Below are 72089 nucleotides of genomic sequence, written 5' to 3'. Positions count from 1 at the left end.
ATGGGAGTAGTTGTCAACTTGAACTTTAATAATTCAAAAGCTCTCATGCAATCATCGTTGAAGTTAAACTTAGCATCCTTCTCAACAAGCTTGCATAACGAGTTCACCACCTTAGAGAAATCTTTGATGAAACGTCGGTAAAACCCGCGTGGCCTAAGAAACTCCGCACACCCTTCACCGAAGTTGGAGATGGAAGTTTAGTAATCACCTCAATCTTTGTCTTGTCAACTTCAATTCCATTCTTTGAGATTTTATGGCCAAGGGCAATGCCTTCCTCAACCATGAAATGACATTTCTCCCAATTGAGCACCTAATTTATTTCTTCACATCTTGCTGACACTTTATCCAAATTTGCAAGACAATCATCAACAGAATATCCAACCATCGAGAAGTCATCCATGAAAACCTCAAGGTAGTCCTCCACCATGTCCGTTAAAATAGCTATCATACACCTTTGAAAAGTCATCAGTGCATTGCACAAACCAAATGGCATCCGCTTGAATGCGAAAGTACCATAGGGACATGTAAAAGTTGTTTTCTCTTGATCTTCCGGGGCAATAAGAATTTGGTTATAGCCCGAATACCCATCAAGAAAGCACCGCCGGCCAATCTATCAAGCATTTGATCTAAGAAAGGAAGTGGAAAGTGATTCTTCGTTGTGGCTTTGTTGAGCTTGCGATAGTCCAATACACTCTCCAATCGGTCACTGTTATTGTAGGAATCAACTCATTCTTGTCATTGGTGACCACCGTCATGCCCCCCTTCTTCGAGACACATTGAACCGGAGAGGTCCACGAACTATCAAAAATGGGGTAGACAACCCCGTCATCCAACCACTTGATAATCTCCTTTTTGACAACTTCTTGCATAAATTCATTGAGTCTCCTTTGATGTTCAATAGATGGTTTGGCGTCATCCTCCAAGTTGATCTTATCCATGCAAAATGCGGGGCTTATTCCCCGAATATCCGCCAAAGTCTACCCAATAGCCTTCTTCCTCTTTTGTAGCACTGCCAAAGTGGAATCTACATGCACGTTAGTCAAACAAGAGGAAAGAATAACTAGAAAAGTAGAACAAGAACCAAGAAATTCATACCTAAGATGTGGAGCCAATGGCATCAACTCCAAGGTAGGAGGCTTTTCAATAGAAGGCTTTGTATGAGGATTTGTCTTTTCAAGATCTAGGGACAATTTTTGGGGTGCAACTTGTACGACCCCATTCCTTGCAAAAAGTTCACACGTTCCATGAAGCCATCCCTCTCGTTATCATCAAAGTTGAGCAATATGTTCTCCAACATATCACCAACATTGATTTTAGTACTTGTTTCATCAACAATAACATTGGTCCCTAATAAGTTGGTATTTTACCAACTTATCTCTTCTCGATACATAGGCTTTGATATGATTTTATTGAGAAACTAAGTCATTTATTGATGTTATTAGCATATTTCAGGTATCAAGTGATTTAGAGAAGATATGGAAGAAAACAAGTAAAAAGGTGTTGGAAAAAGGAAAAATGGACTACTGCTAGTGATTACTCTATGTGATCGCGGAAGGTTATACGCGATCGCAGAAGTCCAAGATGGAAAAGCAACGTGAACGCGGTTGAATCTGTACAAACGCAAAGAAGAAAGACTGGTCAGCGGCTGGTCAACAATGATGTGAGATCGCGGAAGGCTATAGGCGATCACAGAAGTCCAGGATAGTGAAGCTGTGCGATCGCGATTGAAAATACGTGATCGCAAAGAAGTAAAATGGTCAGCCTGGTCAAACGTTCTATGAAAATGCGGTGTGTTGTATGTGATCGCAAAGTTTTGTAGAAGTTGTGAACCGCGATCGCGGTTATCTCTATGCGATTGCATAGCATGTTTTCTGGGCAGAAATGGAATTTCACGTTTCGATCCCCAAACCCACAAATACACGACCTAACTTACCGGAAACAGATCTTTGGCTTTATTTTCAGTGTCTTGACTAGGGAAGACAAGTTTTGGAGCTAGGGTTCTTGCACACACACTTGGATCTTGAAGATTTGAAGCTTTTGGTTGAGAATTTCTTACCCATTTATGTTCTTTTCTTCATTTCCTTGCTTTGTATTGTATATCTAACTGTGTAGTATTTTTCCCAACACTTGAATCTTGTTTGTGGGAATATTCATATTTAAAGTGTGGATTAAATATCTTGTTGTGCTTATGTATTGAACAATTTTTAGTTATATTGAAGTGAGTTATTGTTTCTTTAATTATTCTTGTTCTTTAATATTTCCAAGGGGATTTCTAACCCTAGGGCTCGCCCATTTACTTCAGATTAATTTTGAAAAAGATAATTTGAGGTTGGAAAAGATTAATTAACAAGAACTTGAGGCTTTAACCCTCACTTTATAGATTCTACCTAGGGATAGGATTGAACTACTTTTAGCCATAGTCGTGTGTGCTTAATCTCTTTGTTGTTTTAGGGATAATTCAATTAGAAAGTCTTGTTAGTCTTCAGAGAAGCTTATATAGAATTATTACCTGAGGTTAATTAACATAACCTCATATTTGTAAAATCATGAAATACATTGGATTATTAATTGAGTGTAATTCCCAATGCATCAATGCTTGTAGCCATTGATCATTTTACTTGCTTTCTATGTTAGTTTACATTTTCGCAATTAGTTACAAATATTTTCTCATAACTTTTCTAAGTGTTTGGCTTAGCATAATGAGTGATAATTCTATTTCATGCCTAATTGCGTACTTATTGTTCTCTGTGGGATTCGACCCCGACTCATAGTTGGGTAAATTATATTGCATGCGACCGTGTCCATTTACTTTTTAGTAGTGATTTGGACGTCATCGAAATTGGTGCCGTTGTCAGGGAACAATTTGGAGTATTTAGGTTGTTTGAGATGTAAGTGTAAGTGCTTTGGTCCAAACTTGTGAATATTTGTGTACTTATTTTTCTTATCTTGGTTTATTTCTTGTTTGTTTGTTGTTTATTTTCTTAGTTTTGAACAATGGCATCATATAATGAAAATAAGTTCGATGGTAGTTGTTCATACTTTGATGACCCTTGTCCTTATTATGGAGGACCACACTCGTGGCAAAATTGTTTAAATTCTCCGAGGGGCGGATTGTGCGCACAATCTCAAACCCATGAGTGGAGTAGTTGTGATAAGTGTGGTAGTCAAAATGGCCATTGGGATAATTGTGCTTATTTTTCCTTCCCTTCCCCGAATCACCACTATGATGATTCTACTTTTTGTGATGACAAGTATAAATATATGGAAGTGGAAGAAATTGAGCATGGTCAAAATGGAGAGTTCAATCTCATGATGGAATGCCTCCTTGAAGGAGGAAACAAAGAGTAAAAGGCCTTGGAGGAACTTTTGGAAACTAGTCTCCAAAATGATTTGGCACTTGAAAGGTTGAACTTACAAGTGGGAGAAATGCTTGAAGCTTTACAGGTCCAAAAAGCCTCGGAAGTGAATGATAGCTAAGAACCTTCCTTAGAGGTTGAAGCCGAAAATCCTTCTTTGTGTAATGACCCCGCCGATCATTTTGAGAATTTACACCCCGATCTGCTATTTACTGCATCCCCATATCTATTTTCTACTGTTGTGATTTGCCGGGTTGATTCATTTTGAATTTCGGAGTATTTTGGGACACTTAGTCCCTAAATAAGAGTTTTAGTCTTAGAATTTGGTCCATAGTCGGAACAGTGTGAAGACGGATTCAAAATGGAATTCCGTTAATTCCGTCAGCTCCATTGGGTGATTTTGGGCTTAGGGGCGTGTCCGAATTGTGTTTTCGAGGTCTGTAGCTCATTTAGGCTTGAAATGGCGAAAGTAGAATTTTTGGAGTTTTGGGACGATAATGGAATTTTTGATATCGGGGTCAGAATCTGATTCTGGAAGTTGGAGTAGGTCCGTAGTGTTGAATATGACTTGTGTGCAAAATTTAGGGTCAATCGGACGTGGTTTGGTTGGTTTCGGCATCGGCTGTAGAATTTTAGAAATTCAAGTTCATTAGGTTTGGATTGGAGGGTGATCCGTAGATTTAACGTTGTTTGATGTGATTTGAGGACTCGACTAAGTTCTTATGATGTTTTAGGATTGGTTGAGGTCCCGGGAGCCTCGGGTGTGTTTCGGATGCTTAACGGATTTGATTTGGGACTTAGGCAAATTCTGAACTTGGTTGCTTCTGGTGTTTTCGCACCTGCGGTGAGAAGCCCGCATGTTACCTATAGCTAACCTAGAGAGCTTTACTTTAAGATAGCTCGGGCAAGCACTCTTCTTCGGAAAGAGGAGTTGCTTGCCTTACCACACCAACCACATGATGAATTATCGGCTTGAGGCTTCTTTTCTTTTCAAGCTGAGTAGAAATTTCATAAGAGAAGAAAAGTTCACCGGCCTGGCCGTGAGGAATAGAGATCTTTGTCGGTGCTGACTTGGATCTCGGGTGACGGAATAAGGCGGCCAGAAGCGACGAGCCTTTTATCGTCAATAGATAGAGCCGCTCGATAAAGGAAGTCGGCTTTGGGAAAAAATCATTCCTTTGCCGGGCCCCGCCTAAAGTTCTGACCCTTGCTTCAAGCTCTTCTCTGGGAACCCCGCAGAAGCGAGGAAGGAGGTCCCAGATGCAGTTTGAGGCAAGGGGACCAGTGGTCGCAGGTGCGACTCACGAACCCGGGAGCAGAGCCGTATCAGCGAAGAAATGAGCACAGGTGCGGTGCTTGAGGAATTAATGAAATTCCGTAGATGTGGAGCTCTAGCCGCAAAAGCGAGACCGTATGTGCGGTCCTAGAAGTGCAGATGTGGAAATTGCTGAGCAGAAAAGATGTTTTTGAGGGTTTGAAATTTCATAACACAAATATTGATTTGGAACTCGGTGGGAGGCAATTTCTTTAGGGATTTTGAAGGAGAACTATTGGGTAACAAATTCTAACGCTGTTTTGTATCATATACATAAATCCGTTGTTGTTTTCCTCATTTAATCAAGGGATTTGAGTGGAAGAGATGAGAATCTGGGGGGAAAGTTCCCTAATTGATTTTTTGGTTTTTCATGGGGTTTTGGGCATCGGAATTGAATAATTTTTGGCCGAGCGATCTCGCGAGTGAATGGGTGTTCTAAATTGGTAACTTTTACCCGATTTCGAGACGTGGGCCCGGGGAGGATTTTTGGGCGTTTTCTTATTTTCTTACCCTAGCTTGGATTCATTAGTTAAATTAGTTACTTGTAATTATATTTACATTATGCAATTGGTTTGATTAGATTTGGGTCATTTAGAGTCGGATACTCGTGGCAAGAGCGTGATATCGGGTTGATTTGAGCGGGTCGAGGTAAGTGGCTTGCCTAACCTTATGTTGGGGAACTTTCCCTTTAGGATGTTTGGTATCATTTGATGTGTGAGTGCCGTGTACGTGAGGTGATGAGTACGTACACGGGCTGGTGTTGAAAAAATCCCGTTTTTCCTACTTAATCATAAACTGTTTTCCCTTGTTAGATTGCACTACTATGTTTAATTGCTGAGATTAGATTAGGAAAGCATGTCTACGTGTTTTTAGCTGCTTATTTGATTTATGTGCAACATGCTTAGGTGGACCCCTCTTTCCCTCGTTTGTGTTTAGTCTAAACTATATAATTTGATTTCGTACCTGCCATTTTTTTCTTGAGCTGCATATTTACTTTGGGACTACGGACGTATTCTGGGAGATCCCCCTGTATTGCATATTTATTTTGGGACTACGGATGTATTCCGAGAGATCCCCCTGTCTGGCATATTTATTTTGGGACTACGGACGTATTCCGGGAGATTCCCCAGCACTGCATATTTATTTTGGGACTACGGACGTATTCCGGGAGATCCCCCTATTCTGCATAATCATTTTGGAGCCTACGGGACGGTATCCCGGAAAAGTTTCCTATTGTGTTTACTTTGTTCTAAGCCGAGGGATCCCTTAACTGTTAAAAATTATGTAATTTCTTTAATTATTTTACCGTAATCTCTATTTATACCTTTTACTGCTTATATATATATATATATNTATATATATATATATATATATATATATATATATATATATATATATATATACACACACACTCCGGTAGGGCTCTGACCTGACCTCGTCACTACTTGACCGAGATTAGGCTTGGCCTTACTGGATACCATTATGGTGTACTCATGCCCTTTCCTGCACATGTTTTCGTGTGCAGATCGAGGTACGAGCTATCAGCCTCGAGGTTAGTGCGTGCTTGCTGATTCCAAGAGAATTCAAGTTATTTCTGCCCGTGTCCGCAGATCCTCGGTGTCCCCTTCTATTCCCTCCCAGAGATTTCCTTTTTGTCTATCTTCAGACTTTTGTGTAGAGCTACATATATTATAGAAGCTTGTGACTTAGCGATATTCCGATTCTTGGGAGATTATTTTGTATATGCCGGGAGGCTCTATCCTTGTTATTTACAATATGCTATTTTAATTTTTATAGTAGTGTTTTCTTTAAATTTTTCGTAAAATTAGGCTTATCTAGTCGTAAAGACTAGGTGCCATCACAACATCTTTAGAGGGGTTAAATTGAGTCGTGACAAGTTGGTATCAGAGCTAAAGGTTCATAGGAGTCGTGAGTCACAAGCCAGTTTATTAGAGTCTCGCGGATCGGTGCAGAGACGTCCGTACTTATCTTCGGGAGGCTATGTAACTATTAAGAATAATCATACTTCTTTGATTTCCTTGTCGTGCGAGTTATTGACATCAAAAATCCTAAAATTCTATTCTATTCTTTCTCACAGATGGTGAGGACCCGTACCGGGAGGACTGACAACCAGGCACTCGAGCCCCCTGCCAGAGCCGCTAGAGGCCGGGGTCGGGGTAGAGGACGACCACGTGGTGCAGCCCGAGCACCTGCGAGAGCTGCGACAGAGGAGCCCCCAGCAGCTCCAGCTGGAGGGCCGGCACCAGAGATTCCTATTGCTACTCCAACCCTCCAGGAGACATTAGCTCAGTTCATGAGCATGTTCAGCACTTTAGCTCAGGGTGGACTACTTTCGATAGCTCCCACTACATCTCAGGCCAGGGGAGGGGCACAGACTCTCGCAGCCCGCACTCCTGAGTAGAGGATCCAGGTTGATCAGGCCCTAGAGTATATTCCTATGCCCCCAGCGGCTCCAGTTCAGCATGAGACCAGGGCAGCTGCTTCTAAGGCGGAGCAGCTCAAACTTGAGAGGTACAAGAAGTACCACCCACCTACCTTCAGTGGACTAGCTTCAGATGACGCTCTGGGTTTTCTTGAGAAGTGTCGTCGTATTCTCCGCACTATGGGCATTTTGGAGACGAGTGGGGTTTCCTTCACCGCTTTTCAGCTGAGGGGAGCGGCATATCAGTGGTGGCGTGCCTATGAGTTGAGTAGTCCGGACGAGGCGGCCTCACTCACTTGGACTCTGTTTTTAGAGATGTTTTTGTCACGCCCCAAACCTGGGGAGCGTGGCTGGCACTTGGTGCCGAGCTGGCCTGAGCGAACCATTCTGTAACTCATAATCATTCGACGAACATACATAGGTCCAGTTGGCTGAACTCATTCCTTTTGTAACTATCATGGGCCAACATGGTCACAACTTATAATGTACAACTGTACGTGAGAAAATATTGTATCACTGAACCATTTTTCTTAAAACATGAATACATATGGGCCGTCAAGGCCTCTAACATACTGTACAAAATGAACCTCTGTCTACAAAGCCTCTAAGATTATTTGACATCAAATGGGACAGGGTACCGACCTACCTATAAGTCTGTAGAAAACTTCTGACACGATGACTCATAGACTCGGCTGCACTCCGAATGAGGTGGAGTCTTACCGATCGTTCGCTGAAGCCAATCTCGTCTACTATGAAGGCTCGTCAAACTGATTATCTATACCTACAGGCATGAATGCAGCGTCCCCAATAAAAGGACGTCATTACGAATAATGTACTGAGTATGAAGGCATGTAAATCAGTATATAAAGGACATGGAAGAAACATGGAGTAAATGACTCAACCTGTAAGTCTGGATAGCTCTGTAAATTATGAATTACTTATAGCGTCATGCATATGCGTATGAATGTCATGTCGTGCATAGGTACATGTGTTCATAACATCATCAAGCCTCCGAGGGCATCCCATCATATCATCTCGGCCACTGTGGGCAAAATCATCAATGTATACCAGCTGATCAGGTGGTGGTGCGTATATAACGCCATAACCTTTCCCATATCCCATGTACATATATATGCAGATATATACGCATATATAAAGCCATCTGGTCATGGGTCAATGTGCATATATAAATGCATGAAATGCATATGAAATATGTTAATAAAATCTCTCGATACGTCATAAGACCATTATGCCTATAATTAATATCATGAAATAAACTTTACCAACTTACATATTTTTGAGACCCATGAACAGATGATAAAATAATATGACACATGGAGAATAAGAATATACACATCTCTAGCATTTCTATGCATAGAGTAATTTATGGAAGTTGTGCATTTGCTCGTTTCGCTTGTGTCATATAGATCATGCCAAAAAGAAAGAACGAATAACCTTAACATACCTGGACCAATTTTTCTTGAAAATCCTTCTAGCACACGTCTTTTGCGAAAAACACGTAACGCCGGATCAAAGTAGGGAAGAAAACTAACTAGCTGATGCTTTGGCAAACACTTCCGCTACTACTACCACCACTATAACTACTTCTACTTGTATTGGATGCAGCTGATCTACTGCTACTATCATTGTTGGGAACAAACATTCAAATTTTGTTGTTGTAGTGACCAGGAAGGTTTAGTATGTTGTAAAACCCTTCAAATTTTGTTGATGATCAGGTCACTGAGGATTCTTCAGTCTTAAGAGTCACGAGTTGTAAAAGACTATGATGCTACTTAGTTATATGTAATATTGTTTGTTTAAGCAAAGCCGAGAAAAGAAAGGAAGAAAATCTCATAAATTGAAGAATAGAAGATTAATCTTTCTAGGCACAGAGTCATACATATTTATGCATCCACATCGAATCCACCACGCTCTTTTGGTTTTGCATTGACTGACTATTGTTTATGACAAGAAAGAGACCTAATAGGTGAGACAAACCATTTTTCCTCTTAGTTTTTGTAGAAATATCCAACTTCTTGTCACATATATTAACAATGTTTGAGTCATACTTTCTTTAAGCCAAAAGCTGCCACGTGGGGGTGGGGTGGAAATTTTAAATCTTTTATCCTAACTTATTAGTTAATTAGGTAATGTCCCGTTACCCGATAATTAACCAATTACCCGCATAATTAAAAATTATCCTAAATTACATAAAATACTACTCACTTTAATACACTTTATATACCTTACTATAATATACTTTACTATCGTGATCATGTGGTACCATATAAAATTAATACATACATTGTTATTTTATTAAAACATCCATGTAAAAATACATATATTTTCTCAACTCATAATTTTCCTAATCTCATATAAAGAGTAAAAATTCTCGTACGCTTAATTCTTGAAATGGTATAAAGATAACCTTCTTTTCTTATGAGAAAATAATATCTATCTTTACAATGATGAAAATCTCATAAACTTTCTCATATTAGGTGTATGATTTATCATATCCGAAAATAGTAATAATGATAACTCTCCAAAATTATACTTATAAAACTTTCACTAAAATACTTTGCTTAAAAGAAAATACCACACTAACATAATATCTAACGGTATCAAGGTTGAGTAAAATATTGGAGTCTCCCCAAAATCAAGAGATAAGTTGGACTCTCCCCAAAAAAAGAATATCCTTTTCTAAAGTCAAAATGAATCATTTTCATTTTGTCTATACCTAATCTGTAAGTAAAGTAGTATCCAAAGAAGTCATCACCAACTCCAGAGAATTGATAGAATCAAGTTTCTCTCTTCATTTCCAGCTACAGTTGAGAATTGTGTCTCATTGCTCGAAGAGATTTTGCCATATGTTGCATTATTTCTTAACCAAGTCGCTAAAGGCAAAACTAAATATGATTTTATCACATTGTGCGCCATTTCAATTCTAAAAGGAATTTATTTACTTCTAACTAATTATTCTAATAGGTGTTGGAAGAAAATAGGTGTCGTGGAGTATAAAGTATACTTCTTTATTGATTTGGTGTATACTCAACAACAATAAGAAATAGTGTTAACAACAATACTTAGCTCAGGTTGTTGAATACAATGGTGGCACAAAACTAAAATTTAAAACGTATTGACATAGAAAATCAAAATAGTAAAAATGGTGCACCAACCAATGAGTGCAACAGGGTGGAAAAAAAATAGTCTAATAATAGTAATGTCTTAAACCCTCTATAACCTCCTAATAGACATAATCCCTTCGAACTCATGTGAGTTTACTATGGCAAATCCTAATGCTAAGGTACGGGATGTAACAGGTTTTGCGTGAGTATGTCCCTCAGAGCCTTAGGGATGCTTGACGCGCAGAGTTTGAGCAGTTGTGCCAGGGTACTATGACTTTGTCGGAGTACGCAGTCCGTTTTAGTGAGCTAGCTCGTCATGCACCGACTTTGGTTGCCACCGTCAGAGAGAGGGTCCGTCGCTTCATCGAGGACTCCACCCCAGTATTTGGACCAGCATGGCCAGAGAGTTGGGGATGGACATTTCATATCAACAGACTGTTAGCATTGCCAGGAAGGTGGAGGGCATGCTTGCCCGGGACAGAGAGGAGAGAGAGGCCAAGAGGTCTCGAGAGTCTGGTCATTATTCAGGAGCCCGCGCACCAGCAGCACGTTATGGTAGGGATTTTGTGAGTCGCCCTGTTCATTCAGCTCTGCTAGCTGCCAGTGGTGTTCCAGCTCCTCCTAGACCTCAGGAGCCCAATTATACACCACCAGTATCCAGTATGCCTCCTGCTTGAGGGGTTGCTTTGAGTGTGGTGACACCCGTCACATGGTTAGGGATTGCCCCAGAGCCAGGAGGGGCGCACCTGCACAAACTTATTAGCCTCCACGTGCTCCACCGGGTCCTTCGGTCATTCTCCCAGCCACAGCTGTCGCTCCACCTCCTCAGGCAGCTCGAGGTGGAGGTCGGGGAGGTCGAGGTCGCCCTAGAGGGGGAGGCCAGGAGAGATACTATGCCCTTCCAGCCTGTACAGAGGTCGCGCTTCAGACTCAGTCATCACAGGTATCGTCCCTATCTGTCATAGGGATGCATCAACATTATTTGACCCAGGCTCTACGTATTCATATGTGTCTTCTTATTTTTCTCCACATTTAGGGATATCTCGGGATTCTTTGAGCTCCCCTTTTTATTTTTCCACTCCCGTGGGAGATTCTCTTGTTGTGGACTGCGTTTATCGGTCGTGTTTGATTACTCTTAGTGGTTTTGAGACCAGAGCCGATTTACTATTACTCAGCATGGTAGATTTTGATGTTATCTTGGGCATGGATTGGTTGTCGTCCCATTATGCTATTCTTGATTGTCACTCCAAGACCGTGACGCTGGCTATGCCGGGTTTACCGCGAGTAGAGTGTAGGGGTACACTCCCAGTAGAGTTATCTCAATTCTTAAAGCTCAGCGAATGGTAGAGTAGGGGTGTGGCGCGTATCTAGCTTATGTGAGAGATCTCAGTATTGATACCCCTATAGTTGAGTCAATTCCAGTAGTGCGGGATTTTCCTGATGTGTTCACAGCTGATCTTCCGGGCATGCTACCCGATAGAGATATTGATTTTGGCATTGATTTATTGCCGGGCACTCAGCCCATCTCTATTCTTCCTTATCATATGGCCCCTCCTGAGTTGAAGGAGTTGAAGGAACAGTTATAGGAATTGCTTGATAAGAGCTTTATTCGGCCTAATGTGTCACCTTGGGGTGCTCCTGTCTTGTTCGTGAAGAAAAAGAATGGTTCTATGCGTATGTGCATTGATTATCGCCAGTTGCACAAAGTTACAGTGAAGAATCGGTATCCTTTGCCTCGTATTGATGACCTGTTTGATCAGTTACAGGGTGCTCGAGTGTTTTCTAAGATTGACTTGCATTCAGGTTATCATCAGTTGAAGATTCGGGAGCTAGATATCCCGAAGACTGCCTTCAGGACTCGGTATGGTCATTACGAGTTCCTTGTTATGTCATTTGGGCTGACCAATGCCCCAGAAGCATTTATGCATTAGATGCACAGTGTATTCCGGCCATATCTTGACTCGTTCGTCATTGTCTCTATTGATGACATTCTGGTGTACTCCCAAAGTCGGGAAGATCATGAGCAGCACCCGAGGACAGTGCTTCAGACCTTGAGAGAAAAGAAATTATATGCGAAGTTCTCGAAATGTGAGTTCTGGTTGGATTCAGTGGCATTCTTGGGCCACGTAGTGTCTTGTGATTGGATCAAGGTAGATCCGAAGAAGGTAGAGGCAGTGTAGAGTTGGCCTAGACCGTCACCAGCTACGGAGATCCATAGTTTCCTTGGGTTGGCGGGGTACTACCGTTGATTTGTAGTGGGATTTTCATCTATTGCAGCACCTATGACCAGACTGAACCAGAAGGGTGCTCCATTCAGGTGGACCGAGGAGTGTGAGGAGAGCTTTTACAAGCTCAAGACAGCTTTGACTACAACCCCAGTATTAGTATTGCCGACAGGTTTAGGGTCTTAAACTATCTATTGTGATGCCTCGAGGATTGGCCTTGGAGCGGTATTGATGTAGGACGGTTGGGCGATTGCCTATGAGTCCAGACAACTGAAGGTACACGAGAAGAATTATCCTGTACATGATCTCGAGTTAGCTGCTATTGTTCACACCTTGAAGATCTAGCGTCATTATTTGTACGGTGTTCCTTGCGAGATCTACACTGATCACCGGAGTTTGCAGCATCTGTTCAAGTAGAAGGACCTTAATTTGCATCATAGGATGTGGTTAGAGCTACTTAAGGATTATGACATCACTATATTGTACCACCCGGGGAAGGACAATGTAGTGGCCGACGCCTTGAGTCGCCGGGTGAAGAGTTTGGGTAGTTTGACATATCTTCCGGCAGCTGAGAGGCCCTTAGCCTTGGATGTTTAGGGCTTAGCCAGTCAGTTCGTGAGATTGGATATTTCAGAGCCTAGCAGAGTATTAGCTTGTGTGGTTGCTCGGTCTTCCCTTTATGACCGCATCAGGGAGCGCCAGTGTGATGATCCCCACCTTTTAGTTCTTTAGGAAAGGGTTCGGCGAGGTGATGCTAGAGATGTGACTATTGGTGATGATGGCGTGATGGGGATGTAGGGCCGGATCTGTGTGCCCAATGTGGATGGGCTTCGGGAGTTGATTCTTGACGAGGCTCACAGCTCGCGATACTCCATTTATCCGGGTGCCGCGAAGATGTACCAGGATTTGAGGCAGCACTATTGGTGTATGAGGATGAAGAAGGATATAGTTGGGTTGGTGGCCAAGTGTCTCAACTGCCAGCAGGTTAAGTATGAGCATCAGAGACCGGGTGGATTGCTGCAGAGGTTAGAGATCCCAGAGTGGAAGTGGGAGCGGATCACCATGGACTTTGTAGTTAGACTTCCGCGAACTTTGAGAAAGTACTATGCTATTTGGATGATCGTGGATCAGCTGACCAAGTCAGCTCATTTTATTCTAGTGTTGACTTCGTACTCTTTAGAGAGATTGGCTGAGGTTTATATCAGGGAGATCGTTTGCCTTCACGGTATTCAAGTATGCATCATTTCAGACAGAGGTACACAGTTCACATCACGGTTCTGGAGAGCAGTACAGCAGGAGTTGGGTACTAGGGTGGATTCAGATTCACCTCAAACGGACGGGCAATCTGAGCGCACGATTCAGATTCTTGAGGATATGCTACGTGCTTGTGTGATAGAGTTTGGGGGGTCGTGGGACTAATTCTTGCCTCTTGCAAAGTTTGCTCATAACAACAGTTACCAGTCCAGCATTTAGATGGCACCATACGAGGCTTTGTATGGTAGGCGGTGCTGGTCTCGGTGGGATGGCGGGCGAGGCCCGATTGTTGGTTTTAGATTTGGTCCAGAATGCCCTGGATAAGGTGAAGGTGATTTAGGAGAGCTTTGCATAGCCCAGTCCAGGCAGAAGAGTTATGTAGATCGGAAGGTTCGCGATTTGACATTTATGGTTGGAGAGCGGGTCTTGCTTTGGGTATCACCAATGAAGGGCGTCATGAGATTCGGGAAGAAGGGAAAGCTAAGCCTGAGATTCATTGGTCCTTTTGAGGTATTGCGGCGTGTTGGGCAGGTTGCTTCTGAGCTTGCCTTGCCTCCCAGCCTAGCATGAGTTCATCCGGTATTCCATGTTTCATGCTCTGGAAGTATCACGGTGATCCGACTCGTGTATTGGATTTCAGCTCAGTCTAGTTGGACAAGGATCTATTTTATGTTGAGGAGCCAGTAGCCATTTTGGACAAGCAAGTCAGGAAGCTCGGGTCAAAGAATATTGCTTCAGTAAAGATCCAGTGGAGGGGTCAGCCGGTCGAGGAGGCGACTTGGGAGACTAAGCAGGATATGTGCAGCCATTATCCTCATCTTTTCACCACTTCAGGTATGTCTCTATGCTCGTTCGAGGACGAACGAATGTTTTAAGAGGGGGAGGATGTAACGACCCAGCCGGTCATTTTGAAAATTTACGCTCCCATCTCCTATTAACTGCTTCCCCGTGTCTATTTCCTGCTAGTGTGATTTGTCGGGTTGATTCATTTTGAATTTCGGAGTGTTTTGGGACACTTAGTCCCTAAATGAGAGCATAAGTCATAGAATTTGGACTGTAGTCAGAACAATGTAAAGACGGCTCTAGAATTGAATTTTGTTGATTCCGCCAGCTTTGTTGGGTGATTTCGGGCTTAAGGGCGTGTCCGGATTGTGTTTTTGAGGCCAGTAGCTCACTTAGGCTTGAAATGGTGAGTATAGGCAATTTCTGAACTTGGCTGCTTCTGGTGTTTTCACACCTGCGGTGAGAAGCCCGCAGGTACGGCCCCGCAGAAGCGAGGAAGGAGGCCGCAGATGCAGTTTGAGTTAAGAGGACCAGTGGTCGCAGGTGCGACTCAGGAACCGTAGGTGCGGTGCCTGAGGAATTAATGAAATTCCGTAGATGCGGAGCTCTAGCCGCAGAAGCGAGACGGCAGGTGCGGTCGTGGGAGCGCAGACGCGGAAATCGCTGGGCAGAAAAGATGGTTTCGAGGGTTTGAAATTTCACTACACAAAAATTGATTTGGAGCTCGGTGGGAGGCGATTTCTTGAGGGATTTTGAAGGAGAACTATTGGGTAACAAATTCTAACTCTATTTTGGATCATATACATAAATCTACTGTTGTTTTCCTCTTTTAATCAAGGGATTTGAGTGGAAGAAATGAGAATTTGGGGGAAAAGTTCCCCAATCGAATTTTTGGGTTTTGATCGAGTTTTAGGCATCGAAATTGAATAATTTTTGGCTGAGTGATCTCGTGAGTGAATGTGTGTTCTAAATTGGTAACTTTTACCCGATTTCGAGACGTGGGCCCGGGGAGGATTTTTGGGCGTTTTTCCTATTTTCTTACCCTGGCTTGATTTCATTAGTTTAATTAGTTACTTGTAGTTATATTTACATTATGCAATTGGTTTTATTAGATTTGAACCATTCGGAGTCGGATACTCGTGGCAAGAGCGTGATATCGGGTTGATGCGGTTCGAGGTAAGTGGATTGCCTAACTTTGTGTTGGGGAACTTCCCCTTTAGGATGTTTGGTATCCTTTGATGTGTGAGTGCTGTGTACGTGAGGTGACGAGTACGTACATGGGCTATTGTTGAAAAAATCCCATTTTTCCTACTTAATCATAAACTGTTTTCCTTTGTTAGATTGCACTACTATGTTTAGTTGCTGAGATTAGAATAGGAAAGTATGTCTACGTGTTTTTAACTACTTATTTGATTTATGTGCAACATGCTTAGGTGGACCCCTCTTTACCTCATTTGTGTTTAGTCTAAACTGTATAATTTGATGCCATACCTGCCATTTTTATCTTGAGCTGCATATTTACTTTGGGACTACGGACATATTCTGGGCGATCCCCCTGTCTTGCATATTTATTTTGGGACTACGGACGTATTTCGGGAGATTCCCCTGCACTGCATATTTATTTTGGGACTACGGACGTATTCTGGGAGATTCCCCTGTACTTCATAATCATTTCGGAGCCTACGGGACGGTATCCCGGAAAAGTTTCCTGTTGTGTTTACTTTGTTTTGAGCCGAGGGCTCCTTTAGCTGTTAAAAATTGAGTAATTTCTTTAATTTTTTACCGTAATCTCTATTATATCTTTTACTGCTTAATTTATTATATATATATTATATATATACTCCGGTAGGGCCCTGACCTGACCTCGTCACTACTTAAGCGAGGTTAGGCTTGGCACTTACTGGGTACTATTGTGGTGTACTCATGCCTTTCCTGCACATGTTTTCGTGTGTAGATCCAGGTACGAGCTATCAGCCTCGAGGTTAGTGCGTGCTTGCTGGTTCCAAGAGACTTCAAGGTATTTATGCCCGCGTCCGCAGATCCTCCGAGTCCCCTTCTATTCTCTCATAGAGATTTACTTTTTGTTTATCTTCAGACTTTTGTGTAGAGCTACATTGATTATAGAAGCTTGTGACTTAGCGATATTCCGGCTCTTGGGAGATTATTTTGTATATGCCGAGAGGCTCTATCCTTTTTATTTACAGTATGCTATTTTAATTTTATAGTAATATTTTCTTTAAATTTTCTGTAATATTATGTTTACCTAGTCGTAAAGTCTAGATGCCGTCACGACATCTTCGGCGGGGTTAAATTGGGTCGTGACACTTTGGCACTTGACCCAAATCATGAAGAACTCTCAAATGCTCAAAATGAGAGGATGATGCTCATGTTGGAGGTCATTCTTGAAAATTAGGAGAAGCACAACTTGGCACTCGAGGACTTGAAACAAGTTTTGACTCAAAATGATGAGAATATCTGCACTTTGAAAGATCAAATGAAAATATTGATTGAGGCTCACTATGCCCACCAACTTGAGAGTGTGGAAAGAAGTCAAGAAGAGTCCAACTTCGAGGAAGAAAGTGAGCTTTATTTTGAGGAATCAAGAATTGAACATCCGCCAACCGATTTTATACTTGTTGGTGATGCCGAGAAAAAATAGAACTAGAGTCAACCGGTGTTGTTGAGAAGATGGTTGAATTTGACTCTATTTCGGGGGAAAAAGAGAATGTCAAAATCCGAAAAAAGTTACAAGTTGGGAGGTTATTGTCACATTCCAAGCATTTCTCGACATTGGAATGTGGTGATATGGGAATAGAACTACACAAGCCAATGAGGGATTGCGAAGAGGAGAAGCAAAAGCCTTACATCTTGCAATTTGGAAGTACAAGAAGGCAAAATGTCATTCCGCACATAAAAGCCAAGTAAATGCAAAATGAAGCAAATGGCATTTGGCTTGATCATCTACTTTCCAATAGGGGTGTCAATGGTTCGGTTCGGCCGATTATTTTATAGAATTTATACCATACCAATTTTTCGTTATTCTAATTTTTTGGTTATTCTATTATGTATATTCAAAATTCGACTTTTTGAAACCGTCCCAATCATGTCGGTCTCGCTTTGGTAATGGTAATTTTTTGGTAGTTTCTTTCAATGTCATGTAAAAGTCACTAGTAGAAGTAGAGTACAACAACATACGTACTTTTATATGACTTAACAAAACTCTCTAGACATTTTTACTTGATGAATTAAGAAAATATGAAAGATAGCTAGAGTATAAATCCATCAACTACTCTACATCAACGTAAAAGAAACTAAGCAAATACAAAAAAAATATAAATCACACGAGTAAAAAAATATTAACCATGTTTGGATTCAAGAATAAAGTCTATAGAAGATTAAATATTCAAAAAGATAAATCAAAATCATACGAAAGGAAACATATTAATACATTAAAGTTTAATACTTATAATCGCTACAATACCTTGTGTCTTGCTAGTGAACATGTTGAAAATAATTTAGTTTCAATAAGAGTAGCGTAATAGGTTTGAGAATTAGAATTTTGAGTTAAATTACTTGTTGTCTTGTAACTGTGCATAATTTCAAGACCCAAGAAAAAATTTAATGCATTATTATATTTAAACTTAATATGTAAATATATTTCACATTTTAAATTTATTCGGTACGGTTCGGTATTTTTTCAGTTTATTTTCATAAAATAAAAAGCCTACGCTAATTATCGGTACAGTTATAGATTTACATAAAAACCTACGGTTTTATTAAAAGAAACCTAGAAATCGGTTTGATACGGTTTGGTCGGTTTAGTCGGTTTTTAAATATCCACTGACACCCCTACTTATCACCCCCCGTTGCTTGTGGTCACAAGCTTGAGTCCAAGTTAGGTGCCCATTTCATATTGTCCAAGTGGCGAAAAAAGTGGTAAAGTTGATTCGCATCGTGCCACGACGTTAAATGCGGCGCTTGGTGGGAGGTGACCCATCGTTTTCAAATTTTTTAGTCGTTTTTAAAATTTTCTTTTTTAGAATACCTTAAAATATTATTTTTGACTAATCTCCCAAGTTTTAGAATTTTTGGAGTTGATTTGAGTAGGTCGAGGTGACCGGACAGCCAAAAACTAGTAGATGAAGAAAATTGCAGAAAACTACAGAGAATCGTGATCGCGTGAAAACCAAGGTGTTCGCAAAGAACAATCTTTTTTGTTAGCCTATACGATCTCAGAAGCTTAAACGTGATCGCCTTTGTGTGAGAAACTATTACTCTTCGCGAACGCATGCCTCAGTTCGCGCGATCGCGACTCTACAGGTAAGTCTCAGATTTTTTAAAACACTGGACATCAAAAATAAAGACACCCACTTTTGCCAAAACAAAGAAACGACTGTGCCCACCCCTCTAACCCTTGAGAATCATCCCCAACTCTTCATTCTTCAATTTCATCACCTCTTCCAATCATCATTCTTCAAGGTACGTGCTTCGTCACTTTACTCGTTCTTGAATTTCAACTTCTCCCTTGTGCTACAAGTGTAAATGAGCAGCCATGATTTTTCTCTTTTGTTTAATGTTTAGGGCTGAATTTTAGAGCTATTGATATGAATATCATGTGTGAATGTGTGCTTACTTGCTGGGTGAAGTTGGTTGAGTGAGTGAGCTTTAACTATTGAAAAATTTGGGGCTAGATTCGTGCTGTAATTTTATGAAATTACTATGAAAATCTAATGCCCATCATGTGTTTGTGGAAATGCCTGAACGAACTGTTACTGGGCTAGGAAGACAACCATCACGACATGCCATTCCCCGATCGCATATATCTATTTTTACTGCAGAACCAAATTGCCTTTCGCGATCGCGAAGCTTTAAAGCTGAGAAAAACGGAACTACTCTTCGCGATCGCGTGATTATTTCCGCGATCACGTAGCTTTATCTTCAGGCAGTAAAATAGTAGCTTTGTAGAATTTTATCCTGATGCTTTCTAATCTTTTTCTTTGGCCTAAATACATCATAATACAGTGCATTATGTACTCATACAAGCATTTGACATGTGGTCTCCTTTTGTAGGTACTTTGAGCATAAAATGGCCTCGGGAAATGATGAAATTGTACAAGAACTTATTCTCTCAGCTGTGGAAGAAGAATATTTTGATCAGGCCAGATTCACAGGTGGTGAATGTGAAAGAAACTATAACAAACTCATGTCAAAGAGCATCGTCAAAGAAAGCGGCATCTATTTGGACGTACTTGAGGCTAAGATGCCAGATTTTTTCCGAAGATTGACTGACAATGGATGAATTTGCTTTGCTCCTGAACCAATTAAAGCAAACTACTCATTAGTTCGTGATGTCTATGCCAATTCCTTGAAGATCGATTTCTAAGGGGATGTATTTACCTTTGTTAGGGGCAAGTGGTTCCACTTTGGTCCCGAGGTAATAAATGCACACTACATTCTTCCCAATGCTGACAATGAGATATACAGAGCAAGATCAAGGGAGAGAGGAAGCCAATGGTTGGTGGAAAAGCTTCATGCTGGGGTAACACCGACTTGGGAAATATTGCACAAAGGGGTAGATTCTTCTGAATTCACGGCTGAAGCCAAGACTTGGCTATCCATTATTTGTGCCAGAATCCTACCGTCTAAACATGAGTCTAAGGTGACGCCTGAGAAGGCATTGATGATTGTTGCTACTATGGATGACTTGCCAGTGAACGTGGGCCAACATATGGTGAGTGAGATTGAGGAATCATGTAACAGGAGGTCTAAGAGTCTATACTTTCCCTCATTGATCACTCAGTTATGCTATAATGTTGGGGGTGCTAAAGGGACCGAATGATTCTAAGAAGGACCCAAGCACGATAATTTATCCATAGCTCAGAAAAGGGCCAACTGGCAAGAAGAAGAAGAGAAATATTGATGTATCATCTCCTTCATTTGGGTTGTTTACTAAGGCTGTCACTGAGCCCGATGGTTCTTCCACAGCTGCAGCAGCGCTACATGACCCCATTGCTCCACTTCCATATGAACCTCCACTATGCGCCACATCTCTAGTCAAATCTATGGCGTCAATGCACACATTCGCCAACTTGTAGCTGGCCTTCCATCAGTTCCATCTGGGGAGGGCACTTCTACTAAAACTGGTAAGAAACCATCTTTGGATGATGTAGTTCAACATCAAAAAGCAATCAAAAATAGGTTGGAAGACATGAGCCGAAGACAAGGAAAGATTGATAGGCAACAATTGAAGTTCAAGGAGGACGAGAAAAAGAAAAGCAAATTCCTGTCCAGAATGATGCACAAGCTGAGTTCATTTTGTGGCTCGCATGAATCAGAGGATGAGGAGGAGGACTTGGAGCTCAAATTTTCCACCACCTCCAGCTCCGAGTGATGCAGTTTCAGGGAGCACCTTTTTCATTTTATCTTATTTTGTTTAGTTGCATTGCGGACAGTGCAACACTTAAGGTTGGGGGTGGCTCAGTTATATGTGATGATATATTTGGAGCATGACTATTTGGAGCAGAATTTTTTTTTTAACTTGTGTAGATTGATTAACGTTTGTAGTTTATTAGTGATAATTTATAGTTTAATTCTAGCATGTTAGAATTAATTTTTTTTATTTTGTTACTTTATTTATTTGTTGTAGTATTAATCAAAATACTTGGTTTTTCTTTATGCTATGGTTCTTTTCCAAGGAAATAATTCGTGCCGAACCAAGTGACTTTTCCCTATGATAGATGGCATGACAACTTTCTTAAGGGATTAGTATTGTCTAGTTTTTCTCGTTTTAGGTATAAAAAGATTATTTGGTAGCTAGTAGTGAATAAATTGGCTATCGGGTGTGATCTTTTTGTCCATAAAACATGTGGCCTGTTTGGTACCAACATGATTTAAACTTTGGCATATGAAGTCTTGATTGATAAAATGAAAAATGATTGAAGCGATAATCCTTGTTGTGACTTTTATGTTCTATTTTTGGCTCTTTGATTTATTAAATAGTCTTTTAGGCTATATGTGATTTTCTTTGGATCATTGGTCTTAGTTGAATTTCGGATTTATATGTCACTCGAGTTTGCATGTGCCATCTGTGGTGAGACTTGTTCTGCGTGCATTATTTGTAGTCTAGAACTTGACCGGAATGTGTTTCAAGATGAAATCTTAGACTAACTTGATTAGAAAAATGATGTTAGGCCTTCCTTGGACTGTTATTGTGCCTTAAATTTCCTACCCTTGCATATTTTCCCTAGTCAATCCCTTTTGAGCCTTTAAGCCTTTTCTTTGGCAACCATGATACAAGCTTAAACCCTTCGCTCTTATTGATCTATCTTTTGGCATCCTACCTCCCTAAGTACTTCGAATGTGTAAAAATAGGCTAAAAGCCTAAGTTTGGGATGAAGGCGGGAAAGGTTGTGTTGTGGAAGTTGCTTAAAAGGTGAAAGACAATAAAAATATATATATAAAAAAATGGAACCTTCCTTGATTTTTGAAAAAAAAAGGATGAGTGAGAATGAAGAAAAAGGAAGAAAAAAAAAGAGTTGTGAATAAAGGAAAGATTAGGTGTGGAATGAAAAGAAGAAAGGATGGAAAAAGTTTTTGAAGGAAGCGTGCTTTAAATGTTGCAAATTGTAGTGCTTAGGGAGGTTTTGAGTCACTTCTATCCAAATTGTGCCCTAACTTAGCCAAAAACCTACATTATAATCCTTTAAGTCCTACTTAATTTTGAACCAAGTGTGTCTATATTAGTGGGGAAATACATGAAGTCCAAGCCGATGGCACTACTTTTGTACATTTGAATATCTTTGTGTGAGAGAGAGAGAGAGTTAATTCTTTCCATTTGATATCCCATTTGTGCTAAAATTACAATTTATCGATTGGGATTCTCTCTTAAGTGTGGGGGCACATGAAAGTTGGGTTTTGAACTTAATCCAATCTACAATTGGGAGGAATGAACAAAAGAAAATTGTTGTGATAATGAGGCAAATTTTGAAGCTTTAGTGACATGAGTTGGTTGCTACTTTGATTAATGTGGTGTTTGACTACTTGAATTGAAGTGTAATTTGTGAGAAGTTGTTGGTGATTCATATGCTTTGGATTATTGTTGGTACCAACTGAAGTCACTAGATTGTGTTTAATGTGAACCTTTTTGACTTGAAATGATGTTTGGTATGCAATTGAGCTTAATTGTTGATTTTACTGAAGAATTTTCTTAGTTGTTGTGGTGCTTGAGGACAAGCAATTGTTTAAGTTTGGGGTTTTGATAAGTTGGTATTTTACCAACTTATCTCTTCTCGATACTTAGGCTTTAGTATGATTTTGTTGAGAAATTAGGTCATTTATTGAGGTTATTTGCACATTTCAAGTATTGAGTGATTTAGAAAAGATATGGAAGAAAACAAGTCAAAAGGTGTTAATAAGGAAAAATGGACTACTTCCAGTGATTACTCTGTGTGATCGCGGAAGGTTATACGTGATTGCAGAAGTCCAAGATGGCAAAGCAATGGAACACTGTTAAATGTGTGCGAACGCGAAGAAGAAAGACTGGTCAGCGGCTGGTCAACAATGATGTGCGATCACGGAAGGCTATAGGCGATCAAAGAAGTCCAGGATAATAAAGAAGTGCGATCGCGGTTGAAAATACGCAATAGTGAAGAAGTAAAATGGTCAGCCTGGTAAAACGTTCTACACAAACGCGGTGTGCTATATGCTATTGCAAAGCTTTGTAGTATCAAATAGAATTGATGCATCTCTACTGCAAACTAAAACCGTACCTGTGATAACTGCATCGGAGGCCTCAGCCTCCGGCCTAGCTGGAATAGCATAACATCGGGGCTGGGCCCCACCACCCTGAACTATATCTCTGGGACAGCCTCCTACTGGCTGGCCTCCATCTCTAGAGGCCTGGCCTCCACACTAATGGCCTGACCTCCACCTCTATCAGGGTGACCCCTACCTCTGGCTCCCTGACCCCTACCTCTAGCTGGCTGGGCAGGCGGTGCCTGAATCATGGCACGAGAACTCTGCTGCTGCGACTGAGCACCCACTAATCTCGGACAAGCCCTCCGGATATGACCATACTCACCACACTCAAAACATCCATATGAATACCGCAACTGAGGAAACTGAGACTGACCCAGGCGGGCAGGCTGACCATGATAATAGCTCTGAAGAAGAGGTGCTCTGATAGGAGCTGGCGGTGCACTATGAGCTGGCTGTCCAGAAGGAGGTACATAAGGACCACGACTCCCTGAAGCTCCATGGGATGCCTGAAGCGCTGAATGAAACGGCCTGGGATGGTGGCCTCTACCAAAAGAATCCCTGCCTCCAAATGAGGCACCACTGAACCTGCCAGAATGACGTGGCCTCTTGTTAGACCCCTGACCACTACCTTGAGCTAAAACCATCTCGACTCGTCTAGCCACATTGGTTGCATCTTGGAAAGAAATCTCACTCCCTATCTCCTTAGCCATCTGCAATCTGATAGGCTGAGCGAGTCCCTCAATGAATCTCCTCACCCTCTCTCTCTCGATGGGAAGTATAAGAAGAGCATGACGGGCCAAGTCAATAATTCTGGCCTCGTACTGAGTGACGGTAATAGAACCATGCTAAAGACGCTCAAACTGCCTCCGATAGTCCTTTCTCTGAGTGATAGGGAGAAACTTATCCAGAAAAAGCTGAGAAAATTGATCCCAAGTCAAAGCAGGCGACCCAGCTGGTCTAACTAAACAGAAATCCCTCCACCATTTCTTGGCGTAACCTGATAAGCGGAAAGCAGCAAAGTCGACCCCATAGGTCTCAACACGAAACAGAAATCCCCATGTTCCGAAGAACCTTTGGCAACTATCCAAATAATCCTGGGGATCCTCTGAAGATGTACCGCCATAGGTAGTAGTGAAAAGCTTGGTGAACCTGTCCAACCTCCATAAAGCATCTGTAGACATAGCTGCTCCATCGCCGGTCCACATCACCCGGCGGGACTACACTAACTGGCTGAGCTGCTAGAGTCTGAAACTGGGGAGCCATCTGCTCCGGTGTGTGAGTAGCGGGAGTCTGTACTCCTCCCCCAGCACGAGAGACGACTGGTGCTGCTGGAAGTATGCCTACCTGAGTGACACCTGCATAAGGCCCACTAGACGGACCAGAGCATCCTGGAGTACCGGGATTGCTATGAACCCCTCTGGGACCTGAGCTGGTCCGCTGGAACGGTCTGGGCCGAAGCCTCATCATCAAACTCAACCTGAGGCTCTGCCGCTGGTGCTGCTGCTCTGGGCTGTGCCCTGCCCCTACCTCGGCCTCTAGCACGGCCTCGGCCTTGTCCTCTGCCCCTCGTACGAGTTGCCATTGGGGTCTCGGGCTTCTGATCAGCTGATGAAGTGGTACGCGTTCTCGCCATCTGTGAAAGGACAGAGTAGAGAGTTCAATTAGAATTGAGAGATCAAACTGCACGATAGCGATGAATAAAAGTGAAATTGTTCCTAACTTCGTAGCCTCTAGGGGTTAAGCACAGACGTCTCCATACCGATCCCTCAGACTCTACCAAGTTTGTCCGTAAATTGTGAGACCTAAGCAACCTAGAGCTCTAATACCAACTTGTCACGACCCGAATTTCCCATCGTCGGGACCATGATGGCGCCTAATATTGAACCTGCTAGGCAAGCCAACCGTACTGGTTATTTTATCTTTTTCCTTTATCTTTAACAATTTACCAGATGATATAAGAAAATCGATGAAAAATCAAAATGCGGAAGAACATAATTTAACAGTTTAGCTTAATATTAATAAGAAATCCATAATAAAACTCCACCCAGAACTGGTGTCACAATTTCACGGACCATCTACGAATACTACACATAATAGTCTGAACAAAGAAGTACACATATGTTTGGGAAATAAAGAAAATAGAAAAGGAAGACAGGATAGAAGGGGACGCCAAGGCCTGCGGACACCTGCAGGACTACCTCAGGTCTCTACTATTCTAAAGGCAGCAACCTCGAACTACGGTCTGTACGGTCCAGCACTGGGATCTTCACAAAAAGTGCAGAGTGTAGCATCAGTACAACCGACCCCATGTACTGGTAAGTGCCAAGCCTAACCTCGACGAAGTAGTGACGAGGCTGCAGCGGGGCGTAACAATATATATATCCTGCAACAGTTTATAAACGGAAAAGAAGTACAGAATGAAAAATAACCGAAACTTGCATTAAAGGAACACAGGACCCAACCAGTCTACTAGTATTCAGCTATAACCAATCCTTAGGGAATTTCAACACCTCAATAATAACTTCAACAGAACTAAATGCCAAAAACAATAACTGATGCGGCGTGCATCCCAACCCCACCATATAAACAATAACAATATCAATATTTCCAACAATAACAGCATCAATATTCTCCCTTATTCCTCCTTGTTGCGGCGCACAACCCGATCCCACCTGTCCACCCTTATTACTCCTTGTTGCGGCATGCAACCCGATCCCACCAGACAATAACAATTCTCCCTTATTCCTCCTGTTGCGGCGTGCAATCCGATCCCAACATATGTATATATACACCAGTCACAAAGAATAAATACAAGGTGTTTCACAAGTTAACTCAATTTCCAAAATTCTTATACTTCAACTACACAATGGAATTTCGCTACGATTATGAAACTTCAGTCATGAAACAAAATCAACGAGACCATGGGCTAGATTGAAGAAAATGAGTTAGAAATCATTTACCTATGATTTGGGGAAGAACTCTCTTTGAGAAAATCGCCTATGGTAGTTTAGGGTTTGAAAATTGCGAGAAGAGAATCGCAAATGCGAACCTTCGCAATCTCTGCTGCCTTCGCATTTGCGACAATTTTGTCGCATTTGCGACCTCTAGCCCACCTGGAAAACTTCGCATTTACGAAATAAATCTCGCATTTGTGAGAAAAGCTGGCCCTGACCTTTTTCGCATTTGTAAAGCAAAAGCTCGCATTTGCGGTCACTGTTTACATCGCAATTGCGATGCCTGATCTCGCAATTAAGAGATCAGGGGCCTGCTACACAGCTAAAGCATACCAGCAATCTCCCTAAGTCCAAAATCAATCTGTGACCTATCCAAAACTCACCCGAGCCCTTGGGGCTCCAAACCAAACATGCACACAAGTTTAAAAATATCATACAGACTTGTTCGTGCGATCAAATCGCCAAAATAACATCTCAAACAACGAATTTAACACCAAAACTCATGAATTTCACAAGATAGTTCAAATTTCTATTTTCTCAACCAAAGGTCCGATTTATAACAAACCAACTCCGATTCTTACCAAATTTCACAGATACGACGTAAATATTATATTAAGCCTGTACCGGGCTCCAGAATCAAAATACGGGCCCGATACCATCAAGATTTTACACCATTTTATTTCCAGAAGTCCTTATATATTCCAGCAAATAATTTTCTTTAAAAATTCTTTTCCCGGGCTAGGGACCTCGGAAGTCGATCCGGGCATACGCCCAAGTCTTATATTTTACTACAGACGCTACGGAAACGTCAAATCATGGGTCCGGGTCCGTTTATCAAAAATGTTGACCGAAGTCAACTTTAATCAATTTTCAAGGCCAAATTTAATATTTTTCTTAAAATTCACATAAAAGATTTTTGGAATCGCACCCGGACTGTGCATGCAAATCGAGGAGAGATACAAGGAGGTTTTCAAGACCTCAGAACACGGAAATGGACTCTAAAATAAAAGATGACCTTTTGGATCTTCACAGATTGTATAATCTAGTTATTCTCAATTTATCCACTGATCAACTATAAAGAATGCCACATCGCCGAATAACTAGATTATCACATAGTGAAAATCAAGGATCGTGCTCATTGCATCCCTGCCTTTTAGAGAAATACCACTTATTATGGTAAAGGATAATAAAACAGTAAAGAAGAATACTCCACTTAATATGTATTGGGTTGTTAACAATAAACTATTAGTCTTACAATTCAATTGTTTTAGGTTTGTTTTAGACCCACTTTAAGCATAAAAGGGCCCATTATACTATTAGAACATAATATTTTTTGTGTTCAATTCGTAATTCTAGTTTGTATATACAAATTTTATGTTAATTGTACATGATTATATATATATATATATATATATTGTAACGACCCGGCCGATCGTTTTGAGAATTAACGCCTCGATCCACTTTTAACTGCTTTTCCCGTATTTATTTCTGCTATTGTGATTTACCAGGAAGATTCGTTTTAAGTTTCGGAGTGTTTTGAGACACTTAGTCCCTAAATGAGAGCTTAAGATTTAGAATTTGGACCGTAGTCAGAACAATATGAAGACAACCTCGGAATGGAATTCTGTTAGCTCCGTTTGGTAATTTCGGGCTTAGGGGATTGTTCGGATTGTGTTTTAGAGGTCCGTAGCCTATTTAGGCTTGAAATGCCGAAAGTTGGATTTTTGAAAATTTCGGATCGATAGTGAAATTTTGATATCAGGGTCGGAATCTGATTCCGAAAGTTGGAATAGTTCCGCAGTGTTGAATGTGACTTGTGTGCAAAATTTGGTGTCAACCGAACATGGTTTGGTTGGTTTCGGCATCGGTTGTAGGATTCTTGAGATTTCAAGTTCTTTAGGCTTGGATTGGAGGGTGATTCGTAGTTTTAGCGTTGTTTGATGTGATTTGAGGGTTGGACTAAGTTCGTATGATGTTTTAGGATTGGTTGGCATGTTTGGTTGAGGTCCCGGGGGCCTCGGATGAGTTCCGGATGCTTAACGGAAGTTGATTTAGACTTAGGCAATTGCTGATATTGCTGAACCTGCTATAACCGCACATGCGTATGTAGGACCGCAGGTGCGGCGCCGCAGAAGCGGCTCAGTAACCGCAGAAGCGGGTTTGGCCCGGTGCTCGAGGGACCGCAGATGCGGCCCCATCCCGGATAAGTGGGTTTCGCACCTGCGATGCTTTTCCTGCAGGTGCGGGACCGCAGATGCGGCCCCATGACCGCAGAAGCAAAAATCGCTGGCAGAAAAGAGAGAAAAATCGAAGGTTGAGTTCATAACTCTAAAAATTGAATTGGAGCTTGGTGGAGGGCGATTTCTGGAGGGATTTTGAAGGAGAAAGATTGGGTAATGAATTTTAACTCTAATTTGGTTCTAATACATTAATCTATTGTTAGTTTTAACATTTAATTTCGGATTTGGGGTGAAAAATTGGGAAAATTTGAGTAAACTTCTTAAGCCGAATTTTGGGATTTTGGTCGAGATTTTGGTATCAGATTTGAGTAATTTTGGTATGGTTAGACTCGTGAGTGAATGGGTGTTCATAATCCGTAATTTTTACTTGATTTCGAGACGTGGGCCCGAGGAGGATTTTTGGTCGTTTTATCTATTTAATCTTGACTTAGCTTCGATTCCTTTAGCTAAACTCATTGCTTGTAGTTATGTTTACATTACGAAATTGATTTGATTAGATTTGGGCCATTCGGAGTTGGATACTCGTGGCAAGAGCGTGATTTCAGATTGATTGAGCTTGGTTCGAGAGGTAAGTGGCTTGCCTAACCTTGTGTGGGGGAACTCCCCTTAGGATTTTGGTACTGTTGCTATATGAATGGCGTGTACGTGAGGTGACGAGTGCGTACACGTGTTAATTGTTGAAAACCCCTGATTTTTATTAAGTAAATATCTGTGTTTTCTTTTAATTGAGCAATCTTGTACCTGAAGTTTCCTGTTTAGCTTAAGAAAGCATGATTATGTGACTTAACTTCCTTATCTGCTTTAACTGCTTACTTGGATTCTGTGAAGCATGTTTAGAGTAGAAAGTCTTATTATTCTTGAATAGACTTGTAGATTTCCTTCTTGAGACTGTTGTGTGTTTACTTTGGGACTACGACGGTATCCCGGGAGATCCCTCTTGTTTGTTTACATTGGGACTACGGGACGGTATCTCGGGAGATCCCCCTTGTTTGTTTACTTTGGGACTACGGATCGGTATTCCGGGAGATCCCCCAACACATTTATGATTTGGACTACAGGATGATATCCCGGGAGATGCCCCTGTACTGGATATTTATGTTTGGGACTACAGGTCGGTATTCCGGGAGATCGCCCTGCACATTCACGATTTGGACTACGGGACGATATACCGGGAGATCCTCTGTAGATTTATGTTTGGGACTACGGGACGTCATCCTGGGAGATCCTCTGTTGTTGTCTCTGTGTACTAAGCTATTTCTTCCTGTGACTTCATCCTTATTGACTGTTAGTATCTTTAATTATACTGTCTCACTTCACGTTATTTTACCTTGTTAAATGTATAACCAGTAGGGCCCTGACCTTCCTCGTCACTACTCGACCGAGGTTAGGCTTGACACTTACTGGGTACCGTTGTGGTGTACTCATACCCCTTTCCTGCACATGTTTTTTGTGTGCAGATCCAGGTTCCTCTGCTCAGCCATACTATCAGTGAGGCGAGGCGATCTTAGGACCTCAAGGTATATCTGCCACGTCCGCAGACCTAGAAGTCCCTCTCTATTCTCCCTTTAAGCAATAGACTTCTTGTATTTACTATGTTTAGACTTCTGGAGTTAGAACACTATGTATTTCTCTAGCTTGTGATTCAGGAGATTCTGGGTTTTTAGAGAGATTTGTTCAGTTTGAAAGAGTGTTATTGTATATGCCGAGCGGCACTATAACCTTCTTTATTATATTACCCGTAAATTTCTAGTTTCTTATCTTTTAATTCTTTCTCTGCTGATTGTTAGGCTTACCTAGTCGTAGAGACTAGGTGCCGTCACGATAATTCATGGAGGGAGACCTTGGGTCGTGACATATATATATATATATATATATATATATATATATATATATATATATATATATATATAAGTGGTTGGGTGGACGGCTATTAAATTAATTCTTCTTTCCTTTTCCTCCTAAAGTTGACATTTCTTGAGCTTTGTTCTTGTAACGACCCGAACGGTTGTTTTGCGCAATTGCACTCCGCTCGCCAGCTATCGGGCATGACTAGCCCCGTATGATGTATTATGACTTGTGTAAATCGTCGGTTTTGGTTTTCAGGTTAATCGGAACAGATATGGAAGAATGATTCTCAGCCTGAAGCTTTAAATTTGAAAGGTTTGACCAAGTTTTGACTTTTTAGTATTCGATCTCGGATTTGGAGTTTTACGAGTTGGTTAGCTCCATTAGGTGATATGGACTTGGGAGCGCGTCCGGAATGTGATTTGGAGGTCCGTGGTAGAATTAGGCTTGAATTGGTAAAATTTGAAATTTGGCGTTTCCCGGTCGGCAGTGAAAATTTTGGTATCGGGGTCAGAATGGAATTCCGGAAGTTGGAATAAGTCTGCGGTGTCAATTTTGATGTGTGTGCAAAATATCAGGCCATTCAGACGAGGTTTGGTAGGTTTCGGCACCGTTTGTGGAATATGATAATTTAGAAGTTCTTAGGCTTGAATCCTAGCATGATTCGGTGTTTTGATGTTGTCTTGAGTGTTTGGAAAGTTCGACTAAGTTCGTATGTTGATATGTGACTTGTTGGTATTATTGGTTGAGGTTTCGAGGTCCTCGAGTATGTTTCAGACGGTTGACGGATGGGTTTTGGTGTTTGAGGGTTGCTGGAGTGATTTCTGCTGGTGTTTCCGCACCTACGGATGGGGAGCCGCAGGTGCGAGGTCGCATGTGCGAGTTGGGAGGCGCAGATGCGGACGCTGTGGAGTTTTGTCCATTCCGCAGAAGCGAAAGATGAGTCGCAGATGCGCATTGTCGTGCCCCCTTTTACTTCGCGAAGTCCGGGTTTTGACATTCATTGGGAACAACTCATTTCCTTTTGGGATTTGGGTATTTGAAGAGTCGCCACCTAACGGGTTATGGTGCGTTAGGGCACCTAGAGCAGTTAACTCATGTAACTAGTTTGCATCACCAGAGATTAGGGTAAGGGCTCGAAATAACGTTGAGGGGAAGGTGTTAGGCACCCCTCGCGGTCCACAACGTTGGGTCCCGACCGAACTTAAACTATGTGAATTAGTCTTTTAGCAAGTAAGCAATTTCAACAAATATTCACAAATAAAAGCATGTTTTTACATTCCAAACACAGGTATGATTCAGGTAATGGGAGCAAGAGAGAGGTTTGAACAACTTGCACATATGTAAAGAAAAGTAAATTCTTTTAAACAACGGGAGTTGGGAAAGAGGGGTCCTAGGTTGGTTAGCCTACAGGATCATACCCACACAATGCCCGGTAATCACTCCTCAATGAGGGGCTACACGTGAAATTAGCGTGTAGTCATCATATCCATACTACCCAATTCCCTCCCCTTGGTCGTAGCCTAAAGCGTTCTAGCAACCTTGAAATATATCCTATGCGTGCACTACCCATCCCTTCCTTGTGGCCCTGGAGGTATTTAGGACCTCTAATTTAGGTAGTTCTAGACCATCCTAAGGTACTTAAAGGAGAAAATTCTAGGTGTCAACCAAAAACAATTAGGACTGCATTAAAGAGAGAACAACTAAAGGCCCACATTTACCTCCACAAACAGAGCAAGCAAGTGCACGTCTTAAACACAGTTTTCAGATATTTAAGAGGAACTCTAGAACAGGATATCTAGGTGAGCAGAGAATATGCAATATTGAGTTAAGACCAAAGTGTAAAAGAACTGAATCCATTTACCTAGTGATTTTTAAACCTGTTGAATATGAGCAGTCTCAAATAACAAGGCGTAGTTTTATAGTTTGCAGAATTTTAGTCGCCCTACAGGCTTGCCTAGGCGTATAATAGTGATGTCATATGAGCATGGTATCTAATCATTGATCAGGAATGCAGTAAAATAGTAAATAATTTTAAATGGGCAATTTGGATCCTATAGGCATGCTCTCTAGTAATATTAATTAACACGTTGTTGAAGAAATGAGTAGGTTAGTTAATTAAACCGATTCAGAATCTACAAACATGAGTTAAAGGTATGGAATTGACAAGTTAGTTACAAAGATATGTTGAGAACACATAGGTCTTTAGACATGAACAATACACATAACTAGAATACCTTTGAAAGGGCTAGATGTCTTAACAGGATCTCATTAGTGAAGTAGAGTAGGCAAGACTTAGATGAACAAACTAGACAAGCACTTCATGAAGCATTCAAAGTTTTAGAAATACTAATCACATGTAGAACAAGCAGAATTTAGACATGCTGGGTGAGACAGTAAACAAACAATGTAGCTTGGACATACTAGTGAACAAATAGGATTCATGCAATTATCTAACGCAGGATTGGGTTGCTAAACAGTATACTAGTTATAGCTTTTAACAGAACAAACTTAAACATGCTGAGTGATACAATAATTAGGCAGTGTAATCTAAGCATGCTGGTTACACATTGAGCATATGACAGTAGAATAGCAAATAGAACTGGAAATGACAACTAATGAACTGCAGCAACAAAGAAACACATAGTTTTGGAATGTGAATTGAATCAGGACATACCAGTAAAGGAGAGAATACAGAGTATAGAGCAAAGACGGTGCAAATAGCCAGCCTTGGCTTACAGCCGGCTGACTGCATTAGTGAGAATTGCAAGTAACAGAAGAGAATAGAGAGCCTTTGAGAGTGTGAGAGTGTGGAGGAACTAGTGTTCGTGTCCAGAGGTTAAAATAAAGAGAGTTTATATAGTAGCTCAATAGTAGAGCAAATAAGGTCAAGCAATCAACAATCAATAATTAAGGAATTTCAGAATCAATTACACGAAGATTCAGCATAGTTTTCTCCTTTAATTAAGGAAAATCAACCAACGGTAATGACAGGAACTAATTAAAGCAACAGGTTCAATCAGACCGAGTAAAGAAGTAAGAATTAGAGATCTTATTAAGGAAGAGAGTTCAAATCAAACCCAAAATAAAGAGCTTTGGAGTACAATAGTCAAGGGTTTAATTAAGGAAAGAATCATGCAAAGAGTCAGCAAGTATCGCAGACAATGTCAAATAAGGCAAGAAAGGAATAGTCAGGAAGCAGATTGATAAATCAAGAATTCAAATCAACACTGATTTAAGGGTGAAAATATAGGTTTACCATGAATAGGCAAAAAATGAATATAGACACATAGAATGGGTAAAAAGTCGAACCAAGAACCTTAATAGAGGCACATTAGGATACAAATCACAAGACATCGGCTAAAGAAAAATCACAGGAACCAAAGCACAGGACAAAGTCGGTACATAAGTAACTCAGAAACCAAACAAAAATGTTGAAAAAATTAGGGTTTTTTAGCATAAACGAGTTAATGTTAGAGCAAAACTTACAAAATCGGTTAAAACACATAAGAAATAGAAGATTAAACACTCAAAATTATCAAATGTTTTGGAGAAAGAAATTTTCGGGAAACTTTAGTTTAGAAAAAATATGGAAAACCATTCGAAAATCAGAAGGTTCTTGTAAAAGTCATATGAAATAGGCTCGATCCATCTCAGATCTTGTACAGATCTGAGAAGTTCAAAGGGTAAAAATTAGGGTTTCGAGAAGAACAACAGAGAGGTGAAGAAGAAGGCTAAGAAATACATAGACATAGGATGATCTTACCCAAATCGAACTGGAACAGCCTGAAACAGGTGAGCAAAGACCAAAGGCGTAAGCAGACTAACCCTGGTCCCTTGAGGACCCTAGAGATGATGATACCAGCATAGGAGAGGCCGTTAGAGGCTGGGGGTGGTGAGAAACCACCATGAATGGCCATAGATGAGTGTCGGCGAGGGTGGATTAGGGTATAGACTCGAGAGCATTTGAGAGAATAGGGGATTAGGTGACGGCGGGGGAGGGTGTTAAAATGATTAGGGTTTGGGGGTATAGGTTGGTTTATTTTAGGAAGGGGAAATCTGGATCGTTGATCATTTTGATCAACGGCCAGGATTTGGCAAGAAGTGGATCGGGTAGATGTTAGTTTAGGGCTGGGTATATTTTGGGTTAAAATTGGGCTAGTTAATAGGCTAGGTTTTAAATGAAAACGGGGCTATTTGTTAAATACGTAATTAACTGCCAAAACAATTTTAAAAAAATGGTTAATAAATTACAAAAAGTGATTTTCATGCATGGAAATATTTTAAAGTAATTACTTAATATTTAAAAAATATGAAAGGCTATTTTCCGGTAAAAAATAATCTAATAATGCATGCATAGGCTATAATTGCAAAGTAATTCCAATTGCATCCTTAAAATACAAATGTGGCTTTTTGTGCAATAATCAAAACTTAATACAAATGCAAATGATAAAATTAAGCCACAAAAATTATTATAGAACTATTTTGTAATGCAATCAGTGATTGTTTTTATAAATAAATGCTGGGATAAGTTAATTAAAAATATTTTAAAAATGCAGAAATTGTATAAAAATATTAATTGATGCCAAAGCATATCTTTGAAATTATTATGGGAAAAATTGGGTATCAACAGCTGCCCCTCTTTACCCGGGAAGGATGAAAGAGTTTTCGGGTAAAGACATGATGGCCAATCTTGACCAGATGGGATGTTCTGAAAGATAGAGGCCGGACTCCGATCTTTGTGCTGCCTACATATTCCTGGTTTTACAGGAATCAGGCCACGTGTAGTTCTGTATTCATTGGTGGAATATACCGATGATGTCATTACAAGAACGGACAGGAGATTTCGGACTGGATGCCAGAGTGGTTATGGTAAATGGTTCAGGTTTGAAATGGTTGAATGAACTGGAGCAAGGTCGCTCCTGCTAGGATAGTGATTGCTTACTGGTCACCTGCAGATAAAGAGATGCTACGGACATGTATTTGTGCGGAAATTTAAACATGATGCAGATTCCCTTTGGACCATGAAAGTTGTCTTCGGACGGTTAAGGATGACGTCCTCAGACCATGATGTCCTGGGCCAGGAATTGTTTAGTGCGAGATTCGTAGGCCATGAAATGATGTTCTCGGTCCATGAAGATGGTGCTTCCGAACCATGATGCCTTTGAACAATGATATGCAAATTTGAAAGATCCTCAGGCCACCGCATGGTGTCTTCCGGCTATGAGGATGATGCCTTTAGACTATGACGCCTTTGGACAGATTGGCGATATTTCGGCCTATGAGATGCAATATTAGGATGTTACCAAGACAAGGCTTAGTCTTGTAAAATGAAGGGCGGAGCTTAGCCCAATTGAAAACAGATAGATAGTACCAGAATAGATCGATATTTATGCAAGGAGGGTCAGTGCTTAGTCCCCATGCGAACGTGGAGGCAAGGATTAACCTCATGCAGATATGGAGGCAGGTATTAGACTCATGCAGATATGGAGGCCGGGATTAGCCTCATGCAGATATGGAGGCAAGGATTAGCCTCATGCAGATATGGAGGCAAGGATTAGCCTCACGCGGATATGGAGGCAAGGATTAGCCTTATGCGGATATGGAGGCAGGGATTAGCCTCATGCAAATATGGAGGCAGGGATTAGCCTCATGCAAATATGGAGGCAGGGATTAGCCTCATGCAGATATGGAGGCAGGGATTAGCCTCATGCAGATATGGAGGCAAGGATTAGCCTCATGCAAATATAGAGGCAGGGATTAGCCTCATGCAAATATGGAGGCAGGGATTAGCCTCATGCAAATATGGAGGCAGGGATTAGCCTCATGCAAGATATGGATAGCGAATAAGAGTAGATTGTTTCTTAGCTGGAATATGTTCAGTGTCTGGTGGCCTGATTGATAGTGATCTTGTTACGTGTATATATTTTGCGGATGTTACCATTGCGTCCGATGTGCCTGCGCTCAAAGAAAAATTGTAAGTTTTATGAGGGGAGGTTGTTTCGTGCGTTTGTCCGCTGGCCTTGCTTTGTTCCGTTCTGGGGGCCTTATTTGAGTTTCCCTAGGTAACACCTGACTGTTACAAAAAATAGAGTTTTCGAAAATATGCAATTATTGATAAAAATAGAGTTATTTAGAAACATATTGAAATATCAAGTATTTTTAGACGAACTAGTGACTGTAACACATGTCAGAGACACTGTAGCTTTCTTGTGTTAGAATTTTGAGGGTCCTCCTCAAAATTCCGCTCTATTTTGGTAGATGATCCTTCGGCCGCTTTCGAGTAATGAGTCTTGTTGAACCTTATTCGGAATTTTGAGAATCTTTCTCAAAATTCTGCCCCAGTTTCTTAACTGATTTCTGATCGTCTGGCATATGTTGGCGTCGGCTGGACTTGCTCCGGAATTTTGAGGGTCCTCCTCAAAAGTTTGCCCCAGTTTCTGATCTTGGGGGGGGAATGGAAATTTTATTATGATATGACCGAACCCATAAGGCTCTACGTATCCCCTCTTAAACAAAATCAGGTCAAGCGTAGTTCAATTACATCAGATGAGGAAATGTAAATAGTCTAAGCATAATATCTTTGAGTGTGTTTGAATTGATTGGTTTTCGCCAAATTTCTCCGTCCATTTCCGCAAGTATGAGTGCTCTTCCTGTAAGTACCCTGTGAACCATGTACGGACCTTGCCAGTTGGGAGAGAATTTCCCTTTGGCTTCATCTTGATGTGGGAAGATCTTCTTCAGCACCAACTGTCCTGGTGCAAATTGCCTTGGTTTGACCCTTTTATTGAAATCTCTAGACATTCTACTCTGGTAAAGCTGACCATGACATACTATGTTCATCCTTTTTCCATCTATAAGGGCCAATTGTTCGTAGCGACTCCTAATCCATTCTGCATCGCTGAGTTCAGCTTCCTGTATGATTCTTATAGAAGGAATCTCTACCTCGGCTGGGATGACAGCTTTGGTACCATAAACTAGCATGTAGGGAGTTGCCCTGGTTGATGTGCGAATTGTAGTGTGGTATCCTAACAAAGTGAAGGGTAGCTTCTCATGCCATTGTTTGTGGTTTTTTACCATCTTCTTTAGTATCTTTTTGATGTTTTTGTTGGCGGCTTCTACGGCTCCATTCATTTGAGGTCTATAGGCTGTGGAATTCTTATGCTTGATTTTGAAAGTTTCACACATGGATTTCATCAGAACACTGTTGAGATTGGCGGCATTATCACTAAAAATCGACTTGGGAACTCCGAATCGGCAAACAATACGATCTCTGACAAGGTCTGCAACGACTTTCTTGGTTATAGCTTTGTAAGATGCAGCCTCTACCCATTTTGTGAAGTAATCAATGGCTAACAGAATAAACCTGTGTACATTTGAAGCAGTAGGCTCAATCGGACCAATGACATCCATTCCCCAGGCGGCGAATGGCCAAGGTGAGCTTGTTGCATTGAGCTCGTTTGGCGGCACTTTTATCATATCGGCATGCACTTGGCACTGGTAGCATTTGCGAACATACTGGACGCAGTCTGTCTCCATAGTCATCCAAAAGTAACCGGCCCTGAGTATCTTCTTGGCTAAGATAAAACCATTCATATGTGGGTCGCAGGTCCCAGCATGTATCTCCTCAAGTAGCTTATAAGCCTCTATTGCGTCGACACATCTTAGCAGTCCTAAATCAGGAGTTCTCCTATACAAATTTACTTCGCTATGGAAGAAGTGATTGGACAATCTCCGGAGTGTGTGTTTCTGAGTGTGGTTTGCATGCTCCGGATATTCTCCTTTCGCCAAATACTCCTTGATGTCGTGGAACCAAGGCTTTCCATCTGTCTCTTCCTCGACTTGAGCACAATACGATGGCTTATTATGGAATCTTACTGGGATGGGATCAATGAAATTCTTATCTGGGTGCCGTATCATGGACGATAAAGTGGCCAATGCATCAGCAAACTCATTCGGAATTCTGGGCACATGTCAGAACTCTATCTTCGCGAACCTCTTTTTCAATTCCTGCACATGGTGCAGATATGTCAATATCTTGGAATTCTTGGTGGTCCATTCTCCTTGTACCTGGTGCACAAGCAGATCTAAATCACCGAGTACCAGCAGCTCCTGAATATTCATGTCGATTGCTATGTTGAATCCTAGTATGCAGGCTTCATATTCCGCCATGTTGTTGGTGTAGGGAAATCTGAGTTTGGAAGATACCGGATAATGTTGACCCGTTTCTAATACAAAAACTGCTCCAATGCCTACTCCGTTGAAATTTGCAACTCCGTCAAAGAACACCCTCCAACCGTCGTATGCTTCAGTAATGTCCTCTCCTACGAACGACACTTCTTCATCAGGAAAATACATCTTCAAGGGCTCGTATTCTCCTCCCATCGGGTTTTCAGCAAGATGATCTGCCAATGCTTGTCCTTTGACCGCCTTTTGAGTTACGTAGACGATGTTAAACTCACTCAACTGTATCTGCCACTTGGCTAACTTCCCAGTCGGTATGGGTTTCTGAAATATATACTTCAAAGGGTCCATCCTGGATATGAGGTATGTGGTATAGGCACAGAAGTAATGCCTCAACATCTAGGCCATCCAGGTCAAAGCACAACAAGTGCATTCCAGCAGAGAGTATCGTGCTTCGTAAGGTGTGAACTTCTTACTCAAGTAATATATGGCTTGCTCCTTTCTCCCTGTCTCGTCATGTTATCCCAGAACACATCCGAAGGCTCCATCCAATACAGATAGATAGAGTAGCAAGGGCCGTCCCGGCTCTGGTGGGACCAAGACCGGTGGTGTGGACAGGTATTCCTTGATTTTGTCAAAAGCTTTCTGACAATCCTCGGTCCAGCTTGTCTCAGCATATTTCCTCAGCATCTTGAAGATGGGTTCACATATGACTGTGGACTGTGCTATGAAGCGACTGATATAGTTGAGACATCCTAGGAAGCTCATCACATCCTTTTTGCTCCTAGGTGGCGGTAACTCCTGAATAGCCCTGACTTTAGACGGATCTAGCTCGATCCCTCGGCGACTGACAATGAATCCCAGTAACTTCCCTGTGCGAACCCCGAATGCACACTTTGCGGGTTCAGTTTCAAGTTGTACCTCCTCAACCTGTCAAAGAACTTTCTCAAGTCTGCTATGTGATATGCGGCCCTCTTGGATTTGATGATGACATCGTCCACATTCACCTCTATTTCTTTTTGTATCATATCATGGAAGATGGTTGTCATGGCTCTCATGTAAGTAGCCCCAGCATTCTTTAGACCAAATGGCATCATCTTGTAGCAATATACCCCCCATGGTGTAATGAAAGCTGTTTTCTCTGCATCTTCTTCATCCATCCAGATCTGGTGATAACCCGCGAAGCAATCTACAAAGGATTAGAGTTCATGCTTGGCGCAGTTGTCGATCAGGATGTGTATATTTGGCAGTGGAAAGTCGTCCTTGAGACTTGCTCTATTTAAATCTCGATAGTCAACACATACTCTGACTTTCCCATCTTTCTTCGGGACTAGCACAATGTTGGCTAACCAGGTCGGGTACTCCACAACCCTGAGGACATTGGCTTTATCTGCTTAGTAACTTCTTCCTTGATTTTCAGGCTCAAATCTGGTTTGAATTTTTTGAGTTTCTGCTTCACTGGCGGACACATGGGATTAGTAGGCAACTTGTGAGCCACTATGGACGTGCTCAAACCGGTCATGTCATCATATGACCATGCAAAAATGTCCTCATACTCCCTTAAGAAACGAAGGTATTTTTCCTTCTCTGTTGGTGACAGGTGAATGCTGATGCGAGTCTCCTTGGCGGTCTCGGCGTCCCCCAAGTTTACTGCTTCGATTTCGTCCAGGTTGGACTTGGGCTTGTTCTCAAAGTTTTCAACCTCCCTGACAACTTCCTTGGGTATCTCGTCTTCTTTATCTGAATCGCTATCCTCATATTGCGTTGCCTCGTTACATATCACAGACATCGGTTCATCAAGAAAAGTAATAATAATACTGTAGAAAGAAAAAGTGTAGAAAATAATAATGAATAATAAAGAGCAATGCATTTGATTAAACCTGAAAACATCCGGACAAGTACGGCTCGATGAATCAAGTATTTATTTTGAAACAAGCAAGTCTTTAAAACAAAGTTACTGAAAATCTTAAATGCCTAGAATGGTTATAGAAATAAAATCTGCCAAGCTACCCAGGGACTCTGCGGGCCCGGGATGGTGTGGCGGTCCAGTTCCTGAGAACAGCTCCCTTCTCCACAGTCTTAATAGTGAGGCCTTCTTCCTCCTCCTCCTCAATTATTGCACTGCAGTCCATGTCTTCGTCTTCCAAGAATAGATTCTTCAGCCCAGCTAATGCCTTTTCTTCTGCAGTTCCCCATATTGTGTCATTTGGTGAAAAGTTTGATCCAGATGTGGCACCGGTTTCTCGAGAGGGTAATACGGTCCATGCCATGGAGGCGACCAATCATTATACTCTTGCCATGTGTACTGATATCGGAGCCCAAAGGTAGTGCCATGACCCTTCAGTTGTATCGGTCTAGTAATACCCTGGAGGTTCCTCCCAAGCCCTTTACCGTGTTCATACCCGGACCATGCCAGTATGCTTTCTATTTTGCTACTCCACCATTTGTCTTTCTCAACGGGGTTGACACGTTCAATGTGATGATAGGTTTCCTCTCCTAGCCTCCTTCTATTTTCGATAATCGGGATGGTTTGGCTGGTGTAAATGGGGTTACTCCCGTCTCCGTAAATGATCACCTCCTGATGGTTCCATTCAAACTTTACTGCCTGATGCAAGGTTGATGCCACAGCACCATCGGCATGTATCCATGGTCGTCCTAACAGCAGATTGTAGGATGCAGATATGTCCAGCACCTGAAACTCGACATCAAACCACGTAGGCCCCATTTGCAGACAGAGATTAATTTCTCCGATGGTAGCTCTTTGAGACCCATCAAAAGCCTTCATGTTAATTGTCCCTTCTCCTATCTCGTATAGGCCTTTGCTCAACCTCTTTAGTGTTGTCAATGGGCAAATATTGAGACTGGATCCTCCACCAATCAGGACCCTGGTAATGAAGTAGTCTTCGCAACGCACTATGGTGTGCAGTGCCCTGTTGTGATTCAAACCCTCAGGCGTCAACTCATCCTCGTGGAAAGTGATTTTGTGACTTTCAAACACCTGTCCCACCATGTTAGCCATTTCTCCGCTTGTGATATTATTGGGCACATAAGCTTCGCTCAACACCTTCATCAAAGCATTCTTGTGTGCTTCTGAATTTTGCAACATTGACAAGATGGATATCTAAGCTGGGGTTTTGTTTAAATGATCAATGACGGAATACTCCCTTGCTTGTACTTTCCTCCAAAGGTCATCTGGCCCTGTTTCAATGACAGGCTGCTTGGCAGTGGCATCCTTACTTGGTCCTCCCAGGTGTTCAGGTGTATAGATTCTTCCGGTCCTAGTCATTCCTTGTGCGGTATTAGATTCCTCCATCTTTGCCTTTATTTTTCGCCTAGCTTCGGCAACATAATACCAAGGTATTGCTTTTGAATCGAATGGAGGTGTGGTTGATACTGTCACTGTAAAAGGTGCGTCCAATTCTACTTCAAACGGAACAGGGGTGGCCGCGGGTGGAGCCACCTCTACCTCAAATGGAACTGATGTGGCTACCTCAACCTCGATTGGCGACTGAGTCTATACTACAATAGGAGTAAGTGTGACTGAGGGTTTAAAGTCATCACCTTCTCGAATAAGCCCAATCGACCCCTCAGGATCTCACTCTTCATTCGTCTCTATCACATGTATCGCACCACCTCTATAATCAGGGAGAGGGTTGTTGCGAACGTTGGGTGTGGCTTCCTTTGACTGTATGACCTTGTTGTCAATCAGCATCCAGATCTTATCTTTCAATGCTCAGCACTCGTCAGTGGTGTGCCCCTTCATACCAGAATGGTACGCACAAGTTTTGTAAGGATTGACCCATTGGGATGGATTCTCTAATGCCACAGCGGGAACAAGAGTGACATAACCTGCGGCTTTCAACATTTCATACAGCTGGTCAATGGGTTCAGCGATAGCAGTGTATTGTCTGGGTGGCTTGCGGACGAAATTGGGTCTTGGTCTTGGATAATTTTGGCAAATCGGAGGTGACTGGAAATGAGATGGTTGGAGTTATAGGTATGATAGGTAGTGGCTGGTTGGGAATATCTTGGAGATGATGGTTGATATGTGGTGGTGCTTGGTATGTGGATGAAGGTGTTTGATATGTGGGTGGAGGTGTTTGATATATGGGTGGAGCTGTTCGATAGGTAAGTGGAGATTTCGGTCCTTGAGCCACCATTACTGCCCCAACGTCTTTCTTCTTTGATATGCCTCCTGATTGCAATGCCTTATTTGTGGCATGTAATGCCTTGAAATTCGTTACCATCCCGATTTTGATGCCTTCCTTGATTCTTTCCCCAAGTTTGATGATATCAGAGAACTTATGGTTTTCAATAACCATCAACCTTTCATAATACTGCAGATCTTGTGCTCTAACAAAGAACTTGTTCATCTATTCCTCGTCCAGAGATGGTCTGACCTTGGCCGCTTCCGACCTCCAACGAGTAGCATACTCGCGGAAAGTCTCGGTGGGTTTCTTCTTAAGATTCTGGATGTAGAAAACATCTAGTGCATTTTCTGTGTTGAACCTGAATCGGTCGATGAAATCTGATGCCATACCTACCTAATTGGACCATTTCTTCGGATCCTGGCTGATGTACCAGGACAAAGAATCACCATTAAGACTCCTCATGAAGAGTTTCATCCGGATCTTTTTATCTTTTTTCGACTCCAACAAGCTTGTCACAATAGGTCCTCAAATGAACCCTGGGATCACCTATACCGTCAAACATCTCAAACTTAGGAGGTTTGTACCCCTCTGGTAGTTCTACATCCGGCTGTATGCATAGGTCTTCATAATTCAAACCCTCTATCCCTTTGCCGCCTTCGACACCCTGAACTCGACTTGTCAACTTCTTGAGCTCTTCGGCCATGTTCTTGATGAGCAGGTCCTTCTCAGCTGATTCTAGTGTATAGGAAGTTAGTTGAGTAGATTGAGGTATGGTCTCCACATATATGGGGTTGTTTTGATGAGTACAAGGGACTTGGGTGTAGTGATGGTCATTGGTTGAGTTTTGAGGATCGGGAATGGGTTGTGGTGTGTTCTGGGGAGTGTGGTAAGTAACGGTTGGTGGGTACTGGATTGATTGACGGTGGTGTTGTGGCGGAGTTGGTACCGATAAGGGATTGAGATTCTGAGGTGGGGTTGCATATTGATGCGGTGCAGGAGGGTTTTGTGGATGTTGGTTCGGTGTGTTTTGGGGAGGTGCTGGGTTCTTTGTGTTTTTGTTGGTTAATGTCTGGAACATTCAAAGTGAGGGATAAGTTCACCAAGTTGCGGACCTGCTCAAGCTCTCCTTGTAGTTCCAATATTTTTTGTTCCAGTCTCAAGACTAGATCATTTGGTGCCGGAGTACTCCGACCGTCTGAAGTTTCTGTGTTTTCCACATTCTCTTTTCGAATACCACTTAAGTCGTCCATTTTAGCCTTCCCTTTGCTCTTTGTGTTACTTGGAGGAGGAGGAGGTGGAGGGCCTCTAGATATGGTATGATACGCTGATGATGCCAGTATGAGTGAACCAACCTTAGGGGATGGGAATAATCAAAATAAAGGAAAAAACAAAAGGTAAACAAGTCAGTAGGGGTTCTGAAATGTTTGCAGTATTAAACACATATTGCAGGAATGTAAGGCCTAGCGACAAATAGATTTGGAGAACATTAGATGCCAGTAAATGCCTCATTTCATAATATGAAAATAGACGAATCCCAAAATGATACTAAGATAATAGAAAAGTAAGTTATTATTGGCACTTGGCCTTATTATATTTAGGAAAGCAAATAAATCTAGTCTACTTGGTCCTAGAAGGACCTTCCCCAGATTCGATCTTCTTGAGTCCATCATACAGGTTCCCCAGCTCGCGCAGACCCAGCAGCAGGTAGGCTCTGGCCAAATTTCCTCCTTCACTTCCTTCAGCATTCTGGCAATCCTCAATCCTCTTTATGACTTTACCCTCTGGCTCCACTAATCCTCGCTCCAGATATTCTAACTTTCTGTTGGAAGTGACAACCATTTCTTTCCATTCGTCGATCAACCTCATGTTTCTCTCGTGTATTTCTTGGTGCTCATTCTCAAAGTCGTGGACCCTCTTGCGCAGTTTGTTGTATTTGACTTGAGCTTTAGCTTCTTCGTCTATGATCCTATTCCCTCGACCGGCTCCTGGCCTCACCATACCCTTCAGATTGTCCTCTAACCATGCCGGGTAGAGAGGTTCACACCCCGCATGATACCTGTCCGGCTCGATGGTGTTCTTTTCCACAATGATTTTACAGTGCCACATATGCTGGGCTTGGCACTTGTAAGGGACGTCGTCGTCTTGAAAGTGTGCTCTGAAATGACTCATCTTGGCAACCCTTGGTACAACCTGTTTCCTGCCTGCTTGCCTCATAACTCGGATAGGGACATAAGGGTATATTCCTCTCAACCCAATCAGCACCAAGTGTGGAGCGTCTCTGGGTCTGATGATGAATTCGTTTGTTGGGAACCATTCAAACATCCATTGGTTGTTCCTCGGTCAGATTGTCGTAGAACTCTACCAACACTTTGGCACTTTTCGGCTAAGCAAACCTGTCCGAAATGTAAGTCATCCGTTTGGGGTGATGGAAGGCAATATGGTCGTTCCAAGCCCTTCGCAAAAATTCTTGGCGATAGTGACCCCTTTGAAGATGTTCTAATAACCACAACTGCAGCAACAGGTTACAACCCTCGAAATGCTTGATCCCCCTTTGACAGCGTTTCAGAGCCCTGTAGATGTCGGCTATGATCATGGGGACTATAGTGTATGTTTGTCCATTGATCCCTTCCATCAAAGTCTTGGCGACCATGGCCAACCTAGTATGGATTCTTTCCCTTTTCATTGGGAATACTATCAGGACCAAGAAGCACACAATGAACACGAACACTCTGCGGTGGATGTGGCCCAGAGAAGTGATAGAAAGCTCGTCATGGAAGGTACGGTAGGACTTGCTATGACCATATCTCTCACACAGGTATTCGAAGGGTATGTAGGACTTCTTCAAACATTCCAGGTCAGCATTTTTCTTCAGCCCCATCATCTTTAAAAACCCTTTACAAGTACGGTTCTCCGGTACCAACAACCCAAGGCTATCCCAAGTCAGTCCCGCAAGTCCCCCAATTTCTTCTAGGAGTGGTGTCATTTCTATGTCGCCGAAACGGAACACAGCCCTTTTACTATCCCAGAACAAAGTGGCAGCCTCGATCAACCTATTGTTTGGCTGAATGTCTAGTAGAGAAGGTAAATTGCCCAAGTGCTTTCTTACGTGTTTCTTGTCACTTGAGGAAAGGTCCTCCCACCAATCGAGTAGCAATGGCGGAATGTTGCTGACCATGCCGAATCTGGGGACCTCCTGCCTCATTTTCTGCAAAACAAAAAGGTTAGGCCCTTCTCCCTCACCAGACTCGACTATTTGTACATTCATGATTAGCATATTGGCATTTAGTTCTCCAAATTAATGCATAGAACGTGGTTGCGTCCGTTGGGATTATGGAAACTCCGGTGGACTTTTGGATAAGGCTCGTCTTAAAGGATTATTATGTGGACAACATATTGATCCGTCTAGGTTTGACCATGATGCATGCACAATTATGATCAGAGTAAGGTTACTGTGAGGGTCTAGGTTGGTACCCTCAAGCGGACAACTTGAAGGGGAAAGGCACGGAACCGTCGATTGCACCGATGATCGACTAGTTTTACCGCAAATAAGCCTTTCTGAATTTAAGGGTAATAAATTGGAAGAGCGCAACCACTCATCAAGCCTTGCTATAGGATTTGATACACACGAGTGGAATATGATGTGGAGTATGATATATGCAACAATAAATATACAACAATAAATAGCATGTTGTCAGGAAAAAAATCATAAATGCTTAAAATAGAAAATTAATTCAAATAAGGGAAAGGGTACGGGATAAGGCATGCTTAGACTAATTCACAAAAAATAAGTTCATTATGGTAAGAGCCTAAAATATCACCAGTAGAGTCGCCATGCTGTCGCGCCCCCTTTTTCTTTACGGAGTCCGAGTTTTGACATTCATTGGGAACAACTCATTTCCTTTTGGGATTCGGATATTTGAAAAGTCGCCACCTAACGGATTATGGTGCGTTAGGGCACTTAGAGTGGTTAACTCATGTAAATAGTTTGCATCACCAAAGATTAGGGTAAAGGTTTGAAATAACCTTGAGAGGAAGGTGTTAGGCACCCCTCGAGGTCCACAAAGGTGGGTCCCGGCCGAAGTTAAACTATGTGAATTAGTCTTTTAGCAAGTAAGCAATTTAAACAAATATTCGCAAATAAAAGCATGTTTTTACATTCCAAACACAGGTATGATTCAAGTAATGGGAGCAAGAGAGAGGTTTCAACAACTTGCACATATGTAAACAAAAGTAAATTCATTTAAACAACGGGAGTTGGGAAAGAGGGGTCCTAGGTTGGTTAGCCTGCAGGATCATACCCACACAATGCCCGGTAATCACTCCTCAATGAGGGGCTACACGTGACACTAGCGCGTAGTCATCATATCCTTACTATCCAATTCCCTCCCCTTGGTCATAGCCTAAAGCGTTCTAGCTACCTTGAAAGATATCCTATGGGTGCACTACCCGTCCCTTCCTTGTGGCCCTGTAGGTATTTAGGACCTCTAATTTAGGTAGTTCTAGACTATCCTAAGGTACTTAAAGGAGAAAAATCTAGGCATCAACCAAAAACAATTAAACTGCATTAAAGAGAGAACAATTAAATGCTCACATTTACCTCCACAAATAGAGCAAGCAAGTGCACGTCTTAAACACAATTTTAAGATATTTAAGAGGAACTCTAGAAAAAGATATCTAGGTGAGCAGAGAATATGCAATATTGAGTTAAGACCATAGTGTAAAAGAAATGAATCCATTTACCTACTGATTTTTTAAACCTGTTGAATATGAGCACTCTCAAATAACAAGGCATAGTTTTATAGTTTGCAGAATTTTAGTCGCCCTACAGGCTTGCCTGGGCGTATAATAGTGATGTCCTATGAGCATGGTATCTAATCATTGATCAGGAATGCAGTAAAATAGTAAACAATTTTAAACGGGCAATTTGAATCCTATAGGCATGCTCTCTAGTAATATTAATTAACACGTTGTTGAAGAAACGAGTAGGTTAGTTAATTAAACCGATTCATAATCCACAAACATATGTTAAAGTTAAACTGAATTAGGTCTAACTAAACTGGTTTTAGATCCTATAGGCATGATTTCTTATTAAACATAAGGTGAAACAAGCAGAATTTATTTGACCAAAGCGAAATCCCTATAGGCATGATTTCTATTAAAGCTAATTAAATCCAATAGGCATGATCTCTAATTATTAAAGCTGATTTTAGATCTTATAGGCATGATATCTAATTATATGAAATGGAGCAGGTAGAATTCATTTCAACCAAGAAATCCTATAGGCAGATTGTCTAACACAGCACATGTAAATCAAAATAAACCCTATAGGCATGTTATCTACCCAACTTTACCCACAATATACAATTATCCTCCCTTTTCACTAGTCACCCCAATATTTGTTTACAATTAATTATTATAGACCAAGAATTGAATGAATTACATAAATATAAATATATATTTAAACTATAGGAAGCCTGAAGTAGGCCCAAAGTAATTTCCAAGCCTTCAGTAGTCTCAAGTGCTCAAAGTTCCATAGCAAATTTCATGTTTAGGTGTGTCAGAGTTCCCTAAGGACCTCAAGGATCCCGGGCAGTGCTCACACCCAGACCTTTCTCAAATAAGAACTGATTTATGTGCAGTGTGGAAGTGCCAGCCCTGATATGCTAGAGTTCGGAGAGATCTCAAGAGTCTCAAAACAGTTACATACCAGAAGGGCAGGACTTAGTAATCTAAGAGTAATGTGAGAGTACATAATGATTTGAAAGAGTTTGGTAAACAGTATAAAGGAAGGTCTTAGGAATGAAAAGAGTTTTCTGAAAACATGTACTGGTTTGAGTAAAACAGTAGTTGGGAAAGCATGAAAAAGAACATCTTGAAATCAGAATACCAGTCCCAGAACAGCTTCAGAAAATACTTTGACAAACAGACTTCACACAAGGAGAAAGGGGTAGGGGACACATAGAATGCACCTTAGTGATAGCAAACAAATACACAGATTCCTCAAGAAGTTATGGAATTGACAAGTTAGTTACAAAGATATGTTGAGAACACATAGGTCTTTAGACATGACCAATACACACAACTAGAGTACCTTTGAAAGGGCTAGATGTCTTAACAGGATCTCATTAGTGAAGTAGAGTAGGCAAGACTTAGATGAACAAACTAGACAAGCACTTCATGAAGCATTCAAAGTTTTAGAAATACTAATCACATGTAGAACAAGCAGAATTAGACATGCTGGGTGAGACAGTAAACAAACAATGCAGCTTGAACATACTAGTGAACAAATAGGATTCATGCAATTATCTAAAGCAGGATTGGGCATGCTAAACAGTATACTAGTTATAGCTTTTAACTGAACAAACTTAAACATGCTGAGTGATACAGTAATTAGGCAGTGTAATCTAAGCATGCTGGTTACACGTTGAGCATATGACAGTAGAATAGCAAATTGAATTGGAAATCACAACTAACGAACTGCAGCAACAAAGAAACACATAGTTTTGGAATGTGAATCGAATCAGGACATACCAGTCAAGGAGAGAATACAGAGTATAGAGCAGAGATGGTGAAAATAGCCAGCCTTGGCTTACAGCCGGCTGGATTAGTGAGAATTGCAAGTAACAGAAGAGAATGGAGAGCCTTTGAGAGTGTGAGAGTGTGGAGGAACTAGTGTTCGTGTCCAGAGGTTAAAACAAAGAGAGTTTATATAATAGCTCAAGAGTAGAGCAAATAAGATAAAGCAATCAACAATCAGTAATTAAGGAATATCAGAATCAATTACACGAAGATTCGGCATAGTTTTCTCCATTAATTAAGGAAAATCAACCAACGGTAATGACAGAAACTAATTAAGGCAACAGGTTCAATCAGACCGAGTAAAGAAGTAAGAATTACGGATCTTATTAAGAAAAAGAGTTCAAATCAAACCAAAAATAAAGAGCTTCGGAGTACAATAGTCAAGGGTTTAATTAAGGAAAGAATCATGCAAAGAGTCAGCAAGTATCGCAAACAATTTCAATTAAGGCAAGAAAGGAATAGTCAGGAAACAGATTGATAAATCAAGAATTCAAATCAACACTAATTTAAGGGTGAAAATATAGGTTTACCATGAATAGGCAAAAAATGAATATAGACACATAGAATCGGTAAAAAGTCGAACCAAGGACCTTAATAGAGGCACATTAGGATAAAAATCACAAGACATCTAATTAGGCTAAAGAAAAATCACAGGAACCAAAGCACAGGACAAAGTCGGTACATAAGTAACTCAGAAACCAAACAAAAATGTTGAAAAAATTAGGGTTTTTAGCATAAATGAGTTAGTGTTAGAGCAAAACTTACGAAATCGGTTAAAACACATAAGAAATAGAAGATTAAACACTCAAAATTATCAAATGTTTTGGAGAAAGAAATTTTCGGGAAACCCTAGTTTAGAAAAAATATGGAAAACCATTCGAAAATCAGAAGGTTCTTGTTATATGAAATAGGCTCGATCCATCCCAGATCTTGTACATATCTGAGAAGTTCAAAGGGTAAAAATTAGGGTTTCGAGAAGAACAAAACAGAGGTAAAGAAGAAGGCTAGGAAATACATAGACATAGGAAGATCTTACCCAAATCGAATCGGAATAGCCTGAAACAGGTGAGCAAAGATCAAAGGCGTAAGCAGACTAACCCTGGTCCCTTGAGGACCCTAGAGATGATGATACCAGCATAGGAGAGGCCGTTAAAGGCCTGGGGGTGGTGAGAAACCACCATAAATGGCCATAGATGAGTGTCGGCGAGGGTGGATTAGGATTTAGACTTGAGAGCATTTGAGAGAAGAGGGGATTAGGTGATGGCAGGGGAGGGTGTTAGAATGATTAGAGTTTGGGGGATATAGGTTGGTTTATTTTAGGAAGGGGGAATCTGGACCGTTGATCAAAATGATCAACGGCCATGATTTGGCAAGAAGTGGGTCGGGTAGAGAATGTTAGTTTGTTTACTTTATTCCCGATCTTCCAGAACTACGCTTGATCTGATTTATGAGGGACATGATACGTAGGCAACCTACATAGGGTTCGATCGAATTTTTTTAAAAAAAAAATTAAAAGAAAAAGAAAGAGAAAAAAATGTAAAAAAGAAAAGAAAAAAAAGAGTAGTGAAATTATGGGATGTGAGAAATGAGAGGAAAGAAAAGAGTGATAATTAGAAGAAAAAAAGAGGAAGGAAAATGAGCAAGCCAAGAAGTGCTAGAAAAGAAAAGAAGAGAAGATTGAAATGAAGAAATTGGGATGATACCATATGACCTTCATACCCTCGAAGTCATTTTAGAACCGATAACTGTGACTAGGTGCCTTGCACATAATGTGAGATTATCTTATGTTAAATGCCATAACGCTAACGTGATGACTTCATTTTGTTCCTCTTTGTTATCTTCATAAAGCAGAAGGGTGGTTGGTTTGTGGTTCTTAAAGTGGTAACTCTTCTCTACAACATAAATTCGAAAGGCAATGGCAGACGACAACAGAATTGAGTTGGTTGATACTGGTGCCCAAAAGCAATTGGTTGAACATGACAATGGGTTGGTTGAAGAGGTGAGGATGTTAAGACAACACATGGCGGACATGTATCAGGTTTGGATGACTGGGAAGGCAGCAACCCGCCACCACCTAGCTTCCTAGATGCTACCCTTACCCAAACTCCGGTCATAGTGACAGATGATCCCCCATACTCTCCAGATTCTCCTGCTTATCACAGCTTTCCCAACCACCCTAATAGCTCCCTTACTCGTCCTCCAACTACCTTTACTAAAAATTTCCCTCTTGTCATATCCACTATCCCGACGATCACAACTTCTCAACAATCTTCCCTTCATAGATCCAACAATGAACACCCACTCAAAACTCATGATGCCCATTATTACCCCACGGAGGTTGCCCACAAGGTCCCTGACTCATACAATCATAGCTTCCGGAATGAGCCTCATGTTGAAAATGAAAAGTTCACAAGAAAAGAAAGGCGAGATGAGATATTCAGGAAGCTGAAAGGTATAGAACAATCCTTAAAGAACATGCAAGGGATGGGAAATCAGATTAACATATCTTACAATGACTTGTGTATGTTCCCTGATATTCATCTGCCCGCGGGATTTAAACTGCCAAAGTTAATATGATGGGCGTGGAGACCCAGTAGCCCATCTAAGGGTTTATTGTAGTGAAATGAGAAGTGTTGGCGGGAAACATGAATTGTTGATCGCATATTTCAGTGAGAGCTTGAGTGGGGCAGCCTTGGAATGGTATACTCGTCAAGATGTCAATAAATGGCATGAGTGGGATGACATGGCTCAAGATTTTGTTCGACACTTTCAGTACAATCTAGACATTATCCCAGACCGCTCCTCCTTATCTAAGTTGGAAAAGAAACCTGACGAAAGTTTTAGGGAGTTTGGACTCAAATGGAGGGAACAAGCTGCTTGAGTCAGTTTCCCGATTGGTGAAGAAGAAATGGTTGAGCTTTTCCTACAAGCCCAGGGGGGCCACCTACTTCAGTCATTTGATCCCGGCTTTGGGTAAACCTTTCGATGATATGGTAAAGATGGGGGAGATGGTAGAAGAAGGAATCAAGTTAGGCAAAATCATGAGTTATTCTGCATTGAAAGATACTATAGAAGACATTCAGAACATCTCAGTAAATTTGGGGGGGGGGGGGGAAGAAAGAGAAAATAGAAAAGATGTCGCCCCGCCGATGGCAAGATCCAGTGAGTGTTCCTGCTCAACGCTTTCAGCCTCAATATCGACCCCATGAATATCCTCATACTCCAGATAATCCTCCCCAATGCTACTTCTCTCCACAAAATCCCCAAAGTCATACCTCACTTTCCCAGTACTCCATCCACAATGCACCGCCATATACTCCACATCCACAAGACCTGCAATGGCTTGCACCGTCTCCACAAATGTCTTACCCACCTCTACAAGCATATCAACCACCTGCCCGCAAAAGGTTCCAGTCGAGGCCGGAGTACAAAATGAAAAGGTAGCAACAAAGAGAAAAGTCTTTCACTCCTATTGGAGAATCATATGCCAGTTTGTTCCAAAGATTGAGGAAATTGGGCATGTTGAAGCCGATTCAGATAAAAATGCCAAACCCCCTTCCAGAGAATTTTGATTATTCTCAGAGGTGCGCATACTGCTCAAATCCCCCGGGGCACAGCATAGAAAAGTGTTGGAATTTGAAAAGAGCAGTCCAGAAGCTTGTTGATGCAGGTGACATTGTCGTGCAAAATCCAGATGCAGTAGACACTAGCCAAAGAACATTGCCTGTTCATAATGAAATGCACATGGTGGGTATGATTTGTGTTGAAAAAGAATACGAGAACTCTTCTGAGTTCCTCGGGGGGCACTTTCGGCAAAGCTTTCAGCTGTATCAGTCTCGATTCCGGAAGTTGATCTTAAGAGCGAGTTGGCAAAAGGGACCCAAAAGCTATTTGCTAAGGTCAACGTGATGGAGACTTGCGAAGGTTCTAGTAACGTCGATGTGCGACTTAGTGGCTAAGATGTCGAGCTTGGTAATTGGAAAGACGCTCATTTCTTGGTTAGCCAGGGAGAGAGTCTTGGTGGTTTATTTTGTTGTCATTTCTGTTGTCCGGGTTATTTTAGGGTTGTAATCCGGATATTGTCTTGTGACTCAAACCCTTCTATCCTTTTATTTTGCCTAGTTTGTTTAGTCATAGTAACTCGTTTAGTGTTATCTAGGTTTATTCCAGGGTTGTAACCCCAGCTTATTTTGCTTGTTTTGTTGTTCAAACCCTTTCACCGTCTGTCAATGCAATTTTCTATTTTTTGTTATTCTCTTTTCCTTTTATAGTTCTTTTCTTGCTGACTCTAGTGACATGACATGCACGCATAGTTCTCAGCCTGGTTTTAAAAGTTAGTTTAGTCATGTAGCAATGAAGCAATTTTGAAGATGATAGGGACACTTGAGGGAAATAAATACAGATTTGGACATTTTGAGATCATTTGAAGCCCGAACTATGTGAAAATGGGGCAGATAATTTGGGAAGTTAATAAGATGACAAGAATTCGTTAAAGGAGAGTGCATCTCAGACAATTTGAAGCGAGAAGTTTTGAGTTCAAGTGCACCTCAAGTAACAAGATAAAGCCAAGGGAGTTTTCTCTGAACTGACGGAGGGTATCCACTGTGAAGAAGAAATTATCCAACGAGAGTTCTGTACTTGACAAGGCTCTAAAGAAAAGTGGAAGGCATATCAGTGATATCAATGCCGAAGCTGCAAAAGAAATGTTGTGCATGATCTTCTTTAATCATTCTCAAGTTGAACGTGTTGTACTTGGCATTTTCAAGGATTGGGAGGCCCTCTTTCAGCTACCCAAATACTTTATACCCTTCGATACCCTTTTGAGCCTGTGCTAATTTCCTTGACCTCCCCTCTTTTGGAATCAAGTTAGAGTCATAAATAAAAAAGAAAAAAAAAAGAAAGAGTTCATGTCCCCATAGGTTTGTTTTGGGAAATTCATTCTAAAAGAAAAGTCAAAAAAACAAAGGAGAAAAGAAAAGAAAAAAAAGGAAAAAAAGAAGAAAAAAAGAAAAAGAGCAACAAAAAACGAAACAAGAATTAGGTGTGAACTACGTTCGACCTGATTCTTACCACCACAAGATACGTAGGTAGCCTTATGGTTCGGTCACACCAGATAAAATATTTTATAATCCCACGAAGTTGAGAGTGGGGCAGTCTTTCTTAGAAATTCCATCTCAAAAAGAAAAAGAAAAAAAAAGAAAGATTCGAATTCCCTTGTTTTAGAAATTGGGGCAGAGTTTTCAAAATGGATTCCAAAAGTTGTAGATAAATTAGCCCTGTTGTCTTAGTTATTTTGAGCCTTTATGATATCCCTTCTTCCTAACCCTGTCCAAAAGCCACATTACAGTCCAGAAAAGACCTCCTAGGTAATCTTTGAGAGTGTCGAGCTAGACATGCCAGGAGCATATGATGTTTTTACTATGTTCAATGCCTGGTCATCTACAGAATCAGAGAAAGTAAAAAGAAAAAGAACAAAATGGGAGAGTCTTTTCCGTGAAAATCTTCATAGGCACCATAAGGCGACGGTAAGTTGAGAGAAAGAACAAACGAGAGAGGCTTGATGGTGAAAACCCTTCGGGCACTACAAGTCGAATAAGGACCGTGAATCAGATAGGATAATTGGAGCATTGAAGCCCAGATTCACAACTCAGAGGTACAACAAGAGTTGAACATTAGACTTGCTTGACAGATTAGGTCACTTAATCCAAAAGTGCATGTCATGGTCATTAGAGTTGGTATCCACATCTGTTAAGTTTCTACTTTGTAATTTTCTTGTTAGGTATCAACTCTTTCCATTGTCCCTTACTCTGTTCCCTTTGTTTTGTTTACTCCCTCATCTTGAGTCTGTTTGGTCAGAACAAGTGAGAAATGACTACAAAATTTGCTACCAACCTTCCAATTGTACAAAACGGAATCTGGCTAGCACATCAAAGCGGCATAAGTTAGGAAAGAACAATATGCGCACTGAGTGGGTGGCAATTGATGTGCTTTGAGATTCATGTGAAATACAAAGGTTCGGTATATGGCAATTCATGAGCACAATGCAACAGATAAAGGGTGTTGGGTTTGAACGGAGCAGAGGTATTTCCTGTGATAAGGGTGATAGAGAAAGTGGTTAGTCAATAAACGCGCAAGGTCTTTCGAGTTAAAATCAAAGTTATCATGGGATGTGAAGGAGCAATCGCCCTCAAAGTCAAGGCCACAAACAAACTACCATGTTTGAACTCACAAGTTTTTTTTGTTTGAAACAGGGAGGAAGACTATGTCCAAATCAAAGCTTGGAAGCTTGAATTTTTCAAGTGTCGTGCCTGCATTTTGTCAGCATAAAGGTTGTTTGAGGAAGTTTTACTTGCTAGGCGTTCCCCTAGTTAAGAAGGTTGTTACCTCCTACACATTTTCCCTAGTCGAGAAGAACCATATCTCCTAGGCATTCTGCCTAGTCATAAGAGTTTTTAGCTTTTCTTGAGTTCAGGACCCTCCTGGATAATGGGATTTAATTTTTGTTTGCAGGACCCTCCTGGATAATGGGATTTAATTTTTAGTTTTCAGGACCCTCCTGGATAATGGGATGTAGTTTTAAGTTGTCAGGACCATCCTGGATAATGGGATTTAGTTTTAAGTTTTTAGGACCCTCATAGATAATGAGATTTAGCGTAAGTCTTACCTTCAGGAAATAGAATTTAGATTTCAAGTTTTCACTCTTAAGATGAGATTTAATTTTATTTTTCAAGGACCTCCCGGATAATGGGATTTAGATTTTAAATTCTTAGAGCTTTTTTGGATAACATGATTCGATTAACACTCACAGATGTTCCCGGTACCAAACTGGGTCATCACCTGTTTTCTTACCCATTCCGTGCTTCCGAGACATTGAAAACCTCATTTTTAGTCGCCTCGATTTGCGTGCATAGTCCGGACGCGTAGCCGGAAAGCTTAAATATGAAATTCTGTAAAAAACTGCTAAAATTTGATACTAAAATGAGTAAATTTGACTCCGGTCAATATTTTGGGTAAACGGGCCCGGACCCATGATTTGACGGTCCAGGAGGGTCCGTAGGAAAATATGGGACTTGGGCGTATGCCCGGAATCGAATTCTGAGGTCCCAAGCCCGAGAAATGAATTTTTTAGTAACATTGTTTTTCTGAAATTTATAAAGAAAAATTGAAATGAAAATTGGTTTGAACGTGTTGGTATCGGGCCCGTATTTTGGTTCCGGCATCCGGTACAGGTCTTATATGTTGTTTATGATATTTCTGTGAAGTTTGATTGAAATCGGACGTCATTTGACGTGTTTCGGACTTAAAACTCTAAATTTGAAAGTTTATGAAGTTTGAAGAAAAACTAGTGATTTTGAGGTTTAATTCATTGTTTTTTATGTTATTTTGGCGATTTGATCGCACGGTTAAGTTCGTGGGATGTTGTTGAGTTAGTGTATGTGTTTGGTTAGGAGCCCCGAGGGCTCGGGAGTGTTTCGGAGGTGTTTCGGAATGGTTTCGGACTTAGAAAAATTGCAGAAAATGGGCTTCAGCTGTTGCAGACAATTCCTTCATCGCGTTCGCGACGCCTCCTCCGCGTTCGCGAAACTTGAGACTTTTCCTTCATCGCGTTCGCACCCTTGATCTCGCTTCGCATAGAGTTATCTGGCCTTGGGGGACTCAGCCTAATTTTCCTCTTCGCGTTCGCACTAATACCTTCGCGTTCGCGTAGCCTTGTAAATCCATTCATCGCGTTCGCATCAGTATCCACGCATTCGCGTAGACCAAGTCCTGGACCCCCCAGCCTTTCCTCTTCGCGTTTGCACTCTTCCAATCGCGAACGCGATTGTCACGACCCCAGTTCACCCTCCATGAATATGTCGTGATGGCACCTAGTTCCTACAAGTAGGTAAGCCTAACAATGCGGAAATTAATATAAATTGCGGAAACAATTAATTAAATTTAGCAAAACTAAAAGGAACGGCGACCTTGTCAACTGCTAATGAAAGAACGAAACGCGGAAGTCTACAATTTCATCCCAAAACCCGAAACTCACGGGAACCACAGGCTAATAGAAATGTAATATGCTGCTCTAACTCCAGAATGTATAAACAACTGAAAGAAAAGGATAAGGTAACTACTAAAGCTGGAATAGAATAGAGTCTCCTGGTCTGCGGACACGGCAGATATACCTCAAAGTCTCCGCTAGATCTCTCCGCCTCGAGGATAGTACGCCTGAGTGGAGGTACCTGGGTCTGCACATGAAAAACATGCGCAGAAGGGGAATGAGTACACCGCGGCGGTACTCAGTAAGTGCCAAGCCTAACCTCGGTTGGGTAGTGACGAGGAAGGTCAGGGCCCTACTGAGGTTAAACAATATAATATGAATTAACAGTATGAAAATAGGCAGTAATAATGAGTACAGCAATGGAATAAGACAAGCTCAACAAAGCAATAACAATTACACAAGGAACGGAGTAAACACGAAATATGTACAGCTCAATACCAATGGTAACAATGAGGATCTACCAGGATACCGTCCTGTAGTCCTTTTCTCAACTGTCCAGTGGATCTCCCGGGATACCGTCCCGTAGTCCATCATATGTATATATCTGAAGGATCTCCCGGGATACCGTCCCGTAGTCTAACTATCAATGTGCAGGGGGGGATCTATCGGGAATCTAACCCGCAGTCCCAAAGTAAATATGCAGGGGGATCTATCGGGAATCTAACCCGCAGTCCCAAAGTAAATATGCAGGGGGATCTATCGGGAATCGAACCCGCAATCCCAAAGTAAACAAACAAGGGGGGGAGCTACCGGAATCCCACATCCGTAGTCCCAATGTAAATACGCAGCCACAACAAGAAGATATTCAGAACTAGAGAACAAGAAAATACAAGGCAACAAGTAGTTCTAGCCTAACATGTTTCACGTAGTACAATCAAGGAAACTTAAGCAAATAGGCAATTTAGGTCAGCTAAGCATGCTTTTCTAAACTAACACAGGCTATAATTGCAAGTAGAATAAAGCAGGTAAGAAAGAAACTCAGTTTAAATATTTAAAGTAAAACCGGATTTTTCAACAATTAGCTCAAATACACGCTCGTCACCTCACGCACAAGGCATTCAATTACCAATATCATATCCTAAGGGGAAAGGTCCCCCACACAAGGTTAGACAAGCCACTTACCTCGAAGCGGCTCCAAAATCAACTCGAAATCACACTTTTTCCACGAGTAACCGACTCCAAATGGCCCAAATCTATTCAATCCAATTACACATTGTAAATAACATCGCAAGCAACTGACTCTACTAAATAATTCAACGTTAAGGCACGAAATTAGGTAAAATGACCAAAATGCCCTTCAGGCCAATGCCTCGGAATCGAATAATTTTCACATTTTCAGAACCCTCGCACTCTCACGAGTCTAACCATATAAAAATCTCCCAAATTGGAGGTCAAACACCCACTCAAAACTCAATAGTTTAGCTTATGAAGTTCCACCCATTTTTCATTCAAAAATCCGAAATTAAGGATGAATTTGTGATTAGATTAGTGGGTATTAAGCATAAGGGAGTAGAGAATCATTACCCAATCGTTGCCCTCGAAAACCCCTCGAAATTGCTCCCAAATCCGAGCTCCCAAGCTTGTATTTTGTTAAAAATCGCTAACCCTCGTTTTTGAAACATTAAATACTGTCCAGAACTTTAATGCATCGCCAACGCGGAGGTGAGCTCGCGTTCGCGAAGAAGAAAAATTAAAGATGCCAAATTTACCCTTCGCGATCGCGATGGGTGGAATGCGAACGCGAAGGTCTGGGATATGAAACTACGCGAACGCGAGGTAGGGTATGCGAACGCGTATAAGGAACTGCCCCCCCCCCCCCTCCAGGATTACTCTACGCGAACGCGTGAGAGGGGCCGCGAACGCGAACAAGAAGAACAACAAAGCTACGCGAACGCGAAAGGAGGCCCGCGAACGCGAAGAAGAATCTGGGACCTGCAACAGCTGAAGGATTTCTACAATATTTTCAAACTCCAAAATGCTCCGTTGAGCATCCGAAACACACCCGAGGCCCCCGGGACCTCAACCAAACCTACGGACATATCCCATAACACCATTCAAACTTGTACCAATCCTTAAAGCACCTAAAACGACGCCGGAAACTCGAATTGAACAAGGATTTGAGCCTAAGAACTTCAAATTTCATCAAAACACGCTTTCGATAAAAAACCTAACCAAAACACGTCCGAATGACCTGAAATTTTGCACACACATCCCAAATGACATGACGGAACTACCGCAACTTCCGGAATTCCAATCTGACCCTCGGATCAAAAACTCACTATCGGACCGGAAACTTCAAAAATTCAAACTTCAGCATTTCAAGCCCAAATGAGCTGCGGGCTTCCAAAATACATTCCGAACACGCTCCCAACCCTGAAATCGCCTAACGGAGCTAACGGAATCATCGGATTTCCATTCCGAGGTCGTCTTCACACTGTTCCGACTACGGACCACTTTTCAACACTTAAGCTCTCATTTAGGGGCTAAGCGTCCCAAAACTCTCCGAAACTCAACACCGAACGTCCCGGCAAATCAAAATAGCATAAATGAACTTAGGGGAAGAAGTTAATAGGGGATCGGGGCGTTAATTCTTAAGACGACCAGCCGGTTCGTCACATCCTGCTACACTTAAACATTTGTTCGTCCTCGAACGAGCATAGAGAACATACCTGAATTAGGGAAAAGATAAGGGTACTGGCTGCGCATATCCCGCTCGGTCTCCCAGGTCGCCTCCTCGGCCGGCTGATCCCGCCACTGAACCTTCACAGAAGCAATGTTCTTTGACCTCAACTTTCTGATCTGCATGTCCAATATAGCCACTGGCTCCTCAACATAGGATAGATCCTTGTCCAACTGGACTAAACTGAAATCCAACACGTGCGACGGTTCACCGTGATACCTCCGGAGCATCGAAACTGTTACACCCCGTGTTTTCGTATGTAAGAGTACATCATAAGTCAATTAATGTGAGCTCAGAAAGGGAATCATCTTTTAAAAGTTTACAAAGTTAGTTCATCATGTTAATGTGGAGGTTATAAATATTTAAGATCATTAGTACCAAGTAGCAAGAGGGTTTGAAGGCTTAGAAGCTAAACGAATTGAAGAAAATAAGTTTCGTCGAAAGTCGACAAGTTGGAATATTTTACCATGTACTTTTGGGGTGATACTAGGGTTATTAACATTATAAGGAGATTATATTATGAGCTATTTTAGTCGTACGATAGTTGGTGTTATGTTTTGAAGTCAAGCGAGTTGTGGAACAAAAGTTGGAAAAGGTCATCACAAGTTCCATTTATAATATGCTGAAATTTAGGTCAAATGTAGATGCACTTTTCTCCCAATATACTTGGAATCAACGGATGATCTACATATCAAATTGAAGATCTATGAGTCTAGTTTCCAACGCATTAAACCGTTTTTCGATATGATATTGGAGTAGAGAGATATTTGCATTTTCGCGAGACAGCGCAGACTGGTAGGTGACAAATAGGTGCATCACCTACTTGCCAAAATGAGAGGACTTAATTAAAAGCCCCAAAGTGGGCCAAGAGGGGTCTTTTAAGGGAATACAAACTGAGTTATTTCACCTGTATTTCAGACCAAGAAAACCTAATTGAACCCCTGCAACTCCCCCAAAATCCCACACAAACCCTAGGGTATTACGGGTGTTACGACGCGATTCTAGTGCTGAAAAGTCCGGACAGCATGCTAGTTTCTCTTTCTCCTTCTTGTATCCGCTTTGTGGAACTTATTTTTGATGAAAAAGGACCAGGTTTCGTGGGTGATACTCAGTACAAGGTAAGTTTATGCTTCTCCTTCCATTATCTATGCGTTTGCGAGTTGTAACTCGATCGTAAAGAATAGACCTAGCTAGTTTTGGAAGAATGGTATGTTGTTTGATCTTGTGCAATGGTTGGCTGGTTGTGAACTTATTTTTAAGTTATATTCATGGTTGGTTTATTGGAAAAGAGGTGTAATGATGTACTTTTGGTTGTATTTCTCAATTTGAAAGAAAAGACAAGTCGAAACGTGTTTAAGTAAACCGAAAAATTATGTTTGAGTTGATGAACTTGTGAGACTGTTTTTGGGCTGTTTCGTGTTGGTATTGGGTTGTCTCTTTTACTACTGTTTTTATGTCTTTGAGAGGAGGAAGGGTGTGGAGAAACACCACATAATGGCAAGGTTGTTTGTTGGTCGTTCGTCATAACATTTTCGGATTGTTTGACACTATTATGGTTGTCGTGTTGTGTATGAAGTGATAGGGGTATGTTGGGCTGTTTGTGATTGTTTTGACTAGTGTGAAGTCATATATATATAAGGGAGGTGCTGTCCGTTTTATTGTAAAATAGGTTGTGGTCGATACATAATAGTTACGACGCTTAAACGATAACGAGAGTGTCATTTCTCTTATTGTAGACTAAGGAGCCGTGAAATTGCATAGCTTGAGGTTGGGAAGAATATACAAGGTATGTTAAGGCACTTCCTTCTTTCTTTTGGCATGATCTAAAGTGAAATGAATATGCTATTTCATAACGGATCTACTCCTAGAAACTAAGGTTGTCCATGTTGTTCTTTCCGTTCTTTGAATCCTACTGAGGTTCATATTGAGGGTATGGATGTCCATAATGTTCTTACGTCACTCCGAAAGGTTTAGAACGTGATTCCATGAGTCTAGCATGCATTATATATAGTATCTATTTTACTCTACCGAGCCACCCTATAGTCGGCCGGGTATGGCACCTATTGTGCAACCACTGATCAGTTGGGTTTACCGAGCTCCACGTGGCCGGGTACATTTTTACCGAGTCCTCTTTGAGGCCGGGTATGATATGATGATGATGATGCCCACAGAGGCGTATGTTTTAAAAGTTTATGTATATATATGTATTATGCATTTCATGTCAATAGCCCCCAGAGGCACTCAGATGTTACAGGTTGTATCTCCTCTATCTCTCTTTACATTACTGTTCTTATTTATGCTTTCCTGCCTTACATACTCGGTACTTTATTCGTACTGACGTCCCTTTTGCCTTGGGACGCTACGTTTCATGCCCGCAGGTCCCGATAGACAGGTTGACATTCCTCCTAGCAGGCTATCAGCTCAGCGAAGGTGTTGGTGTACTCCACTTACTCCGGAGTTGTCTATTTGGTCAGTATGCTTTGGATATGTATTGATTGGTATGGCGGGGCCCTGTCCCGACCTTTATGGTTTTATGTACTCTTAGAGGCTTGTAGACAGATGTCAAGTGTATGGATACTTGTATGGCCTTGTCGGCCTATGTTTTGAGTTTACAAATGGTCATGTCGGCCTTATAGGCCCGTATGTCACATGTATAAGTTTGTATATCATGCTGGGTCGTCATACGTTAAGTATTCCCTTATGTTTTATTCTTGTTATCTCATGAAGGGTATTCTAGCTCATTTACCCATGATAGTATGATAAGAAAGATATGTTACGTTGGTACTCAGTTGAGTAAGGCACCGGGTGCCCGCCGCGGCCCTTCGGTTTGGGTCGTGACAGAAACATGAAATACCGGATGAACCCCGGTCAAGCTGGGAGGTAAGGATAGCTCATAAGAAACCTCCCCAACTTGCCTCAAAATCTCAAAAGGGCCAATAAACCTCGGACTCAACTTCCCTTTCTTCCCAAACCTCATGAAGCCTTTCATAGGCGAAACCCGAAGCAGAACCCGCTCTCCGACCATATATGAAACATCATGAACCTTCCTGTCCGCGTAACTCTTATGTCTGGACTGGGCTGTACGGAGTCTATCCTGAATCATCTTAACTTTCTCCAATGCATCCTGAACTAACTTTGTGCCCAATAGCCTGGCCTCACCCGGCTCAAACCAACCCACCGGAGATCTACACCTCCTACCATATAAAGCCTCATACGGCGCCATCTGAATGCTGGACTGATAACTGTTGTTGTAATTTTCTTACCCATTCCGTGCTTTCGAGGCCTTGAAAACCTCATTTTTAGTTGCCTCAATTTGCGTGCGCAGTCCGCATGCGTAGCCGGAAAGCTTAAATATGAAATTCTATGAAAAAAATGCCAAAATTTGATACTAAAATGAGTGAATTTGACTCCGGTCAACATTTTGGGTAAACGGACCCGGACCCATGATTTTACGGTCCCGGAGGGTCCGTAGGAAAATATGGGACTTGGGCGTATGCCCGGAATCGAATTCCGAGGTCCCAAGCCCGAGAAATGAATTTTTTAGTAACATTGTTTTTCTGAAATTTATAAAGAAAAATTAAAATGAAAATTGGTTTGAACGTGTTGGTATCAGGCCCGTATTTTGGTTCCGGCGTCCAGTACAGGTCTTATATGTAGTTTAAGATATTTCTGTGAAGTTTGATTGAAATCGGACGTCGTTTGACGTGTTTCGGACTTAAAACTCTAAATTTGAAAGTTTATGAAGTTTGAAGAAAAACTAGTGATTTTGAGGTTTGATTCATTGTTTTTGATGTTATTTTGGCGATTTGATCGCACGGTTAAGTTTGTAGGATGTTGTTGAGTTAGTGTATGTGTTTGGTTAGGAGCCCCGAGGGCTCGGGAGTGTTTCGGAATGGTTTCGGACTTGGAAAAATTGCAGAAAATGGGCTTCAACTGTTGCAGACAATTCCTTCATCGCCGTTCGCGACGCCTCCTCCGCGTTCGCGAAGCTTGAGACTTTTCCTTCATCGCGTTCGCACCCTTGATCTCGCGTTTGCATAGAGTTATCTGGCCTTGGGGGACTCAGCCTAATCTTCCTCTTCGCGTTCGCACTAATACCTTCGCATTCGCGTAGCCTTGTAAATCCCTTCATCGCGTTCGCATCAGTATCCACGCGTTCGCGTAGACCAAGTCTTGGACCCCCCAGCCTTTCCTCTTCGCGTTCGCATTCTTCCAATCGCGAACGCGATGGTCTGCCAAGTTTACCCTTCGCGAACGCGACCCTCCTTCCGCGAACGCGGAGGGCAATTCTGCCCAGTTATATTTTTAAAAATTTCCAGAACAGTAGCTACGGGATTTTCATAAAAACACACGAGCTCCTTCTTCTCCAAGGTCCTTAGGCGGCCATTGAAGCTTCCATTCATCAAAACTTCATGGGTTAGTTAATCTTAACTCGTTTCCTTCATTTTCCATCAATATCAATTGAATTCCTAAGCCTAAATCATGTAATTTAGGGTAGAAATTGGGGGAATTGGGTAGAGTTAGGGCTTTTTACTTTTTCTTGATTTAGACCTAGTTTTGGGGTCGAATTTGAAAACAAATTATATATTCGGGCTCGTGGGTGAATGGGTGATATGAATTTGGTCCGAACCTCGTATTTTGACCAAGCGGGCCCGGGGTCAATTCTTGGGATTTTGGGAAGAAAATTTTGAAATCTATAATTAGGCATTGGGTTTGATTTGTTTAGCATATATTGATATCATGAAGTCATTATTGTATAGATTTGATTGAGTTGGAGCCGAATTCGAGAGGGAAAGCGGTTGTTGAGGATTGAGTTGGCTGTGGAAGTTCGAGTTAAGTGTTTGGTCTAACCTTAGCTTGAGGGAATAGGTGTTGAGTCTTATTTGCTACTTGCTAATTGTCGAGTGTGATGTATAGGCATGGTAACGAGTATCTATACATTGGTGTCGAGCATGACCGTGAGTCTTTATATTGCGAATATTTGATTTTGTTGTATCTCCCATGCTTAATTGATGACTTCTATATGATATAAAGAGCATGTGAAAGAAATTGTGATCTATGAACTTCGAGGAGCATTGGCTCGAGTTGTAATATGAGTTGTGAAAGTATATGAAATAATTGAACCCTTTGGAGTTTTGGCTCAAGTGGTAAAGTGAGTTATGAAATGAAAGTGAAAGAAAGAGAAAGAGTTGTTGGTTTATTCCCTTGTCGGGATGTTTTATTGTTTTGTTGATTTTCTCCCTTGCCGGGATATTGAAATTCATTGATATTGTTCCCTTGCCGGGATTTAACTGTTTAATTGTATTCCCGTGCCGGGATTTCTATTATTATTCCGTTTACTTCATTGCCCCTTATTTGTGATTGTTGTTTGGGTGAGGAAGAGTGATAAAGCACGAAGGGTGATGCCGTGCAATGTTTGCTATTGTGAGGAAAGAGTAATAAAGCACGAAGGGTGATGCCGTGCACTGTTTGCTATTGTGAGGAAAGAGTGTAAAGCACGAAGGGTGATGTCGTGCCGTACGATGTACCATTCTGTACTGATATTCATTGACTATATTGTGAGGAAAGAGAGTAAAAGCACGAAGGGTGATGCCGTGCATATTATTATGATTTATACCACAATGTTATAAAGTATAATGTAAACTTTATACAACGTATTGAAATTTATACATTTTAATCATGTTTAATGTTTTCCTCGAGGGCAAATTAGGGACTTAGATACACTAAAAAGGCATCATGTACCAAAAACACTTAAAAACAACTCCATATTCAAGTACAAACTCTATATACACAGATGTGTAGAATCTGTGCATGTAACATTTGCATCAAAATTGTATTTTTAAGAAAATATTTAAGTTGATATCGCGACGTATGTTCTTTAGATTGTTACGGATTTTAGAAAATGCAAGCAGCAAGAAGGTTAAAAAGTAGGATTAAAAAAATATCTCTAAAATTTTTTTAATCATAGAGCTTTAAATAGCTAAATAAATAAAGTAGTAGACTCCTCCTACAACTAAATTACTAAACGCTTACTATAATTAAAATTCTGAATCTTCTAGCAGACTCCTCCTAAAACTAAACAACTAATTATTCTATTAAACAGTAGCATAACAGATGCAAAATCCAACACTCCTCCTTGTTTTCTGTTGTTGCAATCTAAAAAAGAAGGTCATCCTCAATTCCTTCTCCTGCTATTAGTTCTTGTGCATGAGAATCTTTGAACTTGCACACTTTTATAACATGACCTTTTTGTTTGCATTTTTCACATAATGCATCAGGTCTCCACCAACAAAATTTTTCTAAGTGTGTTTTATTTTTGCAATATTTGCAATAAGGATAATCGACTTTTTCTTTTTGGTGTTTCGCATAAAAAATACCCTCAGTAACTTTGTCTTATCTGAAGGCCCTTCTTTGCTTTTGTGCTTGAAGAGAACTTATTAATTCTGCAACAGATATGGTAGAGAGATCTTTAGACTCTTCCAGAGAGGAAATTTTGGATTCAAATCTCTCGGGAATTGTCACAAGAATTTTTTCAACTATCCTGTCATCTTTGAAATCCTCGCCAAGTAACCTGATTTTATTGACAATTAAAGAAATTCGGTCACAATACTTAGCGATGGTCTCATCATCTTGCATTCTAAGAGATTCAAAATCTCTTTTCAAATTTAATCTGATTTTGTCTGCCTCATTCACTTCCTTGATACTCCTGTTTGAGTGTTTTCCCAAGCTTCTTTTGTTGTCTCACATGCAATGATTTTAGAGAAGATTGAATCTGCAACTAAATTTTGAATTATAGTTTTGGCTTTGTATTTTTTGGTTTTCTCATCTGAATGAGCTTTGATTTGGGCAAGGGTAGAATTTGCAGGAAGTGGTTGTATAAGTCTGTCTTCAATTCAAACTTCCCATAGATCATAAGCTTCAAGATAAGATTTCATCTTCACTGACCAAATCTGATAGTTTTCACCTGTGAAAGTTTGTGGGGTATTTAAAGAGAGACCGCTGCTTGGCATTGTTAAAAAATTGGTTAAAAATCGGTATGGGTAAAAATGTGTATGGTTTAAAAGTGGTTGAAATTGGTTATTGTTCAGCGAATTCGAAGATCCGTCAAGATCAATGGAGGGCTCTGATACCACTGTTACGGATTTTAGAAACATAGGCAAGCAGCAAGAAGGTTGAAAAATAGGATTGAAAAACTGTCTTTAAAATTTTATTAATCATAGGGCTTTAAATAGTCAAATAAATGAAGTAGTAGACTCATCCTACAACTAAATTACTAAACTCTTATTATAATTAAAATTCTGAATCTTCTAGCAGATTCCTCCTAAAACTAAACAACTAATTATTCTAGAAAACAGTAGCAGTAACAGATGCAAAATCCAACTTCAGATGCCCTACTAAGACATAGTAATTCAAGACACTTATAAACATAAAGCAAGAAAAAGATGATATCAATTAGTAGAATTATGCAATTCATGAACAAAAAGCTTTTGTGCAGATATGTCAATCCTCTTGCAGAGCTTAAAGCAATTCCTATCCTAATTTTTTAGCTTACAGTGAATTCTCCAAACATCTAAGTCTACCAGATATGGTCCGATACATATTTGTATTTACTAGTTCATTACAAGTTAAAATCTGCAGCAGTTCCAAATAAGATTTTAATAATTCTGTTATACGGTATGGCATCAAGATGCTATATAAAAATTTAATCCAGCATCAAGAAGTCTAAGCTATTCCATTTACTGATATCATTCTTGAAACCCAACGTTATACTTAGAAAGATAGCAACTGATGTGGACTATCAAATATGGATAACTCCTTTAATAGGAAACAATTGATGTTGACTATCAACTGTGTACATTGTATTATGCATGTAATCATTATACTAACTAAAAATTTTAACTAGTGCTGAATTAGCTTGTAAAATACAACCTATTATGAGCTACTATGAGCTTCTGGAATTATAGTATAACCCGCGGCAGCTCATTCCATTCAAACTTGATACCATATATGAAATTATATCCATATACACACCTTATAAAACTGCTCATAACATGTATTAGTCTAGTGATTGTTCATAAATTATACATTTCGCTCACAACATTTATTCACCATCTGGCATTTGAAGATCATCCTTGTATAAACTTGTATAGTATTTGCTATCTATTTCTCTTTTGCGGGAGGGCAATACGAAGCAAAGGACGTATCAACCAAATACGAAGATACCGATATTAAGATGCAGCCAATAGCCATAAAACATAATGCATTTTATTAAACTACTGTTTAACCATGAAAAAAGTAGATATGACTGCAGTTGTTAAACTAAATAAAGATACCACTAGCAAACTAGCATAAGATCTAAACATTCTTTGGAGGATTCCTGCAGGATTTCTTATTGTGACCTCGTTGTCCACACAAACTACATGTACTTTTATATCTTTTTGCCTGAAATTCACCGGCACCTTTCATTCTCATCTTCTTTAGCCTTCCAGGTTTAACTCTTACTTTTGGTGGTTTAACAGCATCCCCTAAGACATCTCCAGGAATTTCCCATTCACTTTCATCAGGAATTAGATAAACTAGAACTTCATAGGTCTTTAACATGTAATCCTTGCTACAGTATCCCGAGAAATATTGGTATTCATCCATGTGGTATTTAGTCACAATTGCCAATGCATTCTCACATGGTATCAAATCCATTTGGAACCTTCTGCAACTACATTAACTTTTACGCATGCACACCACAAATCACCTACCATCATCAATGACTGTGAATAAGTGTTCATTTGATGGTATAACCTACAATATAGCAAATTATCCAAAAGTAAAATATTAACCGTATACATTGGTAATGGCATTTGGTCTTTATGTTGTAACACCAACATCTAAAACAAGACATAAAATCTGTAGCTTTATACACAACATTCAATCTGTATCTTTATGTTGTAGCTTTATACACAACATAAAATATGGTATTTATGTAGTAACACCAACATCAAAACTTTGTAAAACATATTTGAAATATTCTAAATTTTCTACCTTGTATAAATTCATTATAATTAGCATCATTAGAAACGATATTAAAACTTAACTTACCGTCATCCTTCTTGATGCAATGATTCTATCCCTCAACAATATTTCATATTTTATACTAAGCGTCGTACCAGTTGCCATTGATCCTTTTTTATTTCTGTTATTTCAAGACGAAACCAACTTCATCAAGTAGTCAAGCAGATTGTATATAGGTAGATCCCTCGCCGCCTTATTTGCAAAATTCATAGATTCTGCAATATTTGAAGTCATCTCCATGGACCTGTTAACTGTTGAATGCACTACAGACCACCTATCATATCCAATGTTGAATAAGTATTCCCATCAAGGTTACATATTTCTGCCATGTGTTGGTTGAATTCCTAAATCGTTTATGCTTTAGCTATAGAAAAATTATGGGCCTTATTTTCTTTTAGCTCTTCTTGAACCTCAACTTTATGGTGTTCCATAGATAGAATATGCATACACAGTGAGGCACTTCTGGATACACAACTGAAGTTACCTTCAAAATGCTTTCATGCATGTCGGATACGATGCACATTCCTTCCCTTATACCGTATGTTTCTCGAAAATTCTGGAAAAACCACTCCCACGATGCATCATTCTCCGAATTAACCATAGCCTATGCGAGCGGAGATATTTTACCTGATGGAACATCATAAAAATTAACCTAACTTAAACTTATATTATACAACATATTAAATGAAAAAAAGTGGATTTTATGTAAGAGTACAAGGATATGATTACTTATACAAGATTTAAACAATAAATAAAAGATACTACAGGTAATTTCTGATTACCACATTATATTCAATGAATAAATACTTCAACTAACCTGCCGCATCTTGCGTGCAAGCCGTTAGTAAGGTCCCTCTGTGTGTTGATTTAACAAGCTGCCATCAACAACTACATTAGGCATGTAGTACTCCCACCCTTTAATTGATGAGTAGAGTGCTACATATACATATAAGAAGCAGCCGCCATCTGACTTTTCCAACCTTGTCACAGATTCAGGATTTGTATGCATTAACATATACAAAACCTCGGCACCTTATTGTACGAATCGATTGGTTTACCTCTCAGTAGTTCGAAAGATTTTTCCCTCGACCTCCATGCTTTCATATAGTTCAAATCAACTCCATATTCCATTTTTATGTCACGTTGTATTTCTGCTGGAGTATACTCTAGCTTAGGATCATCTAACTTGTTCATTATCAAACTTCCAACGAGATTTGAGGTAGCCTCCCGTTGTGAAAATAATTCTAAATTATTTTCACATGTGTGAACTTTTTCACACTTTCTCACCTTAAACATATTCGAGGTGTTTGGGCTTGATGACTTAAGATTCCATGAGCATTGATCATCCACACATACAAGATAATACCTGATTTGTGACTTAGGAGTGTGATCGGAAGTGATTTAGGAGGTCAGGAGTAGAATTAGGCTTGAATTGGCAAAGTTAGAATTTTGGCGAATTCCGGTCGATAGGTGAGATTTTGATCCGAGGGTCAGAATGGAATTCCAAGAGTTTCAATAGCTTTGTTAGGTGATTTGGGATGTGTGTGCAAAATTACAGGTCATTCGGAGGTGATTTGGGTAGGGTTTTGATCGAATGCAAGTTTCGAAAGATTTGGATGAACTTAGGCTTGAATTTGATGTAAATTTGATGGTTTAGGTGTTATTGGTGGTGTTTTGATGATTCGAGCAAGTTTGAATAAGGTGTTGGATCATGTTTGTGTTTTTGGTTGAGGTCCCGGGGGCCTCGGGGTGATTTCGGATGGCTAACGGGAAGTTTTGGCTTGTAAAGCTTAAGAATTCACTGCTGCTTCTGGTATTTCTGCTTCTGCGGAAATGGGACCGCAGAAGCGGTTCCGCAGGTGCGAGAGAGAGGGTCGCAGGTATGGTTTTGGGAGAACTCGTCAGGGACCGCAGAAGCGGAGTGGGGACCGCATCTGCGGATGCGCAGATGCGGCCTAGGCCTTAAATGATTTTTTTCGCAGAAGCGGAGGGGGTAACTGTAGAAGCGGTGTCGCATAGGCAATCTGGGAGCCGCAGATGCGGAAAGGCCTGGGCAGAGGTATTTTATTTCATCTTCGCGAAAATTCATAAGGGTTCCTAATTTTCACTACGGACTTGGAGAATATGGGCGAGTTGGAAGAGAGAAATCAAGGGACTTCATTGAGGTAAGAATTTCTGAGTCTAAAACACGATTTTATGGTAAAAATACATGAATTTAGACTGAAAAATCAAGGAATTAAAGGTCAAAAATGGAGGTTAGGGCTTGAAACCTAAGAGAGCAAAAAATGGGAATTTGAGGGGTCATTTCGACTCCGATTTTGGTGTTCTTTATATGTATAGACTCATGGCGAGATAAGGAATCCGTTGATGGTAAATTTACTGATTTTAGAGAAGTGGGCCCGGGGCTCGGGTTTTATTCAATTTCGGAAATTTATCTATTTTTCGATTATTTTCGATTGGGTATTGTCCCATTAGCATATTGTGACGTATTCGTTGTGGTTTTGGTCAGATTCGACGCGCGAGGAGGTTAATTCGAAAGGCAAGGCCATAGCAAGCTAGGACTTTGGCCAGCTTGAGGTTAGTAATAAATGTAAATGCTGTGTTGAGGGTTTGAAACCCCGAATTTGCACAACGTAGTGCTATGTGAGGTGACTTGCACGCTGGATAACGGGCGTGGGGTAGAGCACCGTCGGGGATTGTGACTTGGTCCGTCCCGCTTAATAAAATTACTACCTATTTGATTGCAGATTTGTAATATCCTTATAAAAATGGATTAATTGTTATAATTGGGCTTCGTGCCAACTACTTGAATCCTTCAGGGATTATTTTTACTGGTTTCTTACCATATTTCTAGATATTGAACTCAGTCCTGGTATTTAACATTGTTTTGTAAACTCAGACATTTTTCTAAAAGTAGAAACTAAAGTAATGTTTTTAAATGAAGTTTGGGCTGAAGATTTTTATATTATTATGCCGAAAGGCTTATGTGATTTTTGACTGAGTATGGGATCGGACTGCACGCGGCAGTGGTATGATATTGATATAGATATAAGGTCGAGGGCCTGTTTGATGCCACGATATGGCTTAT

This window comes from Nicotiana attenuata, unplaced genomic scaffold (assembly GCF_001879085.1).
Source record: "Nicotiana attenuata strain UT unplaced genomic scaffold, NIATTr2, whole genome shotgun sequence".
Classification (NCBI taxonomy): domain Eukaryota; kingdom Viridiplantae; phylum Streptophyta; class Magnoliopsida; order Solanales; family Solanaceae; genus Nicotiana; species Nicotiana attenuata.
Note: the sequence above shows the minus strand (reverse complement) of the source record.